Source organism: Spinacia oleracea, chromosome 1 (assembly GCF_020520425.1).
Source record: "Spinacia oleracea cultivar Varoflay chromosome 1, BTI_SOV_V1, whole genome shotgun sequence".
Lineage (NCBI taxonomy): Eukaryota > Viridiplantae > Streptophyta > Magnoliopsida > Caryophyllales > Amaranthaceae > Spinacia > Spinacia oleracea.
The window spans coordinates 35,224,170-35,290,509 of NC_079487.1; the positions used below are offsets into that span (position 1 = coordinate 35,224,170).

Genomic DNA, 66,340 nt, shown 5'->3' on the forward strand with positions numbered 1-66,340 from the left:
AATTTTTCGTGAATTTTTGAATTGTTTCTGGATTATTGGATAAGTAGTAGAAAGTAAGTTTGAATTCTTTAAGTGTGGAAAATTCAACTTTTCTGACCCTAATCTAATTGAAAACGTTTAAAATCATCTAATGGGAACAGAATCTCAAAAACAGGCCCCGAAGTATGATTTTTTGGGCGTTATTTGTTAATTAATGAAGTAAAACATTATTTTTGGTATGTTTTTCAATTAATTAGTCGACCAAATCAACTCGTAATTAATTGAAATTTTTTCCTACTGTCATAAATAATATTATGAACATATGGTACTTTTTTGGTTCATGAATATTGATTAAAAACCCTAATCCTAATTTACCTAGATTAATAGATTTTAGATCGAAAAATAATTTTTATTAATTGGTTATATCTGAAAATTTATTTAGGTGAGAAGGGGAATATGATTTCATGTTTAAATGGAATATTTAAAAACTATTGGATTAAAATTTTGATTGAAATCGTTAATTTTAATCGTTCACCTAAATCAAATTTGATAAAAATCTGAAATTTAAATGTTTAGAACGATTTAAATATTTAGATTGGATTATCAAAGTTATTTAAAATATTGTTGATATTGATCGTTTGTTAAATTTGAATATTTGTTAGCCTAGATTTATAAATTTCATGAATTAGATTGTTTGAAATTTAATAAAATCACCCACTTTATTATTTTTTGTAATTAAAACGATTGGAATTGTTAATATTATGAAAAATATAATTCGTGCAATTTTCGTTTCGAACATTAAAATTGATATTTAAAATAATCGGACGAGCAAGCGTCTCGCACAAGGCGAGGGGCTACTGTCCGTGCAGCAAGCGATGGGCGTGTGGCAATGCAGAGAGCTGGGCGAAGCCTTTGGGCGAGCTCGAGGAACGCGACACGCATCGGCAAGCGACGCTGCACCAACGAGCGATTTGGCGTGCGAGCGCGCGATGGCCAAGCGCAATGATGGGGCAGGAGCGACGAGCGCTTATGCTCGTGGCAGCGCGCCTTGTGCGATGCTTCGAGGGTCTTGCGTAACGATGTGGGCCTTGCGGCCTGCACGTTGGCGTTAATCCGATGCACATCGCTTCATTTTGGGCTTTGCGCTTGCCTAGTCCACGTTGCATCAAAATGTGTATTTTACTTTGTTTTATTTCAAGGCCTAAATTTTGGGCTTTGGGCTTATTTTTGCACGAAGGGGCTAACGATGGACTATTCATTATTTTATTTCTTTTGACTTGGGCTAGGCCGCGAGTTTAAATATTTGAAATTAAAAGGTCCAAATTAAATATAAGTGGTAGCCATTTAAATGAAATTATTTTAAATAATTAATTATTTATTTTTCAAAAAACTCCTTATTTTAATTAAATTAATTTTTGATTAGCATAATTCTAAGGATTAATAATTTGGAATTGATTAATCTTTTAGGACGCATTTACATGAACGTGATTTTAATTAATCATGTAAATACTTGCATATTTTACTTGGGCCATTTGTTTTAGGACACAAATGGATGAATGCATAGATATTATTATTATGTATTGCAGGTATTGAAGGTGACTAGTATGACAAATCTAGGATAGTTAAATACGGCCTGCGTACTGTTTTATCTATGAATGTATAGTTTTAAATTTGGTCTACGTACCATTGAAGTTATGATGTAATAATTAGATTATTAGGTTCAAGTTCTTATAGATTATTTTAAATTTTAAATTAGCTTTTGAATGGAGTTCAAGACGTTGCCAAGCTAAAAAGGTGAAGGGAAGATTGGATGCTTCAAGACCAAGTTTTGGGCCATACTAGTTCACCAAAATTATTTATGCTATAATATATTGACGAATATATATTATGCATGAATGCGTTGTTTGTATGTTTGATTAAGGATTTAGTTCACTAAATAATCAAACCAACATAGAAACAACTAGGCCCAAGTAATATTGAGTTTAAAAATTGCCGTCCAAATCAAGCACTTACAACAATCTTAGAACCTAAGATAGTAGGTTTCAGCCAAAGTGAGGTGCTATTTTAGAATTCTTAGATGGTAAGGTATCCCAAAGGAACACGTTGATTATGGTTTTAAATCAAACAATATTGGTATATGTTGTGGCAATGGAATAAATTATGGCATTAATTTATTAACCAAAAGTAGTTTGGAATTTACTAGCAATTGGTTTTGCTTACCTAGAATCTTAAAAGACTTAAGACAAGCCAAAGCATGCTTAAGACTTAGAGACTTTTATGGTCTTGGAATCGTTTCATTTATTATGGACCATGTTTTATTTTGCATGAATGAAATGTTTAATAGATTTAATGATTGCACGCTTTCTGTTATTTCAAAGTTACTAAAGAATTATGAATGGTTATTTATTCCAAATTCTTTCCAATTGTATAATGTCTAAAATAACATTCAAAGCATCTGAAATTCTGGATGTCAAGTTGAACTTATCATATTTTTCTTGATTGGGAGAGGAAACTTCGACAAGTCCTCAGGTGGAATAACTTGATATGTTGTTGATAGTCCCATCCCCAGCTATTACTCAAAGGATATGACTCCTAAAAAGCATTGTGCGTGTGCGAACCACATGTTTCTAGTGATGGATCTTACTCTTGGCTCAATACCCAGAGATTGGAGTGCTAGGTTTATTTCATATGAACATTGGGCACTCTTAAGGAATCATAGGGATATATGTCGTGGAAGATCCCAACATAATGGTCAACACGTTGACCAAAATGTCTTTGAGTTGGTACATTCATTTAGGGATCTTAAGCTTAATGCTCCACTGGGTTGTTGCTTTGAGGTCGAAAGACAAAAGGCAAGGGAAAAAGTCACTGATGTCGAAATGACTGATGGAACGTCAATTAAGGCTCATACGAAGAAGATGGTTGGATTGTTCAATCACCTTGAGTTACTTGGTGATCCATTCCCAGATTTTACAGCTGCGGGAATACAGTTGAATTCTCTTCACCCTGGTTACAAGAAATTCAAAGTACTCTATTACTCTAAAAGAAGGGATAACACTCTTAGTAAAGTAATCAATATTATTCATCAATATGAATTGGACTTTGTAAATGATAAGCAAGTGTCATTAAAAGTAAAGAGTAAGAAAATCAAGAAAAGAATTCCGGGAAAGATCCAAAGTAAGGGTGCATCTTCATCTACTTGAGGAGGGAAAGTGAAGCCTTCCAAGAGGCAAATGAAGAGGGATCATTCTTCTTCTATGGCGCACTGCTTTTATTGTAATGAAAGTGGTCATTACAAAAGAAATTACCCTAAGATAAAGGAAGATGAGAAGGACGGAAACGTTGCTTCTCCTTCAGGTATGTAAGTTATACATTGTAATCTTGTAAATTCTACTTCTTGGGTATTAGATACTGGTTGTGGCTCACACTTATGTTCCAATTCACAGGGACCAAGGAGAAGTAGAAAGGTTGATAAAGGCGAGATGGATCTATGCGTGGAAAATGGAGCACGGATTGCTGCATTAGCCGTAGGATCTTATTTTATATCTTTGCCTAGCGGTTTTATTTTGGAACTAGAAAATTGTTACTATGTTCCTAGTCTCACCAGAAACACCATTTCGATTTCAAGTTTGGATTCTAAAGATTTAGTTTTCAATTTAAAGACAATAGTTGTTCTTTTTTTTAAATGGAATATTTTATGGTTCAACATAACAAAAAAATGGTCTATATGTGCTAGGTACAAGCAAACAAACTTATAAAATAAATACCAAAAAGGCTAAAACTGGTGATTTGAATCTCACATATCCGTGGCATTGTCGATTAGGCTATATAAACACAAAACGCATGGAAAGACTTCAAAAGAAAGGCTTTTTAGAATCATTCGACTTAGAGAAAAATGATCCATGCGAATCTTGTTTACTTGGAAAAATGACAAAGTGACCATTCTCAAAAGTGGGAGAAAGAGCAAGCGCACTACTAGGGCTAATACATACAGATGTATGTGGGCCTATGAGTACAAAAGCTAGAGGTGATTTCAACTATTTCATAAAGTTTACGGACGATTTCAGTAGATATTTCTATATTTACTTAATGAAACACAAGTTTTCAAATGCACAATGGCATAAAAGAGAATGAAACAACGTCTTGTATCATTCTAGGAGTACAAGTTTTCCGGCAAGACTCCCCCCATTGTTCATACTCAAGGTATATACGTTCCAAGATTTTGAAGCTCTTTGGGTTACACTTTACGTTAATTAGTACATTATGTTCAAGGCGACTCAAGACTCTACTCAAAACACAACATACAAACAATTGAACAATTAAACAATTCAACAATGACTCTTTAATATTTTACTTCTTTAGGACTTGTGATCAAACAAGACTCAAGTGAAATTACTCCCATTATTCCTTCTCAAAAACACTGTTTGAGATAACCCGACATTGCCTATTAACAAGCGGGGTGTGCCCTTAGCACGAATTGTCCTTAATTCAATTCACATAGACTCTCTAACATATTCTACCCCTTTGGTAGAATATATATTGCTCACTGGAAATATTCAAATGGCTCAATAATTATGCTAGAAATCCTGTACTATAGCATAATAATAATAACTTGCATGCGCACTACTCATACATGCAAACCAACTTTGAACAACATGCTTGACATAATTCAACGATTATAAAAGTGAATAACATGATAGTTCAATAGAATCTACAAAGCATAATTCAATTCATAACATGCTCGTTCACGTAGATTCAACAATAATAATAACATGCTCGTTCTCAACATTAAACATGAATTCATAATAACATAATCATTCCCAATCATCAAACATGAATTCATAGCATATAAGTTCACATGATTCGCATTCAATACACTTCACAAAGTCCTCAAGGGATGGGTGGTCACCCTAGTCTTGTACGTACCTGGAATACCTAAGTACGGGGGCCACTGTGCGAATCACGACTCACTAGAAATCAACTCCTATAAAACAAAATAAGAGAACTAAATTATTATCCATGTTTACTAAATTTCCAGCAACTATTTAAGAAACTAAAACCCTTAGTTTAATTAGAATTCAATCATTAATTGTTAATTTAGTAGTCTCAAATAGTCAACTCAAGTCCTAGCACAAAAACATTGACTTTTTAAGCTTTAAAACCCTTAAAAACCAACCTTTTAAAGCTTATAAACTTTCTGAAAATTTTGATTGATTCCCATAATTTAAATTGCCATTAAATTATGTAAATCAATTGCTTAATCAATTTGAAACCAAAACCCTACTAATAGTTTAATCCGAAAACATGTTTTGACTTCAAAAATCCACACTTTATAAACATATATAATCTGAAAATTATAATTTAAATCATCAAAACCAATATCTTTAATTAAAACATGATACTAACCCAATACGGTGTTCATAACCGTTTTAATTAATCCAAACAATCCAATAATTAAATTTAATCACAATACTTAAATAAATTTAAAGCTGAAAATTAATATTTTTGAAAACATATTTTTATTAAATCATTGATCGACACACACACACACAACGATTAATTAAATCGTGTGTGTGTGCCGATCAACACACACGACCGCAATCAACAACAACAACACAGCAGCGCACGCAACGCACCAGCAAGGCGCGCACGCGCGCGAGGGACAGGGTAGGCAAGCAAGGCACAGCGCACAGCAGGGCACATCGCACACACGAGCACAAGGCTCAGCGCACGACGGGACGCGAGGCTGCGGGCTGGGGGACACGGCACACGCGTACAACAGCAGCTATGGGGCTGCGCAGTGGGGCGAGGCACGAGGAGAGGGGCAGCAAGGGCGCGAGCACGCAGGCACTTGGTGTCATTTCCACGCTGCGGCTGCGAGGCTGGGCACGCACGACCGACGCGAGGGCTGGGCACCACACACACGGCACACTCGTGCCTTGGGCTGCAAGGAAGCCGGTCGAAAAAGAGAGAGAGAAGAGGTGTGGGGTGTGCCGCAAGAAAGAGGGAGAGGAGAGGGAGTGTGAAGTTTGTGAGGGTTTAATGAGAGGGTCTATTTATAGTTTTTCTCTCCCATGTAGGCTTGGTTATGGTAGTTTGAGTTGGGCTTATTACCGGGCTCAATTCATTAAATCCCTTGCATGCTTTGTTGGGTTTAATTAAAACAAAACGAACGGGCTTTAAGTTTATTAAATTCGTTTTTTAAATACGACCCAACAATTCCTGAGTAAATAAATTCCTTGAATTTATTTAAAAAAATCTGGTTTCCAAAATAATTAATATTTAAATTAATTAAAATAAAAGCGCATTTAATTCTCATTAAATGAAATTAATTTGTAAAAATACAACGAAATATTTTATAAATATAATAAAATATATTTATAATAATAGAAAAACACGAGGTATTACAGTCTACCCTCCTTAAAAGAAGTTTCGTCCCGAAACTTGGGCATGGAAATCACAATTTTAAAACTACACTTGAGACTATTTTGAGACTTTAGTGCGTTTTCTTTGCAAAAGTTCTAGTTGTTGTACTCTTTAAGTAATTCACCATGACAATAAATAGTGAAACTTCACTGGATACAACAATTCAAGCATATCCTTAAGGGTAAATTGGGTAAATAAGGTAAAAAGCTCGAAATTCTACCGCACTCTACCCCCCTTAAAGAAAACGAGTTACGGCCCCGTAACTCAACTGACCTCGGGAAAAAGCTCGGGATATTTCTTTCTCATTTCCACCTCCGCTTCCCAGGTAGCTTCCTTAGACTCTTGGTTGGACTACAACACTTTTACGATCTTAACATCCTTAGTTCGAGTGCTACGCACTTTGCTACCTCCTTTCCTTGCGAAATCTTCTCCCTGATCCGCTCTAGCTTAACATCACCAGCCTGATTCTCCCTGATTTCATCAAATACTGACGACTGGATGGTTAAGGCATTCATCTTACTCTCGAGGAATTCTCCACTCACTATTTCTAGATTCAGTCGCTGTATGTCCTTACACAGCTCGTTAGCAACTACTAACGCATTCACACCATGACTTGATTTCCTACTCAAGGCATCTGCAACTACATTGGCTTTTCCCCCATGGTATTGAATATCTATGTCATAGTCCTTGATCAATTCCAACCACCTTCGTTGGCGCATATTTAAGTCTTTTTGTGTGAAAATGTAATTTTAGCTCTTATGATCCGTAAATATCCTACATTTCACACCATACAGATAGTGTCTCCATATCTTCAATGCAAACACTATGGAGGCTAACTCTAAATCATGGGTAGGGTAATTGGATTCATATGGCTTCAACTGCCTCGATGCATACGCAATCACTTTCCCGTTCTGCATCAACACACACCCTAAACCATTCTTAGAGGCATCACTATACACATCATAAGTACCGCTCTCATCTGGCAAAGTAAACGCTGGCGCGGTCGTCAATCGCGTCTTTAAGGCTTGGAACGCTTCCTCACACTAGTCATTCCATTCAAACTTCGCTTCTTTCTTCATCAAGGTTGTCATTGGTTTGGCGATTCTAGAAAAGTCTTGCACAAAGCGTCTATAATAACCCGCTAAACCAAGAAAACTTCGAATATCGGTGACACTCTTAGGTGTAGGCCATTCACTGACAGCTTTTATCTTTGCAGGGTCCACTGCAACTCCTTCCTTAGACACAAAATGTCCTAAGAACGTAACTCTTTCTAGCCAGAATTCACACATCGAGAATTTGGCATACAACTGATTGTCTCTAAGGGTACTCAACACTGACCTTAAGTGTTCCGCATGATCCTCCTCATTCTTAGAGTAGACCAGAATATCATCTATGAAAACCACTACAAACTTGTCCAAGAATGCATGGAATACTCGGTTCATTAAGTCCATAAAGATCGCAGGTGCATTGGTTAACCCAAAAGGCATAACAGTGAACTCATAATGACCGTATCTAGTCCTAAATTCAGTCATTGGTATATCGTGATCTGCGATTCTCAACTGATGATAACCTGACCTCAAGTCGATCTTTGAAAACATTCCCGCTCCTTTCAACTGGTCAAATAGATCATCTATCCTAGGCAAAGGATACTTATTCTTGATTGTGACCTTATTGAGCTCCCTGTAGTTTATACAGAGTCTCATACTACCGTCCTTCTTCTTCACAAACAAGATTGGCGCTCCTGAAGGCGATGCACTTGGTCTAATATAACCTTTCTCTAGCAATTCCTCAAGTTGAACTTTCAATTCACTCATTTCGCCTGGAGCCATTCGGTATGGGGCTATCGAGATAGGTGCAGTTCCGGGTGCTAAATCTATGGTAAAATCAATTGGTCGACTGGGCGGCATTCCCGGGATCTCTTCCGAAAACACGTCCAAGAATTCACTCACCACTGCAATATCCCCTGGTTGCTCTTTCATTACTTGGTCTAGGTCTCTCACATTGCATAAGAAGACAGGGTTCCCTTTTTGTACTAACTTCACGAGCTCCATTGCCGTGAGGATTCCTACACTCCTAGGCTTCCCAAAACGGCGATACGATACCACCTTTCCTAGACTAGACTTCAAGTGAATCTTCTGCTTCTCACAGTCAATTTTAGCTTTAAACATGGCCAACCAGTCCATTCCCAAAATCACATCTAAATCTCCTAACTCAAACTCAATTAGGCTAGACAAGAATATGGTCTTGGCTATGGTTAAAGGTACATTCCTATGGATCTTAGTGTATTTCACGATCTCACCGGTTGGTATCACTATGTGTACTTCTATTTCTTCGGGTTCTTTCAGTTCTAACTTCCCTAACATACCCTTTGATATAAACAAGTAAGTCGCACCAGAATCAAATAGTACTTTAACTGAAACGGAGTTAATAGAAAAAGTACCAGCTATGACGTCAGACGAGTTTTCGGCTTCCTGCCTAGTGATCAGATTCAACTTTACTTGGACAACTCTCTTGTTATAGCCACTTCTGTTGGCATTTCGGTTCCCATTTTGCTGATAGTTCCCTCCGGGCTTTCCATTACCCTGGCCACTATTGCCATTGTTACCATTCTGGTTACCCCTTTGGTTTCCACCATTACTTCCTCCATTCCGGTTTTGGTTATTCCGGTTGTTGTTCTGGCGGTTGCCTTGGTTACCTTGGTTGGGTTTCCCATTCTTGGCCCAACACTCAAATTCCCTATGGCCTAGCTTCTCACAAAACCTACAGACAACTTGGTTTCCATTACAGTCTTGACCTGGGTGATTAGTATGACAACGTCTACACTCATAGATTCTCGTTCCATTCCTTGCAGACTGATTCTTATCTCCATTGTTACTGTGGAAGTTATTCTTATTTCCACCCTGGTTTCCCTTGAACTGAAAATGGTTGTTTCCCTTGTTCTTCTTAAAATTCCCTTGATTCTGCTGACCACCACCTTGGTTTTGGTTGCCAACATCCTTCCTCTTTTCACCAATCCCATTCTTTCTTTGCTGCAAGCCATACAGATGGGCAACCTTTCCATATACGGTGTCAAGAGATGTAAAGGTCTCTCCAGCAAGCATTAGTTGCAAGTCCATAGTCAATCCACTCTCAAATCTCTAGGCTCTAAGCTCTTCTGTTGCCACCACTTCCGGTGCAAACCTAGACAACTCGATGAACTTCGAATAATACTCTATTACAGACATGCCATCCATTTTTAACTCGATGAACTCTTGAGCTTTCTGCTTCTTCAGATATGGTGGGTAAAACTTGTTTCTTAAGGCTACCTTGAATGATTCCCATCCAAATCCAGGTGTAGCTCTCAAAGCATTCTAACATCTTTGCCACCATAGATCGGCTTCTACCCTAAGGTAATAAACAACACTATTAACCCTAAGGTTCTCTGGACAATTGACAGCTACGATAAGCTTATCGAACTCCCTTAGCCAGTTCTCAAGCACAGTCGGGTCTATCTCCCCTTGGTACAAAGGAGGCTTACTTTGGGCCACCTTCTTAAACATCTCACCAGGTGGTTCAACTCCCTGGTTATTCCTATTTTGTGCTAAGTTCTGCACTACCTCAGCCAGTTGCCTGACCACGTCAGCAATTCCTTGGGTAGTCATTTCCCTTCTCCTGAATAAAACAAAAGACTAACCTTAACAACTGAGGTTGGACACTGCCTTACTAACACATTGCACTAGCTAGTCATTCAATTGGTGTACATACACAAAAAAATTCGGACGCTAAGCCGGATAGGCGCCTGTTTATGGGCCGCTTTTCCCCTTAGTCCGCATCACAAAGTTCAAGTTGTGAAAGATTGAACCACCTTGCAAGTACAATTTCATTGAAGAAATGCATAAAATTCCTTTCGCGATAGTCGCTCAAAGATAGTATAGTCTTAGAATTAAGGATATAAGAAGGAATTATAGATTTTATTACTTCAATGGGAAAAGATGATACATCCTTTGGATCGTACTTTATTCGGAAAACCACAAAACTGAACTACTAAAACCATAAATAGTAGTGTACTACTTTATTGCTTCACTAAATCTAGGCACTAGCTATTACAAAGATTAAAATGCTACTCAACTATCCAGCCACCCTTACAAACAGGTGAAGAGGGCTCATGGTCTTCAAAATCATCAAAGTCTTCCTCTGGATCAGACTCATACTCCATATCCTCATTGTTTTGCTGTAACACACTGTTTACCTCATCGTTGTCGACTTCAGGCTCAATTTCTGTGTCACTGGAGATCTCAATAGTGGGTTCAGGAATGATAGGGTTAGGGTTCTCAATCTCAACAACATCATCATCACTGTCCTCATCCATCTGAGTCTCTATATCATGATCTAATCTTGTAAGGTTGATGTTCTCTACCGTCTTACCATCATCAAAACATTCCTCTGCGAGCTCTATAATCGTAGTCATAATCTCCAAATCATATCTCCATCTACCATATGGAGTACCATACTTGTAGTAATTAGGAATACCATTTTCCATATGCATATCCCGAAATCGATTCTTAAGCTCTATTTATGGGTTCTTGGAAGGTAAGCAATGAATAACCATCTCTGCCATAACATCCTTCTTTCTCAATTCAGGTAGGTTCTTCACTGAAGCAAAGTAATTGCAGGCAAACTCAATCTTCTTGACATAAATGTGTGGGGTCTCACAGTCTAGCTTCTCTAGGTTTCCTAGATTTGCGTACTTTGAAATCAACATCTTAATCCTGAAAGTTAACAACTACAAAGTCTTACTAAAAGTGTTCCAAAACAAAGTAAGTTCGTTGAGCCATACAATTTCAATGCACAAGTACATGCATAATCATGAATCGTGATGCAATTAATCACATAAAGCAAACAAAACATGATCAAACTTTAATTAAAAGATCACAACATCAAGGCATAATCACATAAACACTTGATTAGAAAGGCATACTTATACAACACATACTTAGACTAATTAACCCTTCTTATTCTACCCATTCCTCACTTAGAAAAGAATTAAAAAATTTCGAAATTAATTTAAATAAATAACTTCTAATATACGCGAAATTATTAGAAATTAAAATCAAAAATTTAAAATAATTACTCGAATAATTTAATTAATTTGATTATTTTCAAAAATAATTTAAAAGAATTAAATAAATAATTAAATAATTAATTCGGAATTTTCGAAAGAATATATTATTGTTTTTTTTGTTTTTTTTTTCGAAAATTCGGAAAATCCGAAAATAAAATTCATTTAATTTTTTTTTTTTTTTGAAAAATCCGAAAATATTTCTGAAATTCGAAAAATAATTCGAAATTTAAAATAATTTTCCAACACTAGAAATAATTGGTATTTGGCTTTTCAAAATTTTGAGTACTCATAAATAACGTTTTGACTTTAGGAAAATAGTTTTCGAAAATCCTAAAGTTCCGCAATCGTAGTTTAAGGAGTTACCACTTTGCACTATTAATTAATGCAAACCAGCTCTCAAACTAGAGCTCTGCAAATACCACTTTGTAACACCCTAATAATTCCTTGCTGTTTATAAAATATTTTTCCAACTTAAAACACAGGAATTACCAAGATATTACCGCCACCGTGATAACGGCTAAGGCTATTTACCAGAATTACGCAGCGGAATTAACTAACTTTCAAACATATTAAATACATAGTTAATGGTTATTAAAACAAGTTGGAACCGTTGAGGCCCAAACTAAAACAAACCATTTGAAATCCATTAACTGAAATAGTAGTATTAGTCATGACTATAAATAGAAATAAATAGAGTTTATAAAATACGGAAGCATAAAACTCTCAACTCGAATCCCATGATAACTTCTCCCGCAAGTTATCTCTACAAACCTGCTTTATTGAAAATCTACTGCCCAACAACGCAAATGTAATTGATGGATCATCATAGGGTCATTAAGGCAAAGGCCATGATCAGAAGACATGAAGCACGAAGTCAACAAAAAGCTAAGTACGAACAAGCTAGAATAACATTCTATCCTAACATGCTTCACTCGACAATTAAATAATCAACATGCAAAAGCCATGTAATAAACAAACAAACATGGAGACAAGACTCGACACATGACACGACTCTTGACTCATAGATTAATAAAAAGTAGCTTCGAACGGGTAAGGTAAAGTATCCTCAAAAGGAAAGAAAGGGTGATGGGAGCCAACCATACACCAAGATAAGTCGGGCTACTACCGACAGTCGGGCCATACCGACAGGAATTCCAATGCACAACGGCATAAAAGAGAATGAAACAACGTCTTGTATCATTCTAGGAGTACAAGTTTTCCGGCAAGACTCCCCCCCCATTGTTCATACTCAAGGTATATACGTTCCAAGATTTTGAAGCTCTTTGGGTTACACTTTACGTTAATTAGTACATTATGTTCAAGGCGACTCAAGACTCTACTCAAAACACAACATACAAACAATTGAACAATTAAACAATTCAACAATGACTCTTTAATATTTTACTTCTTTAGGACTTGTGATCAAACAAGACTCAAGTGAAATTACTCCCATTATTCCTTCTCCAAAACACTGTTTGAGATAACCCGACATTGCCTATTAACAAGCGGGGTGTGCCCTTAGCACGAATTGTCCTTAATTCAATTCACATAGACTCTCTAACATATTCTACCCCTTTGGTAGAATATATATTGCTCACTGGCAATATTCGACTAGCTCAATAATTATGCTAGACATCCTGTACTATAGCATAATAATAATAACTTGCATGCGCACTACTCATACATGCAAACCAACTTTGAACAACATGCTTGACATAATTCAACCATTATAAAAGTCCATAACATGATAGTTAAATAGAATCTACAAAGCATAATTCAATTTATAACATGCTCGTTCACATAGATTCAACAATAATAATAACATGCTCGTTCTCAACATTAAACATGAATTCATAATAACATAATCATTTCCAATCATCAAACATGAATTCATAGCATATAAGTTCAAATGACTCGCATTCAATACACTTCACAAAGTCCTCAAGGGATGGGTGGTCACCCTAGTGTTGTACGTACCTGGATTACCTAAGTACGGGGGCCACTATGCGAATCACGACTCACTAGAAATCAACTCCTATAAAACAAAATAAGAGAACTAAATTATTATCCATGTTTACTAAATTTCCAACAACTATTCAAGAAACTAAAACCCTTAGTTTAATTAGAATTCAATCATTAATTGTTAATTTAGTAGTCTCAAATAGTCAACTCAAGTCCTAGCACAAAAACATTGACTTTTTAGCTTTAAAACCCTTAAAACCAACCTTTTAAAGCTTATAAACATTCTGAAAATTTTGATTAATTCCCGTAATTTAAATTGCCATTAAATTGTGTAAATCAATTGCTTAATCAATTTGAAACCAAAACCATACTAATAGTTTAATCCGAAAACATGTTTTGACTTCAAAAATCCACACTTTATAAACATATATAATCTGAAAATTATAATTTAAATCATCAAAACCAATTTCTTTAATTAAAACATGATACTAACCCAATACGGTGTTCATAACCGTTTTAATTATTCCATACAATCCAATAATTAAATTTAATCACAATACTTAAATAAATTTAAAACTGAAAATTAATATTTTTGAAAACATATTTTTATTAAATCATTGATCGACACACACACACAATGATTAATTAAATCGTGTGTGTGTGCCGATCAACACACACGACCGCAATCGACAACAATAACACAACTGCGCATGCAACGCACCAGCAAGGCGCGCGCGCGCGCGAGAAACAGGGTAGGCGAGCAAGGCACAGCGCACAGCAGGGCACATCGCACACACGAGCACGAGGCTTAGCGCACGACGGGACGCGGGGCTGCGGGGTGCGGGACACGGCACACGCGCACAACAACAACTATGGGGCTGAGCTGTGGGGCGAGGCTCGAGGAGAGGGGCAGCAAGGGCGCGAGCACGCAGGCACTTGGTGTGCTACGCTGCAGCTGCGAGGCTGGGCACGCACGACCGACGCGAGGGCTGGGCACCACACACACGGCACACTCGTGCCTGGGGCTGCAAGGAAGCCGGTCGAAAAAGAGAGAGAGAAGAGGTGTGGGGTGTGCCGCAAGAAAGAGGGAGAGGAGTGTTAGGTTATGATACATATGACAATACATAAATCATGCGGAAAAACTATAAAGCCAGGAAAGCATATTATTTACACATAATCATTTAGCATAGTATAGATGCATACACTTTGTAGCGTGCCTTCCCTAGTTGCGCCCGAACCGAACAAGAACAAGTCTTTAGGACCCCAAGTGTCGTCCCTCCGTAGATAGTCCACAGTACGTCCGGATCCGCCTCAAGATTGACCAACTAGAATCGCCCTTAAGGTGCTTAGGAATTTTCGGCTATTATTGTGCAAGAGTGTGGCTGAATTTTCTTTCAAAACTTACCCTTTTGAATACTTCAATCTTCCTTATAAATTATGACCCTAGGCCCTTATTTATAGAGGTTTGGAAAGGGAATTGGAATCCTAGTAGGATACGATTTAATTAAACTTAGAATCCTACAAGGACTCTAATTAATTAAATAATCCTAATAGGAATAGGAATTTAATCATACACCAAATCCTAATAGATTTAGGAATTATGCATGGACACAAACACACACGCACGGAGCCACGAGGGCGCCCGCACGCGTGCGCTCGACCCACGCAGCCCACTCTGGGCAGCCTTGCCTTGGCGCGCTGGGCCTGCCTTGCGGTGGGCCTGGCGCTACCTTGGGCTGGGCGTTGGCGCGCGTCTTTGCTTGCTGGGCGACTGCCTGGCTTCGTGCTGGGCCTTCGTCCGGCAGGCCTCGTCCGATGCTTATTCGTACGATACGCTTCCGATTAAATTCCCGGTTCCGGAATTCATTTCCGATACGAACAATATTTAATATTTCCTGTTCCAGAATTAATTTCCGTTTCGAACAAATATTTAATATTTCCGTTTCCGGAACTATTTTCCGATTCCGATAATATTTCCGATTCTGACAATATTTCCGTTTCCGGCAATATTTCCGATTCCGGCAATATTTCCATTTCCGATAATATTTTCCGATACGTACCATGTTTCCGTTTCCGGCAACATCTACGACTTGGATAATATTTATATTTCCGATACGATCCATATTTCCGTTTCCGGCAATATCATCGTTTCCGGAGTATTCATTTCTTGCTTGTGACGATCTCAGCTCCCACTGAAACCAAGATCCGTCGATTCCGAATATCCATAGATAGAGTATTTAATGCCATTAAATACTTGATCCGTTTACGTACTATTTGTGTGACCCTACGGGTTCAGTCAAGAGTAAGCTGTGGATTAATATCATTAATTCCACTTGAACTGAAGCGGCCTCTAGCTAGGCATTCAGCTCACTTGATCTCACTGAATTATTAACTTGTTAATTAATACTGAACCGCATTTATTAGACTTAACATTGAATGCATACTTGGACCAAGGGCATTATTTCCTTCAGTCTCCCACTTGTCCTTAAGGATAAGTGTGCATTTCCTAATTCCTTTGTCGCTCGATGCTTGCTCTTGAACATAAGGTAAGAGCTGTCATCCTTATTATGTCCAGAGGTGTTTCTCGGTTTCAGAGTTCAACTGATCAAATAAGCAGATAATCATAGCCTGTGATTCATCTGAGCACGGCCATGCATTTCATAGTTTCTAGCTCTCCGAGTGGCCTTGTACAACTTTTAAGCATCTCATCCCGATTTATGGGAGGACAATCCCAATCTTGCGATCTTGAGATTAGACTTCGTTTGATAGGTGATTACCTGAGCGTTGCCTTTATAGCCTCCTTTTACGGTGCGACGGTTGGTCAACGTCAAAGCAACCAGTTCTCAAACAAGTAATCTCAAATCACTCAGGTATTGAGGATTTAGTGTCTAATAATTTTAATGAAATTTACTTATGACAGATTTTCATCTCTTACAGTAAAGTTTCATAGGTCTGTCCGATACTAGTCTTCCCAAAGTAAGTATCTATGCAAATGATTATGACATTGCCATGTCCACATAGTTCAAGAAACAGAACTACTAGTCATCTTGCATTCTAGTCGTCTAACGTTTTCTATGCGTCCAATTTTATAGAAAACTCCGACCAGGGACCATTTTCAACTTTTGACATTCAAGTTCACTTGATAGACATTTCTTAGTCACAGAACTGATCCTGACAGTCTATCTTGAATATATCGTCAAATTGAAGGGAATCATCATTTAATACTAAACCAAGATTAAATGGAATATGAAAATACATTTCATATATGATAAATGTTCAACCCCATTGTTTTACAACCATGGGCCTCAAACCCATCTTTAAAACAGTTCATGGAATTCAAAGCTATGCTTGATTTCCAGTGCTAGAACGTGAGTGTTGCTTTTCACTTGTTGCATAGGTTTAGTTATCATGCTTTGCCAATCTTAATATCCTTTTCATCGAATGTTCTTCGAGATAGATGATAAGATCTTTTGAGTATGTTTACTTTGTGATCTAGTCTTTTCTTGCTTCAAGAGTGGTTCTACGAATTTTTCAATGAAGAACCATCAAGCCAGCAGACATGTGATCTACCCAACTTCAGTGAAGAACGTTTTAACATAAACAACCCTGTTTGATTGCTTCTTAGGCAATAAGTACTTTTACTTCAACTTTATAGGTTGCTAGTGATGCTTTGCTTGGAATTACTTATCCAAGCAGTTCACAGATATGTGGAATACTTTCCAACTGTATCTTAGAACATAGAAATTAATATTTTAATATCCCACGCAACAACTCATGGTCTCCAATCCATGTTGCCATTTCAAAACACGATGCTCTATTGCTCGTCCTTATCAATGGTTAACTCCAAAGGGTCTTGCTTGATCCTTTGCCAGTGTTTATGCGTGTAGCATCAATATTTAGCATATCTTTATTTCCTTGAATCAAGAACTATTCCTATGTACCTTTTCAAGTACCATAAGTATTCTTGATCTCAATCTAGTTGATCTTCACTTAGATCAATAGAGATTGGTATATGTTCGTCATGCCTAAAGCCATACGATACGTTTTGGCGATTCTCAGATTATATCATACATGATAAATTCGTTTGCAGAATAATTCCCAATTGAACTCTATTCATGTAACTTTAGCTCATCTAGTTTCAGTAGATACTAAATCAAGCTAAATTCTTTGACATATAATATAGGTTAAGAATCTTACTTAGATTCTTTGATGTTTAACTTAGTAAATGCTTATACATAGTTCAAACATCCTTTACTTAGATTTTTTTATATGGGTCGAATATCTCCAATGGAGTCTTTCGTGTTTGATTTAGTAAATGCCATTACTTAATCCTAAACAATATCATAAGATCTTTGTAAATAGATCTTAATACCCAGTATGTACTAAGTTTCGCCATGGTCCATCATTGATGAATAATTTCAAATCTAAGTCATTAGCATTTGAATGTTATTTCACAATAGAGAGATATGTGTGATACACATAGGATCAATTAAGTTTTACATACTCCCACTAAACTTCTTATATATCTATAAGAATCATGTACATTTTATGAAACTAAAATACTTATTAGCTTCACTAAAATACATTTTCAATTTCCCAGTTGCTTGCTTAAATCCATACTTAGATTTCATAAGTTAGCATTCATTTCAAGCATTATTTGGATCCACAAATCCTATGACATACCATGTACATAGTTTATTCCAACATTTGATTGAGGAATACGTTTTGTCATCCAATTGTTATATGTACCAATATGCAATCATTGCTTGAATTATAGACTTAAGCATTATGATTTTGCATGAGGCTTCAACACAATCCACGCCGTGAATTTGCTTGTAACCTTTAGCAACTAATCTAGCTTTGTGTGTGAACACAATTCCATGTTTGATGGTTTTATCCTTGCAACCAATAGGTGTGAAACTATTCTTGCAAATCAACAAAATTTCAATTTTGTCATCAAAACGTTTAGTATGTTTTATGGCCTTTAACTGTCTAAAACATTGAGTCTATATATGGCCTCTAACCATTTTAGGGAATCTATATTTCGTCATAGCTTTCTAATAAGTCACAAACTCATTAATCTATATGATAATAGTTTGACTGCAAGTTGTAGGTTTCTTCACTATCTAATAGAAGAATCGCATAGTTTCAGTGACTTGAACTCTATGCCTACTTGGGTATAGAACATCAAACAATAGAATATCAATAGCCACTTAAAAGTCCTTTGAATATTCTATTCTCCTTGAAGCACTTGTAAAGTCTTCTAAGAGATGTCTATTCTTTAAAGCCACTTCTAAAGTCCTTAAAGAATAAGTTCGGATTTTTTGAAGCACTTCAAAAAGCCTCCGGAATGTCCGTTTATGTTTGTTGTTCGCCTCGAAAACTTTCGAGGTCTATTTTCTCCCACTTGTCATTTTGGAAACGAATCTCCAAAAGGACATTATTTCGAGCAAACAAACATTATGTTCTCAAAAATTCGTGGAAGAAACAATACCCTTGTGTCTCATTTGAATAAATCACAATGAAACATATACCTAGACTTGGGCTTTAGTTTGTTGAATAACAAACACTAAGCTCCCACTGAGTTTAGAAACTCTTTAGATATATATAATTGAAAAGATATCCTGAAATTACTTTTCAATAGCTTTCACGAATTTGGTTTAGTTTGGTGGTAGTTGAGCATTTTGTTTATAAATTATAGGAAAAGTCTTTAAAATCCATCATTGGTCGAATCAAGTACTAATCCACTTCGATCATTCCAACTTAGATATACCATATCTTATGGAGCTAGATCGTGAAATTACAACACACAATCATTGATGATCATTCTTGGTATAAGTAATCAACAACATGATCTAACCTAGATCTTTATGATTACTTGCCAAGTGGATTTTATACTTCTGAATCTTTGAACTAGCCAAACAGATTCAACTTATATCACATTTGAGTAAATAAACCTATATTCACTCAAATCCATGTGAAATAATAAAGTCATAAAATCTTTCTTTAGCTTTGAACTCTATTGTCTAGGCGTTCTAACAATAGTTCATATCTTTTGTTTCTTTCAACAAGTAAGACTAGTTGTCTTAAATTGATCTAGAAATCAATCAACTTTCAAAAGTCCATCAAAATAGAGCTTTTGAATGTTAACTTGTTGATATGGTCTAAGCAACAGTGCCAAAGATTAGTGGAACTCAAATCAAGGGGTTAATTTGAACCTAGTAAAGTTTTTATTGTTAAAGAGTTGTTTGTTTTAATCAAGCATATTGACTCAACCCGTAATTGACCATTTCACTTAAATAAACAAACAAACATTGTTTTTGTTTTTCTTGAATGTGAATCTTTCTGTGTTTGAAAACAGAAATTTAGGTATGCTGATTATGGAACAAAATAGCCATTAAGTTCCAGCCTTTGAAAGGACTTAAAACAAACTAGATGACCCTACAACTAATGTAGCATTTCCATGCTTCATTTCCCACTTGTAGGCCATTAGTGTAGCCTAGCTTCCATTGTTTGAGTTATTACCGAAGTAAGAACCTTAAGCGGTATATGATACCAAGGAATTTTGATTGCTAGGTCACTTCTCTTTAAATATAAACTTATAGGTAGAAACGGAATCGTAAATTCTTTCATTTGTTCCTTTGTTTTCCTATTTCTTGTACCCTTTCTTATAGTCTTAAGAATTGAATTCTTTAGTGTTGTCTTTTATACTTTGTTAGACATGTCCAATGTCACTCCAACAAGGTTCTTACCATTTATGTTGAATATTCTGTTTCAACTAGATGATCTTACCAGAAGCTTCTAAAGTTCTCTAAGCATCGATCTATTCGAATGTCTAAGGACTAGACTCATTCGAGAATTAAATGGACAAAGATATTAGGTTGTTAACCATTGGTAAAGCTGAGTGTTTAAACTCAATGCTTTATGATATCAAAACTACATTGTATTTTGAATTCACAAGCACCAATCGGTTTGCCATTCGACTTTGATATTCGAAAACAACCATAAAAGTCGCTAAAAGAAACGTACATTTTAAATTTCTCATTTTCTCTCATTTCCGTGAATCGTTCTTGGATTCACTACCAATCGAGGAAATTTACTGTTACCTTTCTAAAAGGATTTATTGCAGTGAAAGATATTTAATTATAAACAATAATCAAAACATTCATTGAAGCATGCAAAGTCTAAACATTTATCATGAGTAATAACTTAAAAATTAAAGCAATCATGAAATTTCAACAAGTTATTAGCATTTTATTCGAATTTATTGTTCCGGCAGGTGTGAATAAAATGATTCCAAGATCCTAAAACCATCGAAGAATTAAGCACGGTTTGTCGACTCAATTCTAAAACATTTTAGGTAAGCAAAAGCCTTTTGCTAATAGTCTAGAAACTATTCTTGGTTGATAGGCACGTCTAAGAACTTATTCAGAAAACCTATCGATTTTGCCACGACATAAAAGGACTTCTTACTTATATCGTTGAGTTTCACCAAAACTAACATATACTCACAATTATTTGTGTACCTTGCCCCTTTAGGACCAATAAGTAACACCTCGCTGAGCGAAAACTATTACTAGATTGATGTAAAGGATATCCAAGCAAGTGTATATTTTGGCATGGCACCTTTTAACTCAATTTTTAAGTTTGGAACTTAAGGCTCTTACTATGTTGGTTAGATTTTAAGTGAACTAAAATCCTTAATCATGCAACATAATCAAGCCACAATCTCATGCATAATTAAGACATATTTAAAGCAATAAATAACTTAAAGCATGCATAAGATAAATGTGATCTAGTATGGCCCGACTTCATCTTGAAGCTTCAACTTCAAAGTCCGTCTCGAAAATCTCCGTGGGAGGCACCATTTTCTTCAAATAGGATAAGCTATAGTTAAACTAATTACAACTATTTGATGGTACGCAGACCATATTTGAATTGAAAAACAATTTTGGTACTTTAGACCAATTACATTCAAATTAATGGTACGCAGACCATATTTTCTATCCTATTTGGGCCATACTAGTCACTTCATAACCTGCAAAACAGTATATATACAATATATACCATTCACCCATTCATTATCATGAATGGCCCACATAGCTGGTTAGTAAAACACGTTATGGATCATATAAATATTTGCAGCAATTAATCAAGGGCACCAATAATCTACAAATTATTCAGTCCTTATTAATTCTAATCAAGTTGTTTTAACCTTAAGGATTTGTAGACCTAATCAAGAGTTTATGACTAAAAGGGCTCCCACTTAAACCAATAAATTCATACGCTTTACTAATTTTAAACACAAAAATGTATTTCTAGTCTAACCGGAAACATACAAATTTAATTAAAATTTAAAGCTCATATAAATTTATAATTGAATCCGCTTATTTAATTTATTTTTCAGTCGTATTTAAATTAATTCATGATTTTTATTTTAGTAAAATAATTATAATAATTGAAATTTATTATAATTATAATATTCAAAATTAAAATCCAAGAAAACAATTTAAATTATTAATTTTAAAATTAATTAAAATTACGTAAGCTGAAAATTTCAAATTAAAATTTTAAAACTCGACAATTGTGACATGACGAGCACTTGGGCTTGCGCCCAAGCCCCGTCGAGTGCACGACCCATCGATGTCCATGGCACAACGTCGCAGCAGCCACGCGCAAGGCAGCAAGACAAGCCACGCTTGCGTGCAGCCTGCCTACCCATAGCATCGCAGCAGCTACGATGCTCCTCGCTCGATCGCTCGCTCGAGGCCACGCGTTATGGTGCGCAGAGCAGCGATCGCTGGGCGACCAGCTCTCGCTCGCTCGCGCGCCCACAGCGTGCCATGGCTTCGCCCATCGCCCATCGCGCACAGCGCTCGACACAAGGCAGGGCTGCTGCCTTGTGCTCGCGCGCCATCGCCTTGCTCGCTGCATTCGTACCGCGTGGGCGACGAGCTCCCTTGCTCGTCGTCGCACGCCCGCACTATACAACACCCCTTAAGGGTAACACGTAGCGTCCATTGCTTTGTGCGTGCAAGTTATATGAGCGAATCGCATAAAAAATTAAAATTTTTATTTTCAAAATTAATGACAAATTAATAAATCATATTAATTTCATAATTTTAGGGCGAAAAATCGAAAATTTATTAATTAATTGATTTCCGATTAACATGGATTCAAGTCTAGGTCATAAAAATTTAAAATTTAACACAAATTTACAATTTTTATGGTGGTTTTTAATCATAGGTATCTAATTAAATTATTAACTAATTATGAAAATCAAATTAATTCTAAATTATTCCAATTTTCAACAAATTAATCATAATTACAAATTAGATTGCATAATTAACAAGGCTAGGCATTCAAACTTGTTAAACATATACAGTAGGTCAATCAAAAATTTAAGATTTATCAACAAGAATCGCAAATATTTAATTTAACATCTTAAATTTACGAAATTTTGCGTTCGAAAAACTAAAACCTCCGAAAAGTCATAGTTAGGCTTCGAATTTGAGAATTCTGGGTTCGGCCGAAAATTATTATTTTTGTCAAAAATTTAGAATGCCTTTTACATGCGTAATTGACACAAAAATCACTCGATTCGGATGCGTAATGAAGAAACTGCCGAAAAACTGCGTACGTATAATTAAATAAACGCAATTTGCAATTAATTAACAATTACGAAAATTAATCACCCCTTTTAATTCTTGCAAATTTGTAATATTTAACCATGTTTATGCAATTTAGATTATGAAAATAATAAGAGGCTCCTGATACCACTGTTAGGTTATGATACATATGACAATACATAAATCATGCGGAAAAACTATAAAGCCAGAAAAGCATATTATTTACACATAATCATTTAGCATAGTATAGATGCATATACTTTGTAGCGTGCCTTCCCTAGCTGCGCCCGAACCGAACAAGAACAAGTCTTTAGGACTCCAAGTGTCGTCCCTCCGTAGATAGTCCACAGTACGTCCGGATCCGCCTCAAGATTGACCAACTAGAATCGCCCTTAAGGTGCTTAGGAATTTTCGGCTATTATTGTGCAAGAGTGTGGCTGAATTTTCTTTCAAAACTTACCCTTTTGAATACTTCAATCGTCCTTATAAATTATGACCCTAGGCCCTTATTTATAGAGGTTTGGAAAGGGAATTGGAATCCTAGTAGGATACGATTTAATTAAACTTAGAATCCTACAAGGACTATAATTAATTAAATAATCCTAATAGGAATAGGAATTTAATCATACACCAAATCCTAATAGATTTAGGAATTGTGCATGGACACAAACACACACGCACGGAGCCACGAGGGCGCCCGCACGCGTGCGCTCGGCCACGCAGCCCACGCTGGGCCTGCCTTGCGGTGGGCCTGGCGCTGCCTTGGGCTGGACGTTGGCGCGCGTCTTTGCTTGCTGGGCGATGGCCTGGCTTCGTGTTGGGCCTTCGTCCGGCAGGCCTCGTCCGATGTTTATTCGTACGATACGCTTCCGATTAAATTCCCGGTTCCGGAATTCAATTCCGATACGAACAATATTTAATATTTCCGGTTCCGGAATTAATTTCCGTTTCGAACAAATATTTAATATTTCCGTTTCCGGAACTATTTTCCGATTCCGATAATATTTCCAATTCTGACAATATTTCCGTTTCCGGCAATATTTCCGATTCCGACAATATTTCCATTTCCGATAATATTTTCCGATACGTACCATGTTTCCGTTTCCGGCAACATCTACGACTTGGATAATATTTATATTTCCGATACGATCCATATTTCCGTTTCCGGCAATATCATCGTTTCCGGAGTATTCATTTCTTGCTTGTGACGATCTCAGCTCCCACTGAAACCAAGATCCGTCGATTCCGAATATCCATAGATAGAGTATTTAATGCCATTAAATACTTGATCCGTTTACGTACTATTTGTGTGACCCTACGGGTTCAGTCAAGAGTAAGCTGTGGATTAATATCATTAATTCCACTTGAACTGAAGCGGCCTCTAGCTAGGCATTCAGCTCACTTGATCTCACTGAATTATTAACTTGTTAATTAATACTGAACTGCATTTATTAGACTTAACATTGAATGCATACTTGGACCAAGGGCATTATTTCCTTCAAGGAGAGGGAGTGTAAAGTTTGTGAGGGTTTAATGAGAGGGTCTATTTATAGTTCTTCTCTCCCATGTGGGCTAGGTTATGGTAGTTTGAGTTGGGCTTATTACCGGGCTCAATTCATTAAATCCCTTGCAAGCTTTGTTGGGTTTAATTTAAACAAAACGACCGGGCTTTAAGTTTATTAAATTCGTTTTTGAAATACGACCCAACAATTCCCGACTAAATAAATTCCTTTAATTTATTTAAAAAAATCCGGTTTCTAAAATAATTAATATTTAAATTAATTAAAATAAAAGCGCATTTAATTCTCATTAATTCAAATTAATTTGTAAAAATACAACGAAATGTTTTATAAATATAATAAAATATATTTATAATAATAGAAAAATACGAGGTATTACACTATGTACTACAAGCACGCAATAACAATCCCAAGCTCCACAAAATGGTTAGAGGCCATGAAATTTCAAATAGACTCCATGTATGAAAACGAAGTCTGGGATCTTGTTGATTTGCCGGATGGGTTTACACCTACCGGAAGCAAATGGGTCCTAAAACTGAAGTAAGAAAAATATGGAATTGTATACTTATACAAATCTTGATTGGTAGCAAAAGGTTACAAATAAGTTCACGACGTTGACTACGATGAAACCTTTTCTCCAGTTGCAATGCTTAAGTCTATTTGGATAATCCTTGCGATTGCCGCATTTCATGACTTGATGAAGCAAGGAAAGGTGTGCAAGATTAAGAAATCCATTTATGGATTGAAGCAAGCATCAAGGAGTTGGAATATACGATTTGATGAAGCAGTTAATGAATTTGGCTTCATCAAGAATCAGGACAATCTTGTGTATACAAGAAAGTTAGTGGGAGTAAAATTTCATTCCTAGTCTTGTATGTTGACAATATATTCCTTATTGGAAACGACATTCCTATGTTTGATTTTGTAAAGACTTGGCTTGGAAAGTGTTTCTCAATGAAAGACTTAGGAGAGGAACACTACATATTGGGCATCAAGATCTATAGGGATATATCTAAGAGGATTATTGGACTAAGCCAAAGCAGTTACATTGACAAAGTGCTAGCTAGGTTCAGTATGATGGAAAGAAAAGAGGCCACCTACCCATGTCACATGGAATATATATGAGCAAGACTCAATGTCCCAAGGCATCTGATGAGCGTAGAAAGATGAGTGGAATTCCATATGCTTCGGCTATTGGATCTATCATGTATGCTATGATTTATACAAGGTCGGATGTTTCATTCGCACTAAGTGCAACGAGCAGGTACCAGTCAGACCCAGGAGAGGCGCATTGGACTGCTGCCAAGAATATCCTAATGTACCTGAACAGGACAAAGGATCAATTTCTGGTTTATGGTGGTACAGATGAGTTGATTGTTAAGGGCTATACGAACTCAAGCTTTCAAACTGACAAAAATGATTTCAGATCACAATCTGGTTTTTTGTTATGCCTTAATGGTGGAGCAGTAAGCCAGACAAGTGCTAAGCATAACACTATTGCAGATTCTACAACTGAAGTCGATTACATTGCTGCCTCAGAAGCAGCAAAGGAAGCTGTTTGGATTCAGAAGTTCATTGAAGAACTTGGGGTTGTCCCCTCCATAGAGGGGCTAGTAGCTTTATATTTTGATAATAGTGGAGCTATTGCCAAGGAAAAGGAGCCTAGGAGCCACCAGAAGTCCAAGCACGTACTTTGGCGATTTCACATACTTCAAGATATTGTTGAACGGAAATAAATCGAGATTTGCAAGGTTGGAACTGACGACAATGTCGCGGATTGACTAAACCTTTTCCACAAGCGAAGCACAACGCACATGTAGCAAGCATGGGAATCAAGCATATTGGAGAATGGCTTTGATTTTCTAAGTTTTGGTTTAGAACATTTGTTAGATCTGTGTTAAAACAATTGGTTTAACCATTTCATTTTTATGAATTTTTTTCATTTCATAATCATTTAATTTTGCTTTAGTATTAAATGATAAAGTCTAAGTGATTCAAAACATTCAAATGGGACGTCAAGATGGATCATTTGACAAAGAAACTCCCATAAGTGAACTTAAATATTAAAGTCACAAAAGGGTCCCTAATCCAGGTCATTGAAAGGCTGGACGAATAATGACTAATGAAGATTAGATGGCAAGTAGATTTGTAGTTTAGTTTCTTGAACTAGATGGATATTATATGTCATAAATATTTTGCATAGATACTTATTGGATCTTGTATCAGATTGACCATGAGAACACTTTAAGAGATTAAATTCATGTCATAAGTAGTTCTTATTAATGGTGATTAGAACCATTCCTAAAAATATGAGTAATTATGATTGCTCGTTTGAAGATTAGTTCGCTTTGATGCTCGCTAAAAGTTGCACCGTAAACGGAGACTATGAAAGCAGGTATTGGGCATACTATGAATCAAAGTGAGTATTCATAAATTACAAGACTGGATTGTCCTCCTATCTTTGATAGGATATGTTGTTGTTGTGTAACATGGCCTCTCGAAGAGTTAGATACTGTGAAAATGCATGGCCGTGCTCAGAATGGTTAAGGATTAACCTTCTGTAAAAGTTTAACATTCAAACTCAGTAATTCGAGAAACACATCTGGACCTAAGGATGTCTTGGATCTTACCTTATGTTCAGCAAGTAACACTAAGTGATAAAGGAATACAAATGTACACTTGTCTAAAGGGAAAGTGGGAGACTGAAGGAAATATTTCCTTCACCTAAGGTGCATTAGTCTAATACCAAAGGTTCAGATTAGTTACAAACAATTAATTCAGTGAGATCAAGTGATTGGAACATCTGGCTGGAGCAATGCTTTCGGTCAATAAGTTCTAATCCTAATTAGGCTCTCATCTTACTCTTGATTGAATCTATAAGGTCACACCATTGGCATGTAACAAATCCTCGGATTAAATGAATAGGAAATTGATTTAATAGCTTTTCAGGATATTAGTTCGGAAAACATAATTATACAATTTAACATTGGATCGTAAAATCATATATCGTGTTGCATATATTCGTAAGCTAGGAGAAAAGAATAATTGTATCGTGACAATAAATCGTTAATTACGAAACTATAAATAAATTTTTGAATAAAAATTTATTAGCAAACACAAAAGCAAACCTACGAGCCAAGCACACGAGGCGCAATTCCCATGGGCCAGCGCTTTGGCTGCCTTGGCGTGCGCGCAAGGAAGAGCAGCAGCAGCAGTAGCTACGGCCAACGTGTTAGGTTATGATACATATGACAATTCATAAATCATGCGGAAAAATCATTTAGCCAGGAATACATATTATTTACACATAATCATATAGCATAGTTTAGATGCATACTCTTTGTTGCGTGCCCTCCCTAGCTGCGCCCGAACCGAACAAGAACAAGTCTTTAGGACTCCAAGTGTCGTCCCTCCGTAGATAGTCCACAGCACGTCCGGATCCGCCTTAAGATTGACCAACTAGAATCGCCCTTAAGGTACTAATAATTTTGGCACTTTTAGGCAAGGAATGTGTCTGAATTTTTCTCTCAAAAACTCACTTTGAATACTTGAAAACTCGTTATAAATTGTAAACCCAGGCCACATATTTATAGGGGTATGGAAAGAGAATTGGAATCCTATTAGGATACGAATTAATTAAATTAGAATCCTAATGAAACTCTTATTTAATTAATTTATCAAATAGAATTAGGAATTTAATCATTAAACGAATCCTGTATGTTTTAGGTTTCGTATGTGAACACAAACACACACGCACGCACAGCAGCCCACGAGGTGCGCCATGCGCGCGCGCGCACAGCCCGAGCAACGCAGCCCACGACTGCCGCAGCCTTGGGCGCGCGCTGGGCCTGCCTTGCGGTGGGCCTGGCGCAGCCTTGGGCTGGCGTGTTGTGGCGCGCGTTTCCCTTGCTGACGTGGGCCTGGCTTCGTGCTGGGCCTTCGTCTAGCAAGCTCGTCCGATGCTAATTCGTACGACGCGCTTCCGATTAATTTTTCGATTCCGGAATTCATTTCCGATACAAACAATATTTAACATTTCCGATTCCGGAATTAATTTCCGTTTCGAACAAATATTTAATATTTCCGTTTCCGGAATTATTTTCCGATTCCGATAATATTTCCGATTCAGACAATATTTCCGTTTCCGGCAATATTTCCGATTCCGGCAATATTTCTATTTCCGATAATATTTTCCGATACGTACCATGTTTCCGTTTCCGGCAACATCTACGACTTGGATAATATTTATATTTCCGATACGATCCATATTTCCGTTTCCGGCAATATCATCGTTTCCGGAGTATTCATTTCTTGCCTGTGACGATCTCAGCTCCCACTGAAACCAAGATCCGTCGATTCCGAATATCCATAGATGGAGTATTTAATGCCATTAAATACTTGATCCGTTTACGTACTATTTGTGTGACCCTACGGGTTCAGTCAAGAGTAAGCTGTGGATTAATATCATTAATTCCACTTGAACTGAAGCGGCCTCTAGCTAGGCATTCAGCTCACTTGATCTCACTGAATTATTAACTTGTTAATTAATACTGAACCGCATTTATTAGACTTATCATTGAATGCATACTTGGACCAAGGGCATTATTTCCTTCAGTCTCCCACTTGTCCTTAGGGACAAGTGTGCATTTCCTAATTCCTTTGTCGCTCGATGCTTGCTCTTGAACATAAGGTAAGAGTTGTCATCCTTACTATGTCCAGAGGTGTTTCTCGGTTTCAGAGTTCAACTGATCAAATAAGCAGATAATCATAGCCTGTGATTCATCTGAGCACGGCCATGCATTTCATAGTTTCTAGCTCTCCGAGTGGCCTTGTACAACTTTTAAGCATCTCATCCCGATTTATGGGAGGACAATCCCAATCTTGCGATCTTGAGATTAGACTTCGTTTGATAGGTGATTACCTGAGCGTTGCCTTTATAGCCTCCTTTTACGGTGCGACGGTTGGTCAACGTCAAAGCAACCAGTTCTCAAACAAGTAATCTCAAATCACTCAGGTATTGAGGATTTAGTGTCTAATAATTTTAATGAAATTTACTTATGACATATTTTCATCTCTTACAGTAAAGTTTCATAGGTCTTGTCCGATACTAGTCTTCCCAAAGTAAGTATCTATGCAAATGATTATGACATTGCCATGTCCACATAGTTCAAGAAACAGAACTACTAGTCATCTTGCATTCTAGTCGTCTAACATTTTCTATGCGTCCAATTTTATAGAAAACTCCGACTAGGGACCATTTTCAACCTTTGACATTCAAGTTCACTTGATAGACATTTCTTAGTCACAGGACTGGTCCTGACAGTCTATCTTGAATATATCGTCAAATTGAAGGGACTCATCATTTAATACTAAACCAAGATTAAATGGAATATGAAAATACATTTCACATATGATAAATGTTCAACCCTAATGTTTTACAATCATGGGCCTCGAACCCATCTTTAAAACATTTCATGGAATTCAAAGCTATGCTTGATTTCCAGTGCTACAATGTGAGTGTTGCTTTCTCACTTGTTGCATAGGTTTAGTTATCATGCTTTGCCAATCTTAATATCTTTTTCATCGAATGATATTCGAGATAGGATGATAAGATCTTTTGAGTTTGTTTATTATGTGATCTAGTCTTTCTTACTTCGATAGTGGTTCTACGCATTTTGCAATGAAGAGCCATCAAGTTAGCAGACATGTGATCCACCAAAGTTCAATGAAGAACTCATTAATATAAACAACTCTGTTTTATTGCTTCTTAGGCAATAAGTACTTTTACTTCAACTGTTTAGGTTGCTAGTGATGCTTTGTTTGGATTTACTTATCCAAGCAGTTCACAGACATGTGGAAGACTTTTCAGCTGTATCTTAGAACATAGAAATTAATATTTTAATTTCCCACGCAACAACTCATGGTCTCCAACCCATGTTGCCATTTCAAAACACGATGCTCTATAGCTCGTCCTTATCAATGGTTAACTCCAAGGGAATCTTGCTTGATCCTTTGCCAGTGTTTATGCGTGTAGCATCAATATTTAGCATATCTTTATTTCCTTGAATCAAGAACTATTCCTATGTACCTTTTTAAGTACCATAAGTTTTTCTTGATCTCAATCTAGTTGATCTTTACTTAGATCAATAGAGATTGGTATATGTTCGTCATGCCTAAAGTCATACGATACATATTTGGCGATCCTCATATTATATCATACATGATAAATTCTTTTGCAGAATAATTCCCAATTGAATTCTATTCATGTAACTTTAGCTTATCTAGTTTCAGTAGATACTAAATTCAGCTAAATTCTTTGACATATAATATGGGTTAAGAATCTCATTTAGACTCTTTGATGTTTAACTTAGTAAATGCTTATACATAGTTCAAATATCCTTTACTTAGATTTATTTACATGGGTCAAATATCTCCAATGGAGACTTTCGTGTTTGATTTAGTAAATGCCATTACTTAATCCAAAACAATATCATAAGATCTTTGTAAATAGATCTTAATACCCAGTATGTACTAAGTTTCGCCTTGGTCCATCATTGATGAATAATTTCAAATCTAAGTCATTAGCATTTGAATGTTATTTCATAATAGAGAGGTATGTGTGTGATACACACAGGACCAATCAAGTTTTTATGTACTCCCACTAAACTTCTTATATATCTATAAGAATCATGCATATTTTATGAAACTAAAATGCTTATTAGCTTCACTTATAATACAATTCCAATTCCCAATTGCTTGCTTAAATCTGTACTTAGATTTTATAAGCTAGCTTTCCTTTTCAAGCATTTATTTGGATCCACAAATTCTATGACATACCATGTACATATTTTATTCCAACATTTGATTGAGGAATACGTTTTGTCATCCAATTGCTATATGTACCAATATGCAATCATTGCTTGAATTATAGACTTGAGTATTACGATTATGCATGAGGTTTCAACACAATTCACACCATGAATTTGCTTGTAACCTTTAGCAACTAATCTAGCTTTGTGTGTGAACACAATTCCATGTTTGATGGTTTTTATCCTTAAAACAAACTTGCAACCAATAGGTGTGAAACTATTCTTGCAAATCAACAAAATTTCAATTTTGTCATCAAAACATTGAGTATGTTTTATGGCCTTTAACCAATTAAACATATAGTCTATATATGGCCTCTAACCATTTTAGGGAATCTATATTTCGTCATAGCTTTCTTACAAGTCACAAACTCATTAATCTATATGATAGTAGTTTGACTGCAAGTTGTAGGTTTCTTCACTATTTAATAGAAGAATCTCATAGTTTCATTGACCTGATCTCTATGTTTCTTCACTATCTAATAGAAGAATCTCATAGTTTCAGTGACTTGAATTCTATGCCTACTTGGGTATAGAACATCAAACAATAGAATATCAATAGGCACTTTGAGAGTCCTTTGAATATTCTATTCTCTTTGAAGCACTTGTAAAGTCTTCTAAGAGATGTCTATTCTTTAAAGCCACTTCTAAAGTCCTTAAAGAATAAGTTCGGATTTTCTGAAGCACTTCGAAAAGCCTCCGGATTGTCCGTTTATGTTTGTTGTTCGCCTCGAAAACTTTCGAGGTCTATTTTCTCCCACTTGTCATTTTGGAAACGAATCTCCAAAAGGACATTATTTCGAGCAAACAAACATTATGTTCTCAAAAATTCGTGGTAGAAACAATACCCTTGTGTCTCATTTGAATAAATCACAATGAAACATATATCTAGACTTGGGCCTTAGTTTGTTGAATAACAAACACTAAGCTCCCACTGAGTTTAGCAACTTTTTAGATATATATAATTAAAAAGATATCCTGAAATTACTTTTCAATAGCTTTGACGAATTTGGTTTAGTCTGGTGGTAGTTGAGCATTTTGTTTTAGAAATTATAGGAAAAGTCTTTATGATTCATCATTGATCGAATCAAGTACTAATTGACTTCGATTGTTCCAACTAAGATATGCCATATCTTATGGACCTAGATTGTGAAATTACAACACACAATCATTGATGATCATATTTGGTCTCAAGTAATCATCAACATGATCTAACCTAGATCTTTATGATTTCTTGCCAAGTGGATTTTATACTTCTGAATCTTTGAACTAGCCAAATAGATTCAACTTATATCACATTTGAGTAAATAAACCTATATTCACTCAAATCCATGTGAAATAATAAAGTCATAAAATCTTTCTTTAGCTTTGAACTCTATTGTCTAGGTGTTCTAACAATAGTTCATATCTTTTGTTACTTTCAACAAGTAAGACTTGTTGTCTTAAAATGATCTAGAAATCAATCAACTTTCAAAAGTCCATCAAAATAGAGCTTTTGAATGTTAACTTGTTGATATGGTCTAAGCAACAATGCCAAATATTAGTGGAACTCAAATCAAGGGGTTGATTTGAACCTAGTAAAGTTTTATTAAAGAGTTGTTTGTTTTAATCAAGCATATTGACTCAACCTGTAATTGACCATTTCTTTCAAATTAACAAACAAACATTGTTTTTGTTTTTCTTGAATGTGATTCTTTCTGTGTTTGAAAACAGAAATTTAGGTATGTTGATTATGGAACAAAATAGCCATTAAGTTCCAGCCTTTGAAAGGACTTAAAACAAACTAGATAACCCTACAATTAATGTAGCAATGCCATGCTTCATTTCCCACTTGCAGGTCATTAGTGTATCCTAGCTTCCATTGTTTGAGTTATTACCGAAGTAAGAACCTCAAGCGGTATATGATACCAAGGAAGTTTGATTGCTAGGTCACTTCTCTTTAAACATAAACTTATAGGTAGAAACGGAATCGTAAATTCCTTTCATTTGTTCCTTTGTTTTCCTATTTCTTGTACCCTTTCTTATAGTCTTAAGAATTGAATTCTTTAGTGTTGACTTTTATACTTTGTTAGACATGTCCAATGTCTCCCCAACAAGGTTCTTACCATTTTATTTATGTTGAATAATCTGTTTCAACTAGATGATCTTACCAGAAGCTTCTAAAGTTCTCTAAGCATCAATCTATTCGAATGTCTAGGGACTAGACTCATTCGAGAATTAAATGGACAAAGATATTAGGTTGTTAACCATTGGTAAAGCTGAGTGTTTAAACTCAATGCTTTATGATCTCAAAACTACATTGTATTTTGAATTCACAAGCACCAATCGGTTTGCCATTCGACTTTGATACTCGAAAACAACCATAAAAGTCGCTAAAAGAAACGTACATTTTAAATCGCTTATTTTCTCTCATTCCCGAGAATCGTTCTTGAATTCACTACCAATCGAGGAAATTTACTGTTACCTTTCCAAAAGGATTTATTGCAGTGCAAGATATTTAATTACAAACAATAATTAAAACATACATTGAAGCATGCAAAGTCTAAACATTTATCATGAGTAATAACTTGAAAATTAAAGCAATCATGCAATTTAAACAAGTCATTAGCATTTTATTCGAATTATGTGTTCCGGCAGGTGTGAATAAAATGATTCCAAGATCCTAAAATCATTGAAGAATTAAGCACAGTTTGTCGACTTAATCCTAAAACATCTTAGGTAAGAAAAAGCCTTTTGCTAATAGTCTAGAAACTATTCTTGGTTGATAGGTACGTCTAAGAACTTATTAGGTAAACCTATCGATTTTGCCACGACATAAAAGGACTCTTTACTTATATCGTTGAGTTTCACCAAAACTAACATGTACTCACAATTATTTGTGTACCTTGCCCCTTTAGGACCAATAAGTAACACCTCGCTGAGCGAAAACTATTACTAGATTGATGTAAAGGATATCCAAGCAAGTGTATATTTTGGCATGGCACCTTTTAACTCAATTTTTAAGTTTGGAACTTAAGGCTCTTACTATGTTGGTTAGATTTTAAGTGAACTAAAATCCTTAATCATGCAACATAATCAAGCCACAATCTCATGCATAATTAAGACATATTTAAAGCAATAAATAACTTAAAGCATGCATAAGATAAATGTGATCTAGTATGGCCCGACTTCATCTTGAAGCTTTAACTTCAAAGTCCGTCTTCAAAATCTCCGTGGGAGGCACCATTTTCTTCAAATAGGATAAGCTATAATTAAAACTAATTACAACTATTTGATGGTACGCAGACCATATTTGAATTGAAAAACAACTTTGGTACTTTAGACCAATTACATTCAAATTAATGGTACGCAGACCATATTTTCTATCCTATTTGGGCCATACTAGTCACTTCATAACCTGCAAAACAGTACATATACAATATATACCATTCACCCATTCATTATCATGAATGGCCCACAAGCTGGTTAGTAAAACACATTATGTATCACGTAAACATTTGCAGCAATTAATCAAGGGCACCAATAATCTACCAATTATTCATTGCTTATTAATTCTAATCAAGTTGTTTTAGCCTTAAGGTTTTGTAGACCTAATCAAGAGTTTATGACTAAAAGCGCTCCCACTTAAACCAATAAATTCATATGCTTTACTAATTTTAAACATAAAAATGTATTTCTAGTCTAACCGGAAACATACAAATTTAATTAAAATTTAAAGCTCATATAAATTTATAATTGAAACCAAAAAGTTTAATTTAATTTCAGTCGTATTTAAATTAATTCATGATTTTAATTTTATTAAAATAATTAGAATAAATAAATTTATTATAATTACAATATTCAAAATTAAAATCCAAGAAAATAATTTAAATTATTAATTTTAAAATTAATTAAAATTACGTAAACTGAAAATTTCAAATTAAACATTCAAAACGATCTAATCGCAACGCAAACACCCTACGCATCGCACGCCCATGGGCCACACGCACACAGCCATCGCTGGCCATGTGCGCGCAGCCCATGCGCTGCGTCGCATAGCTGCTGCTTCTACCCTTCGCAAGAAATCGCGCGAGTTGGTGCTCGCTGCGCGCGCGCCAGCGCTCGACGCACGCGAGCCATCGCTTGCTGTGCGCGCTCGCCAGCGCTCGATGTGCACGCTCGCCAGCGCTCGCTGTGCGCGCTCGCTATGCGCGCTCGCTTGATGCGAGCCAGTGCTCGCTGCGCGCGCTCGCCAGCGCTCGCTTGTGCGAGCCAGCGCTCGCTGCGCGAGGCATCGACGCTGGGCGCAGCACTCGTGGCACTCGAGGCACTCGAGGCAGTGCGCGTTGTGGCGCAGCTCGCTTGCTGCCCACATGCGACTGCCGTGCCTTGCCTTCGCCCATGCCCATTCGTCCATTGCTCATAGCCCACGACACAAGGCAGGGCTGCTGCCTTGTGCTCGTGCACCATGCCCTTGCTCATTGCATTCCTGCCGCATGGGCGACGAGCTCCCTTGCTCGTCGTCGCATGCCCGCACTATACAACACCCCTTAAGGGTAACACGTACGTCCATTGCTTTGTGCGTGCAAGTTATATGAACGAATCTCATAAAATTTAAAAAATTTATATTTAAAATTAATGACAAATTAATAAATTAATATTAATTTCATAATTTTAGGGCGAAAAATCAAAAATTTATTATTCCATTGATTTCCGATTAACATGGATTCAAGTCTAGGTCATAAAAATTCAAAATTTATCATAAATTTACAATTTTTATGGTGGTTTTTAATCATAGCTATCTAATTAAATTATAATTAATTATGAAAATCAAATTCATTCTAAATTATTCTAATTTTCAACAAATTAATCATAATTACAAATTAGATTGCATAATTAACAAGGCTAGGCATTCAAACTTGTTAAACATATACAGTAGGTCAATCAAAAATTCAAGATTTACCAACAAGAATTGCAAATATTTAATTTAACATCTTAAATTTACGAAATTTTGCATTCGAAAAACTAAAACCTTCGAAAAGTCATAGTTAGGCTTCGTATTTGAGAATTCTGCGTTCGGCAGAAAAATAATCTTTTTGTCAAAATTTTAGAATGCCTTTTACTTGCGGAATTGACACAAAAATCACTCGATTTGGATGAGTAACGAAGAAACTGCCGAAAAACTGCGTACGTATAATTAAATAAACGCAATTTGCAATTAATTAACAATTACGAAAATTAATCACCCCTTTTAATTCTTGCAAATTTGTAATATTTAACCATGTTCATGCAATTTTAGATTATGAAAATAATAAGAGGCTCGTGATACCACTGTTAGGTTATGATACATATGACAATTCATAAATCATGCGGAAAAACCATTTAGCCAGGAATACATATTATTTACACATAATCATATAGCATAGTTTAGATGCATACTCTTTGTTGCGTGCCCTCCCTAGCTGCGCCCGAACCGAACAAGAACAAGTCTTTAGGACTCCAAGTGTCGTCCCTTCGTAGATAGTCCACAGCACGTCCGGATCCGCCTTAAGATTGACCAACTAGAATCGCCCTTAAGGTACTAATAATTTCGGCACTTTTAGGCAAGGAATGTGTCTGAATTTTTCTCTCAAAAACTCACTTTGAATACTTGAAAACTCGTTATAAATTGTGAACCCAGGCCACATATTTATAGGGGTATGGAAAGAGAATTGGAATCCTATTAGGATACGAATTAATTAAATTATAATCCTAATGAAACTCTTATTTAATTAATTTATCAAATAGAATTAGGAATTTAATCATTAAACGAATCCTGTACGTTTTAGGTTTCGTATGTGAACACAAACACACACGCACGCACAGCAGCCCACGAGGTGCGCCATGCGCGCGCGCGCACAGCCCGAGCAACGCAGCCCACGACTGCCGCAGCCTTGGGCGCGCGCTGGGCCTGCCTTGCGGTGGGCCTGGCGCAGCCTTGGGCTGGCGTGTTGTGGCGCGTGTTTCCCTTGCTGGACGTGGGCCTGGCTTCGTGCTGGGCCTTCGTCCAGCAAGCTCGTCCGATGCTAATTCGTACGACGCGCTTCCGATTAATTTTCCGATTCCGGAATTCATTTCCGATACGAACAATATTTAACATTTCCGATTCCGGAATTAATTTCCGTTTCGAACAAATATTTAATATTTCCGTTTCCGGAATTATTTTCCGATTCCGATAATATTTCCAATTCAGACAATATTTCCGTTTCCGGCAATATTTCCGATTCCGGCAATATTTCTATTTCCGATAATATTTTCTGATACGTACCATGTTTCCGTTTCCGGCAACATCTACGACTTGGATAATATTTATATTTCCGATACGATCCATATTTCCGTTTTCGGCAATATCATCGTTTCCGGAGTATTCATTTCTTGCCTGTGACGATCTCAGCTCCCACTGAAACCAAGATCCGTCGATTCCGAATATCCATAGATGGAGTATTTAATGCCATTAAATACTTGATCCGTTTACGTACTATTTGTGTGACCCTACGGGTTCAGTCAAGAGTAAGCTGTGGATTAATATCATTAATTCCACTTGAACTGAAGCGGCCTCTAACTAGGCATTCAGCTCACTTGATCTCACTGAATTATTAACTTGTTAATTAATACTGAACCGCATTTATTAGACTTATCATTGAATGCATACTTGGACCAAGGGCATTATTTCCTTCACAACGGTCCAACTGCTTGCTGTGTTGTATATGTGCGTGTGGTCGTGGGCTAGCTTGTTGGTCGAAGCCTATTGCCTTGGTCGGTTGGCTTGTTGCTCAAAAGTTTATTTTAATAACCTATCCTACATGTTTTCCAGTCTAACCTAATATCATATTCTAACCTAAGGAAAGAGAAAACCCTAATTCTCTTTGTGCCTCCATTAGAGTTTTCATCCCAAAAGTTAAACAATCTTGAAGAAGATCTAAGCCATCAATATCAAGACGGATCTGAACGTGTCGATGAACCAAGTAAAGGAACGACATTTGGAGTTCTTGTTCGTGTTCGTTGAGCTAAAGGGGAAAACACGCTTCACATGTAAGTTATGATTAATCTATACTTTATACATGCTTCCTGGCTTTGGGGTTATTCCGATATCATGTTATGTATTTAACTGTAAACCCCTACAAATTGAGGCGCGTGAATGCCAAGCGCTAGAATTTTCTAGCGTTGGTGTTTGCTTTCCCCGGGGTTCCAGATTTTCCGGTTTTATTCTGAATTTCTATCTCATACATGGTTTCAACTCTTCAAAGATACCAGTTGGAGTACAACTCTTATCTTTTCCTCAAGGATTAATCGTAATGCGACATAATCACTTGAAAATCTATCTTATGTGGTTACTATTCTGGGTAGTAGTAGAGAAGTTACTCTAAATAGCTGTTACTAAAAATAGAAATATGGGTTGGGGTTGCCTTAGTCAGTAACAGGTCGTTCGTCGCATACTTAGGAAAGTGTAGATCGACAAGTAGTGTTTGGTTTCATCATCAAACTCACCGCTTCGGGCCTAGGGAAAAATGTAGGCATCTATAACTAGCCCCCACTTTGATTGAGTGTATTTTAAGACTATAATCAAAGTATTGGTAGACGGAGTGCGTCCAAGAACTTAGTCTGAATGAGATCAAATTTCGGCGAGGGTCTCGCGAGTCCGCGAGTGAAAACATTTGACTTAAGGGTAATCACTAGCTAGGAATATCACTAGCTTCCTCACGAGTAATCGGGAATCTATTAACCTGAACTGATACTTCTCACAGAGTCATTGAAGATGTCTAGATTGCAAATAGAGTTTTTTCAAAAACAGATATTTTAACTTAATTTTTAAACAAGGATGGAGGCATTTTATTAAAGAGGAATGTACAAACCTCAAAGCCAAAACTGTTTTTAGACTTTAGAATTTCGAGAGACAAAATACGGAACAGTGACGGAATACAAATTTTTTATTATTTTGAATACAAAATAATTTTTAGAATACAGAATACGGATCCTCGGAATACCGAATATAGGATACGGAATACATAAAGACGGAATACGGAATACAAAATACAACACACATAATATAGAATACAGAATATGGAATATGGAATACATAATATATAGGGAATACAGAATACGGAATACGAATACACAATACGGAATTCAGAATACAGAATAACGGATATGGATACGAAATATGGGATACGGAATAGTGACGTTTTTATTAACGAGGAATGAATAAACCTCGAAACGGAATATGGAATACAGAGTACGAAATACGGAATAACGAAATATAGAATACGAACTAAAGGAATTTAGAATACGGGATATACAATACGGAATACGGAATGGCAGAGTAAAAATGAAAATTTTTATTTTTCGGAAAGCGGAGTTTAAACTTTTGGGGTAAACGGAAAATGTGATTTGGAATAATTTTTATTTTGAAAATTCAAAAAATAAATATTAGAAAAATATATATTTTAAGAGTTGTTACCTGAATGGGTTACGGTTATTTCCCGGAATGTCGTGATCTGTAAGTGGACCAACGAAATAACTTATTATTTTGAAAAATAATAATTTGAAAAACCGTTACTCTTTCGGTAGGAAGGAAATGGAGTAAAAGCTAACAGTTATTCGCGGTATACGAAGGGTGAACTGGCCCGACAGTTTCTGCAGAGGAATAAATGTGTGCCAGAAATACCTGGCACGTGAGATCTAGGCGCTAGAATTTTCTAGCGCATGTGCCTTATGTGCTAGAAGTTTCTAGCGCAACTGTCTTTAAATACGGGGTCCATGGTGAATTTTCGCCATTTCTGCGCTGTTGATGCTTCTTCTTCTTCGCCCTTCTTTCACCGTTCTCAGCTATTCTTGTTGTTTTCTACACTAAAATCGTTCCCAAGTCATCCTAAATCATTAATATGTAAGTAGTTTTGGATTTTTCTTGAGTTTTTGGTTTAATTTTGAGCAAATTCGTATAGAAATTTATGCTCAAATTGATTTGGGGCTTTTCGATGTTGGCCCAATTTCTTGCAATTGATTGCTTGCATGTGATGTTTATAACATGTATAAGTGTTATATCATGTTAATTTCTGCAAGTATATTGATTATGGGTGATTTTGAGCTCGCTCAAAATTTTCCCCCAAGTGTGCCTACGAATTGATGTTGGGACACAACGTAGATGTTCTTGGCTTGTTGTCTGCATTTTACATGGTTAATGAGTGATAGAAAATGCACGAATTTGTATTCGGAGTTGTTTTGCTCAATTTTTCATGCACGGGTTTACTACCAATTTGAACTTAATTAGTAGCATGTTCGTACTCAGGGAACAAAATTGTTTGACTACACCAAATAAGATAAACTTGTTATGAATTTGAATACTTGGAACTTAGAAATAGTATGTGCTATTTGCTGGATTGAGGTATGATGCCTCTCTACTTTTCAGAATGCTAATCTGTAGATTGTTCTTTCCAGCCCTATTTAGTGTTGTCTGTTTGCGGCTGTGGGCTCTCTAATTTTGTCATCAAAACATTGATTCATTTTTATGGCCTTTAACCATTTAAAACATTTGAGTCTATATATGGCCTCTAACCATTTTAGGGAATCTAGGTTTTGTCATAGCTTTCTTACAAGTCACAAACTCATTAATCTACATGATAATAGTTTGGCTGCAAGTTGTAGGTTTCTTCACTATCTAATAGAAGAATCTCATAGCTTCAGTGACCTGAACTCTGTGCCTACTTGGGTATAGAACATGAAACAATAGAATATCAACTGACACTTGAAAGTCCTTTGAATATTCTGTTCTTCTTGAAGCAGTTGTAAAGTCTTCTAAGAGATGTCTATTCTTTAAAGCCACTTCTAAAGTCCTTAAAGAATAAGTGTTCGGATTTTCTGAAGAACTTCGAAAAGCCTCCGGAACATCCGTTTTATGTTTTTTGTTCGCCTCGAAGACTTTTGAGGTCTATTTTCTCCCACTTGTCATTTCGGAAACGAATCTCCAAAAGGACACTATTTCGAGCAAACAAACATAATGTTCTCACAAAATTCGTGGTAGAAAGATTACCCTTGTGTCTCATTTTAATAAATCACAATGAAACATATATCTATACTTGGGCCTTAGTTTGTCGAATAACAAACACTAAGCTCCCACTGAGTTTAGCAACTGTTTAGATATATATATTATGGAAAAGATATTATGAAATAACTTTTCAAATAGCTTTGACGAATTTGGTTTAGTTTGGTGGTAGTTGAGCAATTTGTTTAGAAATTATAGGAAAAATCTTTATGATTCATCATTGATCGAATCAAATACTAATTGACTTCGATCGTTCCAATTTAGATAAACCATATCTTATGGAGCTAGATTGTGAAATTACAACACACAATCATTGATGATCATTCTTGGTATACGTAATCATCAACACGATCTAACCTAGATCTTTATGATTTCTTGCCAAGTGGTGATTTTAAACTTTTCTATGAATCTTTGAACTAGCCAAACATATTCAAACTTATATCACATTGTGTAAATAAGCCAATATTCACTCAAATCTAGGTGAAAGTCATAAAATCTTTCTTTATATTTGAACTCTATTGTCTAGGTGTTCTAACAATAGTTCATATCTTTTGTTACTTTCAACAAGTAAGACTAGCTTGTCTTGAATTGATCTAGAAATCAATCAACTTTCAATAGTCCATCAAAATAGAGCTTTAGAACGTTAACTTGTTGATATGGTCTAAGTAACAATGCCAAAGATTTGTGGAACTCAAATCAAGAGATTGATTTGAACCTAGGAAAGTTTTTATTGTTAAAGAGTTGTTTGTTTTAATCAAGTATACCTGACTCAATCCGTAAATGACCATTTTATTCAAATAAACAAACAAATATTATTTTTGTTTTTCTTGAATGTGAGTCTTTCTGTGTTTGAAGCAGAAATTTAGGCATGCTGATTATGGAACAAAATAGCCATTAAGTTCCAGCCTTGAAAGGACTTAAAACAAACTAGATGAGCCTACAACTAATGTAGCAATGACATGCTTCATTTCCCACTTGTAGGTCATTAGTGTATCCTAGCTTCCATCATTTAAGTTATTACTGAAGTAAGAACCTCAAGCGGTATATGGTACCAAGGAATTTTGATTGCTAGGTCACTTATCTTTAAACGTAAACTTATTGGTAGAAACGGAATTGTAAATTCCTTTCATTTGTTCCTTGTTTTCCTATTTCTTGTACCCTTTCTTATAGTCTTAAGAATTGAATTTTTTAGTGTTGACATTTAAACTTTGTTAGACATGTTCAATGTCACTCCAACAAGCACCAATCGGTTTTCCATTCGACTTTGATACTCGAAAACAACCATAAAAGTCGCTAAAAGAAACGTACATTTTAAATTGCTCACTTTCACTCATTTCCGTGAATCGTTCTTGGATTCACTACCAATCAAGGAAATTTACTGTTACCTTTCTAAAAGGATTTCCTGCTGTACAAGATATTTATATATATATATATATATATATATATATATATATATATATATATATATATATATATATATATATATATATATATATATATATATATATTCTGACATAAGCTAACTAAAACAACATTACGGAAGCATACAAAAGAAAAAGCCGCATTTGCCAGATCGTGAGCTTGAGTCACTCGTTGTCGCTCAACCTTTTGAGCATTGCACCAAGAGAATTGCTTACCTACGTCCTTGATTTCGTTAATAGTCCATCTTATATGCAGTTCCAGAAAAACGCCATCCAAAAGCAGATGTACCAGCTGTTGAGAATCAGTAAGAAGAGTGACGTTCTCCATCCTAGCCTGCTTCGCCCACTTCATACCAGCAAGGCTAGCCAAAGCTTCCGCTTGTAGGGCACTTTCCGTAGTTCCCGAAGAAGATCCTCCTATAACTCTGTTATCTATTCTTTGGTGACTCTCCCATACCCAACCCATACATGCATTGCGATGATTCTTATGCCAAGACCCATCCACCAGAATCATTTCAGTCATTCCCTCAATGTTTGTATCGCCAATGATAGCCCTGAAAAAACCAGGAGGCACCAGGGGGTCATTATCTGGAGGATGAAAAAACTGAAGCAGGTCAAGAAGTTTCCTACTAAAAATTGCATGCTGATGCAGACCCTTCTCAATAAAAAAAAAACTGAAGCCATGGTAGTGATTTCATTCCTAAAAACGCGTTTGTTCCTTGATAACCACAGTGCCCATAGAGTACTAATGAAGTAAATACTTCGAGTACTACTTTTCCCATCCTGGCATAGAAATAGCCGGATATAGAACAAAAACCAATTAATCCACAAAGGATGTAGTTTCATTGATTTCTGAATGAATTGCAAGCAACCCATCCCTCCAAACTTGTTGAGCTACTGAACAAAACCTGAAAATGTGCTGAATATCTTCTTTCCCATTCGCACAGAAATCGCATTCAATATCCACCTGAATTCCTCTAAAGTGAAGATTGAGCTTTGTTGCAATTCCATTGTGGAGAAGTTTCCACATAAAGAGCTTCCATTTTGGAGGAATCTTTAGAGACCACAGATTTTTGCAAAAATCTAACGGAGCTCTATTGTAGCTTAAAGCAAGGTCTTCCATAGCCAACATTGCAGATGCAGATTTTACAGTAAACTTACCTAATCTATCATATCTCCAATAGAAAATCATCTTGGTTCGAAGAAGGAAGCTCCAAACCTACTATTCGACGAGCGTCCTCAAACTCAAAACTTGAATTCACTTTATCATGATTCCAACTTGTACTTGAATGGGAGATGAAATGAGAAACCTTCCAGTCTCTACCATTACGAAGGCAGACATCCGATTTAAAAATTGGAGCTTTCCCTAAAACCCATCTATCTTTTCCTGCCACAACAGGTTGCCCATTGCCAATTTTCCAGTCACAACCTCTTAGTAGTAGGTTACTAGCCCGACAAAGACCCCTCATTCCCCAAGAGAACCCTTTCCCTACTATCTTAGCTTGAATACATGTATGCAAAGGAGCCGGAAATTTCCTATTACAAATTCCTGCTAACATACATTGCGGGTTATTGAAAAGCCTCCAAGCTTGTTTCATAAGAAGGGCCTTGTTCAAAGAAGCCATTCCTCAAATTCCTAAACCTCCCAAACCTTTTGGAAGCTGAATTATTTTCCTGTTAATCCAATGTAAACCTGAATTCCCTTTGTTGGCCTAGAAGAATTTAGCTAGAATAGAATTCACTTTCGAAGCAATGGAATTAGGAACTTCCATAGATGAAAGAACATGAGAAGCCATGGTAATGAGGACCGAGGATATTTAATTATAAACAATAATTAAAACATACATTGAAGCATGCAAAGTCTAAATATTTATCATGAGTAATAACTTGAAAATTAAAGCAATCATGCAATTTAAACAAGTCATTGGCATTTTATTCGAATTTATTGTTCCGGCAGGTGTGAATAAAATGAATCCAAGATCCTTAAAATCATTGAAGAATTAAGCACATTATGTATTTAGACTCAATTCTAAAATATTTTAGGTAAGCAAATCTTTTGCTAATAGTCTAGAAACTACTCTTGGTTGATGGGTACGTCTAAGAACTTATTAGGTAAACCTATCTCATTTTCCACGACATAAAAGGACTCCTTACCTATATCGTTGAGTTTCACCAGAACTAACTGTTGTGGGATCTTTTACGGTGATGACATGTCACGCGTTCCTCGGAGGTATCAAGTATGAGCTGGCACGATCCTCTGGCAACATGCAAAATAAGAATATTCCCGTAGGAATATTCCCTCCGATGCTTAAGTAAGTATAAGCTAGAGAGAGAAGTAATTTGTAGAGAGAAGGCAGAGCTAAGATAGGTTTTTGGTTGGTGGAAATGAATTGAATGCCCCTTTTACCTTGGGATCTGAGCTATTTATAGGGCTAGGGTTTCTTGGGATTTGATCCCACAACCATAGCTGCAGGATGTGTTGCCTACTGGGGATTTAGGACACGTGTCCTTAGGCAAAAGTTGATGGACCCTTTGCAATTTGGGCCTGGCCACCAACAAATGTGAGCTTTTGATAAAGTCATTGTTCTTTTATTGTTTAACTATGTAGGCTTGAGCCATCTTCCAGGCCTTGGACCCATGAATCACCTGGAGGTGGGCTGCACTCACCTTTCAGCCCCTTTGGGCCTTATTGTGGAGATATTCAAGCCCACATCATTTGCCCCTCATGAGGAGTGAAAACGGACGTTTGTTTTTACTTCTCTTGGGTTATCCGGTATGGTAATGACGCGTGACAGAGGTAATCATTTCTTACCCCTCTATAAATAAGTGACTGCTTTGAGTGATTTTCCCCCTCATTTCTAAAAATCATTTGAGAGACACAAGGGAAGGCGATTTCCGGCGTCCAGCAACCACCAGGAGGCACTGTAGCACCACCGTAGTCTTCGAACCCTTGTTCTTGAAGTTCTTCATTTCATGGGAATTGAATTTCCTTGGAAGTCTTCTCTTTAATCCAACAGGTAATTTTTCTTTTGAGGAAACGTGTTTGTCGATTTTTGTTATTTTTTGTCCCCTTCTCCTGTCTATGATATGTTGATCTGGTAAAAAACTGGGGACGTCGACCTGTTATTTTGACGTCTTCATTTCTCAAGTTATGCACCCCGTCTTGAGCCCATTCTTCAGCCTGTGCAGGATATCATGGTGCAAATAGAGGAAGATACATGTTTCGAGGGGGAATCTTCTTCTCCCATGGAGGAGGATGCTCCTATAAATGAGCGTGCCGAGGGTGCGCCAGCGGGCCCGTCCAAGAGTGAAGAAGGTCACCTTCATCCTTGCGACATTTTCCCCCTTCAGACGTGGCTGCATTATTTAATCGAGCAGGGAGCTGATTATGGGGCGTCTTTGAACTTGGGCTCTGAATACAAGTTCTGCATGCCAGCCGGCATGGATTGCACTAGCTTTGGTTTGGTGGAAGGGGAGTTTCCCGTGTACAGCTCCTTTTTAAAACTCGGCACGAGGTTTCCTCCTCACCCTTTTGTGGTGGAGGTACTGGACGGTTACTACATAGGGTTGAACCCGATGTCTCTTAACTCCTGGGCCGGTGTGTTTGGATATATTGCCAGGTGTGAACTTGAGGGAATCACCCCTTCTTTCCCAGCATTTCTCAGAATAGCTTCAATGTCCAAAGTTCCTCAGGCCGCCGAGGGTTGGCTAGCCCTTAGTTATAAGGGAGCATACAGGACGGTCATGGGCAAGGCGTCCAAATGGCACCACTGGCGAAAGAAGTGGGTTGTTATTAGGACTAATAATCTGGAGATGTGTAGCCGAATGAGGCGGTGGACGCTTCAACCCAACTTTGTTGGAAGAAATGGTTCCTTTCCTCCGGTTTCTGCCGCCCTTTGGAAACGGATTTTGTCGCTTTTCAAGGCCAAGCCGCTCACAGTGGGAACCAAGACGGCCTATATACCTGAGGGGTGGTTTCCTCATTTGGATCAGTTAGACGATCCTATCTTCCTCTCGGCTTTGGGCTTGTGTCCGTATATGCCGAGGGGTAATACTTTGTAACCTGAGTCTTTCGTTGTCTTGTCCTTTTTTTTTAAAATGTTTTCTTGACGCCTTCCCCCTTATTTCAGACGAGGCCATGGAGAAGCTGGACGACGCAGCCAAGGGCCGAGTGGACATGTCGTCCTGGCTGGTTGAGGTGCTTAGTGCAAGTACCTTCCAGGCACTGCAACGCCAGAAGGCCGCCGAGCAGGCCGACCCAGAGCAGGCCGTCCAGCAGCCTGATCCTCGCGCGGAGGAAAAGAAGGTATTACTTATGCCTTCTAAAATATGTGATCTCCTTCGGTGTTTGCGACTGACGTTTCTTTATCTTCCCAAGGTTCGAGGAAGGCTGCCACGACTGCGGTGCCGTCCTCCAAGCGCAAAGCTGGTGGCACAGGAAAGCCTTCCTTCAAGTCGGCAGTTCCGAAGGCGTCTCCAGCGTGTCAAAGGGTGTTTGCCCATGATACTCCCAGGGCTGGGGAGTTTTCCTCTCCTAGTTCCCAGAAAGCTAAGGAGGGGATTTATCCGCTTGGGGGAATTCCGGAAGACGTCCGCCGGAACATTCCTCCGAAGACGGCGGAGAGGGCTAGGAATTCGGGTGGTAAGTTTTACTCCAACATCGCAACCACTTTCCGTTCTTCGTCTGGAAGTTCTATAGTCTCTCCTAGAGATTCCAAGGCTGTTGTTTTTCCAATAGAAAAACCCACCCTCAGAAATCCATTGATGCTGAGTTGGATTAGATCTCTTCTTCAGGCCGATTTACTTATCGGGACCGCGTCAAGATAATGAACTAAATGCGCAGTGCTATTCCTCCGGAGTACGCTGCGACTCTTCCCGAGGCGGCCGGGACTCAGCTTGCTGCCATGCAGTCCTCTGTGCTGGATGTAAGATTTGTTTTCCTTCTTTAGAAAAATGTTTTTGTTTCGAAATTTATACTTGCCTCTTTGCAGATGTTTATTCTGCTGTATTCGCTGAAGAAGTGGCGCACTTCCCTGGTGCATGAAGAGGCTAGGCACCGCCTTCTTGCTAGTCAGTGCGGCGATCAACATTTTGCTAGGCTAGAGGAGCTTCGTCTCAACAGGAAGGAGGAGATTGACGCGCTGACCAGGTCCCTGGCTTCTCAACGTGCCAAAAACAAGCAGCGTCTTGAACAGATTGATCAGAACTTGCAAGAGATGAAGGATCTATCTGAGAAGACAAAGGAGAAAGAGGCTGAGCTTTCTCGTCTTGACACCAAGTTTACGGGATTGGAGTCACAGCTGGAAGCGGCCCGTAAGGAAGTGGCTAAGTCCAAGGAAGTGCGTAGCCAGTCTGTCGTGCTGGGTAAGAGGTCGATCCGAGGGGGCATTGAACTGGCTTGGAATTCGGAGTTCGCCAGTATGCGCCCCTTCAGCTGGTTCGAGAAGTTCATAGATTATCAGGTGGAGGTGGAGAAAGCCCTCAAAGAAGGACGTCCTCCTCCTGAATTTGTTCCCGGCGACGATGATGAATTAGGCATTCTAGGGGTTTTGTATTTATTTTGGGATTTTTGTTTTTGCGACGCCTCGCTTAATGGTGCTACGTGCATAATTTATAATTATGACTGACTTTTTGGAATGACTAGGTGTATTTTGAACGTTTTTGTTCTTTGTTTTATCTTATTTGACGTTCCTGCTTATTATTTATGATGTTATTTAGTTCAACATTTATAGCTGACGCCCCTAAATAGGGACGGGAATTATTGCCTTGGTCTTTATTGCCAAGGTCTTTATATACCTACTTCATATAGCTGCTGAGAAATGTGTATCCCCAGTGTTCTAGGTGATCAGCCTAGTGAGGGTACTAATCTGGGCCACTTCTTAGGCCTTTAAACGACTAGTCTTTAATTCTTAAGAGAATGTTATTGTCTGGGCCTCTTGAGGAGATTGGATAATATGTTTGACACAAATAAAGATTCCCTAGCAAGGCCGGCTTGCAGGGAGATTTTTCATTTAAAATTCATTAAGCCGTGCTACATGGTGCGTCTATAGTGTGGACGTCTTCATTCTCACAAATTGTTCATTCATTAATCAAGATAACATAGATGCCAATTTTAGAAAAAAAAATTCTTCAGGTTGTCCGCATTCCAGGTACGTAAACTCAGACGCCCCTGCATGTCTTGGATCCGGTAGGTTCCGTCTCGAACTTCCTCATAGATCTCGTATGGACCTTCCCAGGTAGGGGTGAGTTTCCCTTGTTCGTTAGCGCGTCCAACGGCTTCCATCTTCCTTAGCACAAAATCTCCAACCTTTAAGATTCTTCTAGAGACCCTTTGGTTGTACTCTCTAGTCATTCGGAGTTTGTATAGTTGCTGGCGTAGAGCCGCGTTCCCTCTGGTTTCTGGTAGGAAATCCAAGCCCGCCTTCATCATTTCCCAATTGGCATTTTCATCAAATAACATGACGCGCAGAGTTGGTTCACACATTTCAATTGGTAGGACGGCTTCAGCTCCATATGCTAATAAGAATGGTGTTTCTCCTGTGGAGTTTTTTGCCGTTGTCCGTATAGACCATAAGACGTTGGGTAACTCGTCGGCCCACAATCCTTTTGCTTCATCAAGCTTCTTTTTCATCCCTTCAGATATGATTTTGTTGAATGCATCCACCTGTCCGTTTGCTTGAGGGCGGCTAACTGATGCAAAGCATGCCGTGACGCCATGATCAGCTAACCAGCTTTCTAACTTGAGTGTCTTGAATTGTGGCCCATTATCAAAGACAATAAACTGAGGCACACCAAATCTTGTAATGATGTTTTTCCAGATGAAGGCTCTCACGTCCTATGCCTTGGTGTTTTCCAAGACTTCGGCTTCTACCCATTTGGTGAAATAATCGACAACAACTATCACATAGCGCAGTTCCCCTGGGGCCGTCGTATAAGGACCTAGTATGTCCATCCCCCATTTGGCAAATTGTATGGGGCTTGTGATGGGTGTTAGTTTCTGAGCCGGTCGTCGAATTAGATGAGCAAACCGTTGACATTTATCACATCGCTTAACCAAGTCAAGGGCGTCTTTTTTGAGAGTGGGCCAATAATATCCAATTCTTAGAGCTTTTTCTGCCAAGGCCCTCCCCCCTATGTGAGAGCTGCATAGTCCATGATGCAGATCTTCTAGTACTTCTTGCCCCTTTTCTGGGGTTATGCAGCGGAGAAGAGGCTGTGAGAAGGCTTTTTTGTATAAAGTCCCATTCCGTATCTCGAACCAGGTGCATTTCTTTTGCAACCTTTCTGCCTGCTTGGGATCTTCAGGGAGTACCCCATTCATTTTGAAATTGACTATATCGTCCATCCAGGTGGCCATCGGGTCTAGGATGGTCGTTGTCAAGACATCAATGCTCCTGGTCTGCTTTACCTCCCAAAATACATGACGCAGTGTGTCGCAAGACGCAGAGCTGGCAAACTTGGATAAGGCGTCTGCCTTGCTGTTTTCAGACCGCGGTATATGTTGTATTTCGAAGCTAGTCAGCTGTTGTACTTCTTGACGGACTTTTTCCAAGTATCTTATCATGGTGTCGTCTTTTGCCTCGTAATCTCCCTTTACTTTGCTGACAATTAGCTATCAGTCAGATAAGACCAAGACCTCTGCTGCTCCGGCTGCTTTGCTCATTTGAATTCCACATATTAAAGCCTCATACTCAGCTTCATTGTTTGACGCCTGAAAGTTGAAGCGCATTGCATACTCATAGACGTCCCCCTCTGGCGATTCGTAGATGATGCCGGCTCCACACCCATTTTGGGTAGCGGACCCATCCACACGGACTACCCATTGTGTCTTGTCATTTTTCAAGTGGGCTGGCCTAGTCATTTCCACAATAAAGTCAGCAAAGGCCTGCCCCTTTATTGCCTTCCGCGGCTCATATGAAATAACGAATGCATTGAGTTCAATTGCCCAATTGAGCATTCTCCCGGACCCTTCCAGATTGGTAAATGGCTGTTTCAGAGGTTGATCTGTGTATACTATCAGACTGTGGGCCAAGAAGTAAAGGCGAAGCTTCTTACTAGCCAAGAATAGGGCAAAGCCGAATTTTTCAATAGTAGGGTACTTAAGCTCGGCGTTCTGTAGCATATGGCTGATGAAGTAGACGGGTAGATGTACTTCATCCCTCTGTATAAGTAAGACGGCGCTTAGAGCGTAGTCTGAGATGGCAAGATAGAGGCATAGAACCTCCCCTTGGAGAGGGCTGACTAGGCGCGGCAGAGTGTGCAGATGCTCCTTCAAACGAAGGAAAGCAGCTTATGCCCGCGGCGTCCATTCGAACTGGGTCCCCTTTTTGATGGTGCTGAAGAAGTAATGACACTTATCTCCAGCTCTGGACAAAAATCGTCCTAAGGCGGCAAGACAACCAGTCAGGCGTTGCGCATCTTTAACTGTCTTTGGGGACGTCATAGTGATGACTGCTTGTACTTTGTCAGGATTGGCTTCAATGCCCTTTTCGTCAATTATAAAACCGAGAAACTTGCCAGAGGTGACTCCGAAAAGTCATTTATTTGGATTGAGCCTCATTTGGTATGCCCTAAGGGTCTCGAAGGTCTCCCGCAAGTCGCAGAGGTGATCTGTCCTTTGTCTGCTTTTTACAATCATGTCATCAATATAAGCCTCTATGTTCCTTCCAAGCTGCTTTGCAAAAACTGTGTTCACTAAGCGTTGGAAGGTGGCTGGTGCATTTTTTAGGCCGAACGACATCACCTTGTAACAGTAAAGACCCTGCTCTGTGACAAACGATGTCTTCTCCTGGTCTTCAGGCCATAATGGAATCTGATGGAATCTAGAGTAGGCGTCCATAAAGCTCATCATAGCATGCCCTGCTGTCGAATCGACGAGGCGATCTATCTTTGGTAATGGAAAGCTGTCTTTGGGGCAGGCTTTGTTTAAATCTGTGTAATCGACACACATTCTCCACGTCCCATTGGGCTTGGGCACTAGTACTACATTGGCCACCCAGTCTGGGTACTGACATGGGCGTATAAACCCTGCGTCCATAAATTTTTGCACCTCGGCGGCGACAGCTAAATTTCTTGCCTCCCCATATTCCTTTTCTCCTGTCGTACTGGTTTCATGGCACTATCTACATTCAATTTGTGCACGGCTACTTCCGGATCAATGCCTGTCATTTTTTCTACTGTGAAGGCGAATATCTCTTTCTATTCTCTTAGCAGTTGTACCAGTGCTACTGCCATGGGATCGTCGGGCGGGATTCCAATAGAAACAGTTCGTGACGGATCCTTTAGGTCCAGGATTATATCATAGTGTGCTCCCACTTGCTCAGGACGTCTGTCCGCACTATGAGCCGTAGGTGTTTCTTTGAGCTTTCGCTTGCTTTTCAATGGTTTCAACTATTAGCTCTTCTTCAGAAAAGCTCCCCAGGCTGCCGGTTCCAACGTGGATAGGTAGCAATCTCTGGTCAGTTGTTGGCTTCCGTAGAGAGCTCCAATGCGACCATTGCTTCCCACAAATTTAACTAGCAATAAATGGGGGAAAATTACTGCTTTTAGGTCATTGAGTGCTAGACGGCCAAGTATGATATTGATAGAGGTGAGGCTTGCTACAATTGTAAATCGAACGGCACCTTCTTTAGTCACTGGAGGGGTGCCAATGGAGACGGGAAGCAAGATGGAGCCAATGGGGCGGACAACACTTCCCCCAAAACCTACAAGGGGCCTGAACACTTTTTCTATCGTTCCAGGGTCATGCTTCAATTTCTGTAGGCATTGCGAACTGATTATGTCAGACGAGCTCCCCGTGTCTACCAACACTCTTTTCACCCTGAGGTTGGCCACCCTAATTTCCAAGACCAAAGGATCATCATCATATGGTGTTGTCGTCTCGCCGTAATCATCTTTGGAAATTTCCACAGGAGGTAAATCCATTTGCTTAGGGCAGAGATGAGACGAACTTGATTGTCGTCCTTCTCTTGACGGTGCTCCTGCCGCAATCACTCATGATATCACTGCTACGAATCCTTCGTCTGAATAACGGCTGTTGTTGTCAGAGATGGGGGATGCACCCGCCTCCTCCCTTGTTCTCTTATTGGCTTTATTTGCATCTGTCAAACAGAGGTACTGACATAGGTATCCTTTAGTCGCGTAGCCATCCAATATCTTTCTCAGCATCCGACAGTTTTGGGTATCTGCCCCTCCTCTTTGTGAAAAGCACAAAACAGGGCCTTCTGTTTTGATGCAGTCGGCCGTTTGGGGGACCACTGTCCTATTCCAAGGTTCCGTCCCTCAGCTAGGAGGATATCATCAAGAGCCGTGTTGTATATAAACAGATTTTCTGACTGCTTCTTTCGTTTCCTTCTTACTTCATTGCTTCGGCCAATTTCTTTCTGTGTGAGGTTCACATGCCGCGTTCTAGAAGCTATGGTATGGATGGATAGAGAACCGAAGGTCCTGTGGAGGGCCTTTTTGTGAAGTGACTATCCTGAGGTTTGCAAGCTGGCCGTCGTGATGGTAGGCTCGTCCGCCATCCCGGACGCTCTTTTCTTACATGTTGACTTTCTTCCTTCAGAAGCCGTATTTCCCTGGGTGGGCCGCGGCCATCTGCTACTGGCTCCACCACTCTACCGCTTCCCTTCAATGGGCTGGCTTCGTTGAAGGATCTGGTGATTTCTTCTTGGACGACGTGCTGAAATCCTTCTTGCCATTCATTCGTGATGTTCTGATGGAGACCATTCAACAGGTACCGCAGAGGCCTCGCGGAAGCCGGACGACTAGTTGAGGCGTCACAATGCTTGCTAGTCTTGCCTTTAACAGGGGGCTGCCCTTCGTTGATAGCAGACCGTGTTCCTTCCGCGCTTTCCTCAGATTACTGTTCGGCCATGATATTATACCTCCCCACAAACGGCGCCAAATGTTGTGGGATCTTTTACGGTGATGACGTGTCACGTGTTCCTCGGACGTATCAAGTATGAGCTGGCACGATCCTCTGGCAACCTGCAAAACAAGAATATTCCCGTAGGAATATTCCCTCCGTTGCTTAAGTAAGTATAAGCCAGAGAGAGAAGTAATTTGTAGAGAGAAGGCAGAGCTAAGATAGTTTTTTGGTTGGTGGAAATGAATTGAATGCCCCTTTTACCTTGGGATCTGAGCTATTTATAGGGCTAGGGTTTCTTGGGATTTGATCCCACAACCATAGATGCAGGATGTGTTGCCTACTGGGGATTTAGGACACGTATCCTTGGGAAAAAGTTGATGGACCCTTTGCAATTTGGGCCTGGCCACCAACAAAGGTGGGCTTTGATAAAGTCATTGTTCTTTTATTGTTTAAGTATGTAGGCTTGAACCATCTTGTAACAACCTAATAATTCCTTGCTTTTTTTAAAACATTTTCCGACTTAAAACACAGGAATCATAATAACATATTCATTCCCAATCATCAATCATGAATTCACAACAACATATAAGTTCACATAATTCCCATTCAATATACTTCATAAAGTCCTCAAGAGATGGGTGGTCACCCTAGTCTTGTACGTACCTGGAATACCTAAGTACGGGGGCCACTGTGCGAATCACGACTCACTAGAAATCAACTCCTATAAACACAAAAGGAGAACTAAATTATTATCCATGTTTACTAAATTTCCAGCAACTATTTAAGATTCTAAAACTCTTAGTTTAATTAGAAAGCATTCATTAATAGTCTCAAATAGTCAACTCAAGTCCTAACATAAAAACATTGACTTTTTAGCTTTAACACCATTAAAAACCAACTTTTTAAAGCTTATAAACAATATGAAAATTTAAGTTGATTCCCATAATTTAAATTGTCATTAAATTATGTGAATCAATCGCTTAATCAATGGAAATCAAAACCCTAATAATAGTTTATCATAAAAACATATTTTGACTTCAAAAATCAACACTTTATAAACTCATTAAATCTGAAAATAATAATTTCAATCATCAAAATCAATCTCTTTAATTAAAATACAACACTAACCCAATACGGTGTTCATAACCGTTCTAATCAATTTAAATAACCCAAATATATAAAATAATCACAACAATTAAAAAAAATTTAAAACTGAAAATTAATGTTTTTGAAAATATAATTTGATTGACCCAATTCAACAACACACACACACACACAACAAGTAATTGTGTTGTGTGTGTGTGCGCCGATCAAAACAACGCGGCAACAACAACAAGCAACGCAGCACAGCACGCACCGCAAGACAACAGCGCGCGCGAGCAAGGGGACGAGTGGGCGAGTGCTGCGGGGCGGGCGAGACACACACGCGACACACAGCGAGGGTGTGTTGCGCTGCGATGCGGGACGAGGCATGGAGAGGGGCAGCTAGGAGAAGGCACGCAGGCACCTTGTGTGCTACGCTGCGGCTGCGAGGCTGGGAGCGCACGGGGATGGCGTGAGGCTGGGTGAGCAACACACGCACGACAGCGTGCCTTGGGCTGCAAGCAAAGACGGGCGAAGGAGAGTGTGGGGTGTGGGTGTGCCGCAAGGGTTTAATGTGACGTCTATTTATAGTTTTTCTTTCCCATGTGGGATAGGTTAAGGTAGTTTGAGTTGGGCTTATTACCGGGCTCATTTAAGTTTACTCCTTGCAATCTTTGTTGGGTTTGATCATGGAAAAACGACTGGGCTTTAATTAAATTAAATTCATTTTCGAAATACGACCCAACAAATCCCGATTAAATAAATTCATTGAATCTATTTAATAAAATACGGTTTTCGAATTAATTAATAATTAAATTAATTAAAAATAAAATGCATTTAATTCCCATTAAATGGAATCAATTTATAAAAATACTTTATAAATACAACGAAATTCTTTATAAATATAATAAAATATATTTATAATTATAATTATAGAAAAATACGAGGTATTACACATCTTCTAGGCCTTGGACCCATGAATCACCTGGATGTGGGCTGCACTCACCTTTCAGCCCCTTTTGGCCTTATTGTGGAGATATTCAAGCCCACATCACTAAAATGTACTCACAATTATTTGTGTACCTTACCCCTTTAGGATCAACAAGTAACACCTCGTTATGGCGGAAAACTATTACTTAGATGGACTTAAAGGTTATCCAAGTAAGTGTTATTTTGGCATGGCACCTTTTAACTCAATTTTTAAAGTTTGGAACTTAAGGCTCTTACTATGTTGGTTAGATTTTAAGTGAACTAAAATCCTTAATCATGCAACATAATCAAGCCATAATCTCATGCATAATTAAGACATATTTAAAGCAATAAATAACTTAAAGCATGCATAAGATTTAAATGTAATCTAGTATGACCCGATCGACTTCATCTAGAAGCTTCAACTTCAAACTCCGTCTTTGAAAATGGATTGGAAACTTCGTCTTGAATTTCACCATGGGAGCCGCCATTTTCATCAAATAGGATATGCTATAATTAAAACTAATTACAACTATTTGATTTTACGCAGACCATGTTTTCTATCCTATTTGGGCCATACTAGTCACTTTTCATAACCTGCAAAACAGTACATTTACAATATACCATTCACCCATTCATTTATCAATGAATGGCCCACATAGCAAGTTAGTAGAAAAATCATGCATCACATAAACATTTGCAACAACTAATTAAAGGTTCCAACAATCTACAAATTATTCAACCTTATTAGTTCTAATCGAGTTGTTTTAACCTTAAAGGAATGTAGACCTAATCAAGAGTTTAATGACTAAAAGCTCCCACTAAAACCAAGAACTTGCATGCTTTACAAATGTTAGACATAAAATTGTATTTCTTAGTCTAACCGGAAACTTACGAATTTAATTAAAATTTAAAGCTCATATAAAATAATATTTAAATCCCTTAATTATATTTTCAGTTGATTAAAATTAATTAATTTAAATTTTATCAAGGTTTAAATTTTAGTAAAATAATTAGTATAAAATAATTTATAATAATTAAATTAATCAAAATCAAATTCCGAGAAAAAATTAAATTACGAAATTAAATTTAAATAAAATCGTTTTCAACCGAAACATAAAAAAAAACGACCCAAACGTGCCAAGGCAAGGCCATAGGCCGAAGCCCATGCCTCGCCCAAGCACCAACGCTGCAGCGCCCATGGGTTGCGTGCACAAGGCAGCGCCCAGGGCCTGCATAGCTGTTGGCTGAGTGATGCACCACCGCAGCGCACTAGCCTCGTGTTGTGCCTGCTACTTGCTGCTTGTTGCTTGCCCGCTGGGCAGGGCCTTGAGCAGCGCCACGCGAGCTACCTTGCTCGTTTGCTGCTGCCTTGCCTCGTGCCTTGCGCAACGATGCATCGTCCACTAGTGGAAAAAACCCCTGTTGTAGCCCCCTTGTTGAGGGGGGCATATATAAGTGAGCCTCAATAACCCCTTAGTCAACGCGGGTCAAAAGTTTAAGCATGTGGTTGGGGCGGGCTTTTGTTAGGTTCGCTTCTACAGATCCTGTTGAAGGGGGCTTTAGTTTGCCCGCCTCAATAGGTAGTATTCTAAAAAGGCGGGCTTCTTGTTGTTCGCTTCAATAGATATTCACAAAATTTAAATCAATTAAAACACACCTCTCTCACCGCCAAACAGATAACATGTACTGGGCAATTAATCCCCAAGTCTCTATTCGAACAAAGCAAGAACAGTCGCCGCTCCTCACCGTGCGGCTCCACCACCACCACCACCACCACCACCTTCCTCGCCTCCTCTTCCATAACGGTCGCCGCCGACCGTCGTCTTCCCTATCTCGGTTGACTCTGTTTCACACAGTGCCGCAATATATCAAGGTTAGGTTATAATTGATTCTTGTTTTGCTTGGTCTTAAAATTCAGTTTCTCTTCAATTAGTTGAGCATAATGAGTTGATTATGCAGAGAATTTAGGCTAATGTTTCAATATTGGATGAATTTACAAATTAGGGTTTGATATTTGTGGTTTTTCTAGTTCAGTTACAAAATAGAAGTTAGGTTAAATTTTTCTAGTTCAGTTACAAAATAGAAGTTAGTGATATGGGTTTTGTGTCTAAATGATGAAGGCCTCTTTTTTGGTGATGGTTTATGTAAGCTATGTGAGTAGCTCGATCCAAAGTATGCAGATGAAATGAAGTGTTTGAACTTTTAAGTGGAGCGAATCGATATGAATCTGTTGAAAATATGTCTGCATAAAATAGACTCATGTGTTCATTGTAATATTGATATTTTATTAATGATGTAAACTAATCGTTGATATTGGATTGTAGCTTTATAGGCTCTAAACTTACCATAGCTTGATGTATTCACTATAGTATATTGTGATGTTTTTTGTACACGCTTGTGATATATCTACAATATTCTGATGTATGACAGTGGAGACTGTTTTTGCTGCTGCTTTGATTTTCAAGTTCTTTTAGTTCCATTTTTATTATGCTACAATATTACTCTTGCTGTTGTTGAGTTCCTATTCTGGGGTTTTGTGAGATCGGAAACTGTCCATAGACAGCTGCCTGTGGGGCTTTGACAGGTTCAACAAGGACTAAAATAGGTGCAACAATAAACTTTGTCACCTTCTACTTGGTTGCATTGCCTGTACTAGTTGTTATGGCATTTTCGGTCAAGGTTGGATTTATCGGTCTGTGGTTTGGGCTCGCAGCAGCTCAACCAGCTGGTGTACCTGATGCAACCAGCTGGTGTACCTGATATAGCCTGCTACAGTATCTGATAATAACGCAGATTGTAAACACTTCTTTATTGCAAGTATTATGTTAACGGTGTGAAAAAAAACTAGTCTGTCCCCCTAGAGATTTTTTTAGTCTTTTTTTGTTTCTTGGTTAAAAATTTAATCAAGCCAGGTCGTCGAGCACCTGTCAAAATTTGAAAATGTATGCACAGTCCGCAGCCAACCTCCGTGCCTCTTCCTTTGCCGAGGACCAGTCTCATATTAACTAGTTCTACTTACAAGGCTTTTGACTATGGCTGAGTATGAGTAGTGCCAGGTGCTTGTAGCTTAACCCTTGCATAGTTGCATGCATAGGGGCTCATTCAGTTATCCATCCTGTTGCATGGAAACAAACTGTGGTTTGATATTTAACTTAAGAAAGGACTTTGATAACCAAATTAGGAGATTCTATAGCTATGTTATTTTATGTGGAGGTTTTTCCTTTCTGTTACTTTTCAACTAAATCTAATAGCATTTGCTTACTTCTAATTTTCAAGGGAGATGAAGCATCATTGCAAAAAGCGCTGCATTTGGTGTACAGCCTCAATCAGGACTGTGTAGATGTTATGTTTTATGCTTCTTGGTGCCAGTTCTCGAGGAACTTCAGACCAAGCTATTCAACCCTGTCTTCCTTATATCCATCTATTCCTCATTTTGCAATAGAAGAATCAGCCATCAGACCAAGGTTTGGACTTAAAACCAAATCTTAGTTTTTTTTTAATTGAAAAATTAGTTTTCAACATGTGTAACAATGATTACTTTTGTGCAGCATACTGTCAAAATATGGAATCTTGTGTTTGTAAGTTACTTTCATTTCTTTTTAAGTTATTTCTTTTCGTGCCGAATCAGATTCATGAAGTTTTACTCAACTTCCAGGGCATACCAACTGTACAAGTTTAATGATGGGATTTGTCCGAATAGAGCGACTACGCAGGGGTTGAAAGGCTTCCCTGTAAAGGTATCATGCTTACTAATTAGCTTTACTTTTTTTTGGGTAACTACTTGGATATATAATTTATGATTTGTTTCCAAATCAGTGTGCTCAACAAGTCGGCGCCCGCGAGTGTGGCTATTACATTATGAAGTTTATGCATGAAATAGTCACGTTACACCATAACTCTGATGAGCGGTTAGATAATGTTCGTTCTTTTACCATATGTTAGTTGAACTACTAATACTAGTACTTGTACGTAGTAGAATTCTTAATTTACAAGTAGCATTACTTATCATGTTACTTATTTCAGGCTTACACTCCAAGAAATGCGCCTTATACCGATGAGGAAATAGATGTGGTTCGTGACCTATGGGCTAAGTTTTTTACAACCGAGTATTTATTTACTTAGGTTGTTTAGACACAAAGATGGAAGCGTTTATATCTTCATGGATTTGGTAAAGTTCTTTAATTTTTCCATAATTACAAGTCTGCTGGATTTGCTAATTTATTGCTTTGAATACTAATCTGCTGGTCTTGCTGCTGCTGTGAATACTGCTGTGAATACTGATCTGCTCGTCTTGCTACTGAATACTTAGGTGTAGTCGTATTTGATTTTTTATACATGACATTGTCACACCTTTTACTATATGCTATGTTTTTTGGAAACTAAAGTTAACAGTGGAATCAAATCCCCTGCATACTCCAGGCGTACAACAACCTGGCTTCAGTTTGTCAATTACATTGCTAAGAAGGCTTGTGTAAGAGACTCTTCATATACAAGAGGAATACAAGCTGAACTAAAATGACAACAAATAGGCCACAAACTACAAAATATGCATAGGTTACTCAGAGCCTGCATCTGTTCTACTGAGCATCTAGAAGCTGTTCTGAAATCTGACTACAATGTGTATGAATAGCATGCCAATTCTTCCACTGAGCAGAAAACTGCAATTCATGCCTTCTCAGACAGATCCCATAAATGAATTTAGAAAATAGCATACCATAAAGTATATAATGAGTGGTGTTTTTATTTGTATTTCTTTTTCTAGAAATCTTGACCTCCTCCCCCAATTTCAGTAGTCACTTGTCCGTATAGGTCCAGGAAATTCAGTCATCTGCAGTATAGAAGTCCACATTCTAGAGCCAAAAGGGCAAAGAATTATGAATGTGTAAACTTTCATCCCCAGATCCACACAAAGAACCAAAAGGATCGCAGTCCACATTCCAACTAATGAGCTTGTAAGCTGTTAGCAATCTCTGATGCATCAGGGAACAAGTGACGAATAAGTTCTAAATAGAATCCTGGTTATTACACACAATTCTTCTCCATTCCTCTCTCTGAAAAAGACCTAGCAGCAATTAAAACCTTTCTTTAATGAAAAACTGGTCATCTTTTAAGGTTCAAGCCCACCCTCCAAATTTATTAACAAGATCTTCTCCATCATCCGAGAAACTCTACTTTTACTTGAGTAAAATTTCACCTCTACTTTTAACTTTCTAAAACTCTTTCCAATCTACGTATGCATATTTAAGGCTCATTGGATCGTTATAGGTCATATTTAAAGCTAAAATAACATTTCCACTCCCAACTTTGAACTAAAGAACCTAAGGACTCATTTGATTCTTATTACATGATTAATATACATAGTTTTAACTTTCTAAAACTCATTCCAATCTACGTATGCACATTTAAGGCTCATTAGGTCATTATAGGTCATGTTTAGAGCTAAAATGACATTTCCGCTCCCAACTTTGAACTAAAGAACCTAAGGACTCATTTGATTTTTATTACATGACTAACATACATAGTGTTAACTTTCTAAAACTCATTCGAATCTATTTATGCACATTTAAGGCTCATTAGGTCGTTATAGGTCATGTTTAGAGCTAAAATGACATTTCCGCTCCCAACTTTGAACTAAAGAACCTAAGGACTCATTTGATTTTTATCACATGACTAACATACATAGTGTTAACTTTCTAAAACTCATTCGAATCTATTTATGCACATTTAAGGCTCATTAGGTCGTTATAGGTCATGTTTAGAGCTAAAATGACATTTCCGCTCCCAACTTTGAACTAAAGAACCTAAGGACTCATTTGATTCTTATTACATGACTAATATACATAGTTTTAACTTTCTAAAACTCATTCGAATCTATTTATGCACATTTAAGGCTCATTAGGTCGTTATAGGTCATGTTTAGAGCTAAAATGACATTTCCGCTCCCAACTTTGAACTAAAGAACCTAAGGACTCATTTGATTCTTATTACATGACTAATATACATAGTTTTAACTTTCTAAAACTCATTCGAATCTATTTATGCACATTTAAGGCTCATTAGGTCGTTATAGGTCATGTTTAGAGCTAAAATGACATTTCCGCTCCCAACTTTGAACTAAAGAACCTAAGGACTCATTTGATTCTTATTACATGACTAATATACATATTTTTAACTTTCTAAAACTCAATAGAATCTATTTATGCACATTTAAGGCTCATTAGGTCGTTATAGGTCATGTTTAGAGCTAAAAGGACATTTCCGCTCCCAACTTTAAACTAAAGAACCTAAGGACTCATTTGATTCTTATTACATGATTAATATGCATAGTTTTAACTTTCTAAAACTCATTCCAATCTACGTATGCACATTTAAGTCTCATTGGGTCGTTATAGGTCATATTTAGAGCTAAAATGACATTTCCGCTCCCAACTTTGAACTAAAGAACCTAAGGACTCATTTGATTTTTATTACATGACTAATATACATAGTTTTAACTTTCTAAAACTCATTCGAATCTATTTATGCACATTTAAGGCTCATTAGGTCGTTATAGGTCATGGTTAGAGCTAAAATGACATTTCCGCTCCCAACTTTGAACTAAAGAACCTAAGGACTCATTTGATTCTTATTACATGATTAATATGCATAGTTTTAACTTTCTAAAACTCATTCCAATCTACGTATGCACATTTAAGGCTCATTGGGTCGTTATAGGTCATATTTAGAGCTAAAATCACATTTCCGCTCCCAACTTTGAACTAAAGAACCTAAGGAATCATTTGATTCTTATTACATGATTAATATACATAGTTTTAACTTTCTAAAACTCATTCGAATCTATTTATGCACATTTAAGGCTCATTAGGTCGTTATAGGTCATATTTTTAACAACTTAATTATCTCTATAGTCTGCAACTATAGCTTTTTATGCTTCAATGGAATGTAAAGATAATATCGTGAGTGTGAACTTTGTACTCTATAGCTCATATATTTTCCTTCCATCTTGCAGGGATCGAGTCGATTGGAATTAGAAAGTAAACACGGCCTTAATTAAGGTTTGTAATGCATGATCTAAAGGGAGCTAAGTGGCCGGATTAGAGAAATTTGTTAGACTAGCTCTCTAGCCTTTTGTCTTTATTTGTTAATATTAGTTTTAATTTGTTAGACTAGCTAGCTAGGTGTTTAAAAATTGTAAATGTACGTACTATACGCTTTTCTCTATTGGGTTAATATAAATGAAGTTAATTTAATGATTTATTAATAAAAAATAAGCAGATTCATACCTTTGCTATTCTGGTGTTGATTGGTGCGTGTACAGGTTTCAATACTCAATGGTGTATATATATATAGATTTAGTTATTGCCACCTATTTTATATTTTAAAAGAATTTGGAAAAAAAAAATGTTGTTGAAGGGGGATTTTAATGTACGACTCGACAACATATGAATTTATGGCGCCAATGTACAGGTATTAGCGCAAAAATACAGGTTTGTTGAGGGGGGCATTTAAGAAGTGAGCCTCAACAGAGGTGTCTGTTGAGGCGGGCTTTTGTAAAGCCCCCCACAACAGGTCCTTATTTTTCGCTTTGGTTTTGGGCTGTTGAGGCGGGCTTTTGAAAGCCCCCCACAACAGACCACCTGTTGAGGCGAACAAAGCCCGCCTCAACAGCTATGTGAGCTGTTGAAGCCACGTCTGTCGAAGCGGGCCTTGTTCGCCTCAATAAGCCCAAAATTCCCCCCTCAACAGGTATTTTTTCCACTAGTGGTCGCCCATTTTGTCGATCAACCGCACCGCACACACGACATAGGGCCTAGCCTTCCCCGTATGCTCGTGCTTGCTCATTGCTTCGTATCGCATGGGCGACGAGCTCCCTTGCTCGTCGTCGCATGCCCGCACTATGCAACACCCCTTAAGGGTAACACTTAGCTTCCATTGCTTCGTGAGTGCAAGATTGGTGATCAGTTTTATAAAAATTAATAATTTTTATATTTTAAATTTAAAGACAAATTATAAATCATATTAATTTCACTAAATTTGGGCGAAAACTCAAAAATTTATTATTCAAATTAATTTCCGATTACATTTGTTTTAGGGATTAAAATCTAGGTCATAAAATTTTAAAACTTTACAATTTTCACAAACTTATGGTGGTTTTTAATAATAGGATCCTAATTAAATTGTTAATTAATTATGAAATTCAAAACAAATTCTAATTTATTTGAAATTCAACAAATTAATTACAATTACAAATTAGGTTGTATAATTAACAAGATTAGGCTGTAAAATTGTTAAACATATACAGTAGGTCAATCATAGATTCAAGATTTACATACAAGATTCGCAAATATTTAATTTAACATTGTAAAAATTACAAATTTTGCATTCGAAAAACTAAAACCTCCGAAAAGTCATAGTTAGGCTTCGAATTTGAGAATTCTGAGTTCGGCGTCAAATCTTTAAGTTTTGTAAAAATTTTAAAACGTCGTTTACATGCGAAATTCACTATAAAAACATAAGATTCCGACCATTATTGACAAAACTGCCGAAAAATCATGCGAACATATAATCAAATAATCGCACAAATTTGCAATTAATTACATTCACGAAATTAATCACCCCTTTAATTCATTGCAAATTTATAAAATTTAATCCATGTTAACTATAATTGATTATCGAATTAATTAGAGGCTCGTGATAACACTGTAGGGTTAGGAATAATATAAACAATATAATTCATGCGGAAAAGCCATAAAGCCAAGATTAACATAATTAGTATACATACAATGTGATGCGTGCCTTCCCTAGCTGCTCTCGAACCGAACAAGAACAAGTATAAGACTCCAAATGTCGCCCCTCCGTAGATAGTCCACAGCACGTTCAGATCCGCCTTAGATTCAACCAACTAGAATATTCTCTAAGGTTTTATGTGCACTCGGGAAACTCATAATAGTGATAGGCAAGTATTAAATTCTCTCTTGAATTTAATGTGTTAGAATAGTATATTGAATTGCATTATAAATTGTGATCATGAACCACATATTTATAGGGTGGAAATAAAGGAGTTTGAATTCTACTAGGAAACGATTAACTAAATCCATTAGGATTCTAGTTAATTAATAACATTAGAATTTTAGGTTTAATCAAAAGACTAAGTATTTTAGATTTAACTAAAACATCTAATTTCAGTAGAATTAGGAAAACATGATTACTTGACAAGAAAGCAATCCTATCCGGCCAAGGCTTTGCACGTGTGGCCTTGAGCCCACGTTGCTTTGGTCGTGTAGCACGCAGCCCGCAGCCCACGAGTGGGCGCTGCTGCTTTGCTCGACCCATGTGCGCTAGGCTTTTGCAGCAAGCAGCATGCGACCCACTTGTTGGGTGTTGCGGCTCGGCCTTTTGCTCGCTGCTCCGTGCGCGAGCTTGCTTGGTGTTGGGCTTGGCGCTTGCGTTGGGCCTTGCATCTCGCAAGCTCGTTCGTTCGCACGTCGCGCTTCTGATTTGTTTTCCAATTCCGGAATTCATTTCCTATTCGAACAAATATTTAATATTTCCGATTTCGGAATTTATTTCCGATTCCGACAATATTTCCGATTCCGGCAATATTTCTATTTCCGATAATATATTCCGATACACACCATTTTTTCGTTTCCGGAAACATCTACGACTTGGATAATATTTATATTTCCGTCATGATCCATATTTCTGTTTCCGGCAATATCATCATTTCAGGTGCATTCTATATTTTGCCTTTTGACGATATCAGCTCCCACTGGAACCGAGATCCGTCGTTTCCGAATGTTCATAAATAGAGTATTTAATGAATAATATATTCACTTAAATACTTGATCCGTTCACGTACTATTTGTGTGACCCTACGGGTTCAGTCAAGAGTAAGTGGTGGATTAATATTATTTATTCCACTTGAGCTGAAGCGACCTCTAGCTAGGCATTCAGCTCACTTGAGCTCACTGAAATATTAACTTGTTTAATTAATACTGAACCGCATTTATTAGACTTAGCATTGAATACATACTTGGACCAAGGGCATTATTTCCTTCAATGGGTACTTGAGGTTTGCGAAAAGAAATGGTCGCGTGTGCCTCGTTCTTTTAGAAGAACTTGGGGTTTCAGCCCCCGACTGTTTACCTTTTCTTTCTTTTCTTGCGGTAGAAATTTTTCTTATAACTTTCTATAGTCCTCTTAAGCAATGGTTGGACTGTACGAACGGATATATGCAGAGTGATTATCATGCATGTTAGTTGCAGCTGGATGATCGGAGTTCTCACAAACTCGTGATGTTTTATTTCCCTATTAGTTTGTGGAAAATTTCAAGTTCTAAGTTATTAACCTTGCTTAGAGCTGAGATGAGGGATTAGCAAATCAAGGTTTGTTTTAGGCGACTATACACTCAGATTTTCTCCCTATGACATATGTATAGCATTAGCATCGAGAAT

General features: G+C 37.7%; 3 protein-coding genes across 3 annotated transcripts; all 3 read right to left on the reverse strand.

The window, feature by feature from the left end:
- Positions 1 to 49,073: 49,073 nt before the first annotated feature.
- On the reverse strand, positions 49,074 to 50,525 carry LOC130463791 (uncharacterized). The gene is made up of 3 exons (XM_056833036.1): positions 49,833 to 50,525; positions 49,515 to 49,742; positions 49,074 to 49,382 (listed from the first exon to the last, which is right to left on the reverse strand). Exons 1-3 carry the CDS (start codon positions 50,523 to 50,525, stop codon positions 49,074 to 49,076), a joined length of 1,230 nt encoding a protein of 409 aa, XP_056689014.1.
- A 51-nt stretch (positions 50,526 to 50,576) lies between these two features.
- On the reverse strand, positions 50,577 to 51,998 carry LOC110795987 (uncharacterized). Its single transcript, XM_022001018.2, has 2 exons — positions 51,594 to 51,998; positions 50,577 to 51,122 (listed from the first exon to the last, which is right to left on the reverse strand). Exons 1-2 carry the CDS (start codon positions 51,996 to 51,998, stop codon positions 50,577 to 50,579), a joined length of 951 nt encoding a protein of 316 aa, XP_021856710.2.
- Positions 51,999 to 52,354: 356 nt separating this feature from the next.
- LOC110795988 (uncharacterized) lies at positions 52,355 to 52,885 on the reverse strand. The gene has a single exon (XM_022001019.2). It carries the CDS (start codon positions 52,883 to 52,885, stop codon positions 52,355 to 52,357), a length of 531 nt encoding a protein of 176 aa, XP_021856711.2.
- Positions 52,886 to 66,340: the final 13,455 nt, after the last annotated feature.

Excerpts from the sequence above, each read along its gene's own strand:
- LOC130463791 (XM_056833036.1), bottom strand. The coding sequence starts at position 50,525 with ATGATAAGATACTTGGAAAAAGTCCGTCAAGAAGTACAACAGCTGACT. Across the intron at positions 49,743-49,832 it reads TCGATTATTTCACCAAATGG|TTTATTGTCTTTGATAATGG; the intron begins GTAGAAGCCGAA and ends GGTGTGCCTCAG. Across the intron at positions 49,383-49,514 it reads TATGGTCTATACGGACAACG|GCGGGCTTGGATTTCCTACC; the intron begins GCAAAAAACTCC and ends GAAATGATGAAG.
- LOC110795987 (XM_022001018.2), bottom strand. The coding sequence starts at position 51,998 with ATGGACGCAGGGTTTATACGCCCATGTCAGTACCCAGACTGGGTGGCC. Across the intron at positions 51,123-51,593 it reads CTTATATTGATGACATGATT|AGGGATGAAGTACATCTACC; the intron begins GTAAAAAGCAGA and ends TTACTTATACAG.
- LOC110795988 (XM_022001019.2), bottom strand. The coding sequence starts at position 52,885 with ATGGATTTACCTCCTGTGGAAATTTCCAAAGATGATTACGGCGAGACG.